This window comes from Lethenteron reissneri, chromosome 43 (assembly GCF_015708825.2).
Source record: "Lethenteron reissneri isolate LAM-NWPU_2019-01 chromosome 43, ASM1570882v1, whole genome shotgun sequence".
In the NCBI taxonomy this organism is placed as follows: domain Eukaryota; kingdom Metazoa; phylum Chordata; class Hyperoartia; order Petromyzontiformes; family Petromyzontidae; genus Lethenteron; species Lethenteron reissneri.
This window is the reverse complement of record NC_083821.1, coordinates 11,197,721-11,269,809: the sequence shown is the minus strand read 5'-3', so window position 1 is coordinate 11,269,809 and position 72,089 is coordinate 11,197,721. Positions and strand designations below refer to the sequence as shown.

Sequence of the window (72,089 nt, the reverse complement as noted above, 5' to 3'; positions counted from 1 at the left end):
AGCACCTTGGTCTCGGAAAAAAACAATATAATGAGAGCCTACAGCATTATAGCAATGGTCAGCAACAGCGGATGAATTAGTTCTGCCATGTTTCAGATCGAACGTATGCTCGCGAATACGGTCAGAGACATGTCGTTTCATTTCCCCAATGTAACAATCACCACAGACGCAGCTTAGTTTGTAGACTCCAGGGTATTGCAAGTCAGGAATGACATCTTTCGCAGATGGGATTAGATCACGGATTTTGTGTACTGTACTGAATCGGACCTGTATCTTGTGTTTGTTTAAGACTTTGGAAATTCTTTTGGTAGCGCCTGCTATGTATGGTAACGTGATGGTTTTAATTGGCGTCTCAGGGGGTTGTTTCTCCATGGTTGGAGAAACCTCTTTGCGGATAATACGGTCCGAGTATCCATTCATCTGAAGGGCCTGGTGTACGTGTTCCAGTTTACTGGTTAGGTGGTGTTGGTCAGAAATGCATTGGGCTCTATGGTGTAGTGTTTTGATGAGGGGGTGGTGGGAATCAAGTTTGAGATAGGAATCTGTGGGGTGGCTTTCCTGTAGACAGAATGTCCCAGAGAGCCATCAGGTCTCTTCTCAAACAAAACATCAAGGAATGGTAGTTTGCCATCCTTCTCTACTTCCATGGTGAATTTGATGGATGGGTGTATGGAATTAATGTGGTTGAGAAATTGGTTCAGTGCTGGCAGACCATGTGGCCAAATTACGAAAGTGTCATCCACATATCTCTTCCATAAGGAAGGACGTAGGACCTATCACTGGCGATAAGGGGGAACCCATAGAGGTACCTTCATTTTCTTTGTAGAAAGTACCATTCTCGGTGAAGTAAGTGTTGGTAAGGCAGTGCCTAACCAGGGTAGGAACATCAGGGTTCAATCCATGTTGGACTAAATCGTCAATTATTGCTAAGGTGTCAGGCACGAGAAAATCATCGGCGGACAGGGAAATGCCCTTGAAATGCCCTTGCCTGTCATAAAAAGTCCCGTAATATTGTATTCAAAATATATATTTTTTCTTATATATAAAAGTCTCCGTGCGCTCGCGCTTGCGGGGGATTTGGCTCTCGGACGGTGGGGTTTAAGACCGAAATAATTTGCCAGGTGGCACGCCCTAAGCCCCGCGGTGGGAATAAGCTATTCCGTTTTCCCGTCTGTAAACTTTAAAGTAGTTTAATCAACACATTTGTGCCGTTTCTATTATTCATTATTTACTTATTGCACGACATCGACCGTACCAAATGACGCCAATTGCGTGGGGGGGGGGGGGGGGGCAGACCCTGCCAAGTCATGCGCGTTCGCTCCAGCTCACGGGAGACTTTATTTTACGCGTTTTACAGCCAACACATACACACATCACGCTGCGGATATTTTTTCACAGTGTCATGTCCTCTTCGCCCCCCCCCCCCCCCACACACGATGCATTCAGTTTATACTATAGACTCCGTAGATAATATTTTACTGCTTACATAGCATTAGTCTTGCACGGGCGGCGGATGTTGGGGGGGGGGGGGTAGCGGCCCAGCCCCTAGCCTGGCAACGTGCCAACTCCGCCGCCTTGCCAATGTAGGCCAGGACGGGGACTACGCATCGCACAAGGCCTCAACACGCCTATGGTAAGTACAAATTTCCTTGCTTCTTACGCTAACAACTCAAGTCCATTGTTTATTATTGTTAAACACATTAGTTGACAAACATTACTATAATAATGTTTGTGTGCAGATAAGAACTCACGTTGATTGCTTACTATTGTAAAGTAGTAACTCGGCAGGAGACGACTTCACGGGTAGCACACTCTTTATTTTCACCAACTTGTAGTTACACGGATGACTAACACCCACTTCGTTACACGGGTGACTAACACCCACTTCATCGCACGGGTGACTGACACCCACTTAGCTACTCGGGTGACTCACACCCACTCAGCTACACGGGTGACAGACACCCACTCAGCTATACTGACACGGGCTCTTACGCCCCGTAGCCTTCCGGGACACACCCAGCCGGGGGTGCCCGTCTCGGCTCTGGGTACCACCGTCCCGACCCACACGGGCGTCGGACTACGGGTCCCCCAGTCTTGGCTCCGAGCCACACAGGGCCCCGGTCCTCACAAGGACGGCGGGACTAGGGGTCTCGGGCCACTACCTCCTCCACCCCGTCTTCGGTCTTCAACTGGTTAACACTGACCACGAGTGCTCTCGCGCGTCTCCCTTTATACCCCTCCTGCGGACGTCGCTGAGAGCACCCACTTATCTGACCAATCACTGCGCACTCGCTACGATCCTCTTTTCCCAGCTTGTGTCAGCGCGCCTTACCACCGGCGCGCGCGTCCATACCACGCCCACATCGCGTGCCCAACCCCGCGCCCCGTGATCCATCACTGTCGGCGCACGTCAATACCACCACTACATCACCCCCTACCACATAGCTCGCAGCCGACCCGGCTGCTAATAAAATATACAACACCCCTTCACCCCTATGTGTGCCCCGTAACATAACAACAAAACCCTAACAACACAACATGAACACCGCAATCCACAAAACCCAGCAACCGCCACGCCCACAACAAGAACAATATGCGCAATCCGGCTAGTGGCAACGATAATGTGTATGCGGAAAGAGTAACAATAATAAAAATAAAAAAATATTTTTCATTTTCTCTTCTTTTCTCTCCGACTCGTGCAGTGTCCCAATGTGTCCGAGCGTCCCTTGAACGGGACATTACCCCGGCAGAGGGGGACCCCGGCAGCGAGGTCGGGCTTTAAACAAAAAAGGAAAATCATCTTTTTTTTTTTTTTTTCATGAAAAGTGTTGCGTCCTAGCCCGAGTCCGCCTTGCCGGTCCGTCGTACGGCACCAGACGCAGTTGGCCATCCGGTGGCGCCGGCAGTTCAGGACGGCATGGGCCAGGCATCGGGGCTCCGCGCGAGCCGCGGGGTTCCGGTTCCCGACGGTCAACAGCCGTCAGGTCCGAGACACCTGGGGGTGGGTCAGGTGGAGACACGTGAGGATCAGCCTGCGACACATCCCTCCCCGAGTTGACGGTCACATCACACGCTCGGTCGTCACGGCACAACCCGGGGTCACGCGGCGCCGCGTAGGGTTTCAGTCGGGAGGGGTGCACGTACCAACGGCGTTTTCCCCATTTAATCTGTATACTCTGGGGTCGTGCAACCCGCACAATTTCCACCGGTCCCCTCCATGGTCTCAACAGTTTGGGGGACGTAGCCAACGGTGCGTGTGGACAATGCAGCCAGGCCTTATCGCCCTGTTCCCAATTGTGCGTATGCACCTTCCGTCCATGCAATCGCTCGTTCGCGATCTGCCGAGACCGCGAATTCAATCTCGCAGCCTCTCGCGCTTCAGCCAATTTGGCGATGTTAAACTTGATGTGGTCTGCCAATTTAGATTTTGCACGTGGCTGGGAAATCCCCAGTTGGACGTCCATGGCCGGATCGGCCTCCCGCCCATACATCAGAAAAAATGGAGAAAACCCCGTCGCCGCATGAGGTGCCATCCGATAGGCCGCTAGTACCCCCGGTACCTGTAAGTCCCAATCCACCTGGTCATCGCATACCTGTTGGCACAGCATAGACGTAATCGTCCTGTTCAGACGTTCAACCATACTGTCAGTCTGCGGGTGGTACGGGGAGGTACGTACTTTCTTTGTGCCCAACAGGTCGCACACCTCGCGCAACAAAACACTCGAAAAATTTTTTCCTTGATCCGTCAGCAAGCGTTCGGGGGCGCCTTTGTCCAAAACATAACCTTGAACAAAGGCGTCCGCCACTGCCGCAGCCGACTGGTTGGCGAGTGGCCATGCCATGGGCCAGCGAGTGAAGTACTCTACGCCAACCAGCAGGAACTTATTTCCCCGAGGCGTAGCGGGAAAGGGCCCCAAGATGTCCAGCGTGACCAATTCGTTCGTGCGCGAAACCTGGATGGATTGCAGCGGTGGATTAGCCGCTATTGGTGGCGGTTTTCTTCGGGCGCACCCTACACATCCCTTAAGAATGTTCGCCACGTCGTTGCCCATCCCCGGCCAATAGTAGTCTCGCTGAATGAGGGCGAGCGTTTTGTGAAACCCCAGATGCATGAGTCGTTCATGGGCAGCCAGGACGACCCTACCCCGTACAGCAACCGGCACCACAAGCATGTGACGCCGGGACATGTAGTCCCACTTCATCAAGAGGCCCTGTCTGCACACCCAGGAACCGACCCCCGTTTCCCCGCCCTCGGGATCGTCAACCTTCCGACGTAGCGCGAGTAGGGAGCTGTCGGACATTTGCAGACGGCCCCACTCGATGAGAGGCAACGCTAACAGCGAGTCCCTCCCCGTGGGAGCGTCGACCCCCGTAGTATCCGTGGCGGCGAGCACAACTTCCGCGGGGACAGCGACAGAGGGTTTACACCGCGCCGATCCTAACAGACATGCGCATTCCGTACGCGGCGGCAACCGCGACAATGCATCCGCATTCGAGTGGCGCAACCCCTTGCGGTAAATCGTCGTGAATTGGTAGTCCTGAAGGACCTCCAACCATCGGGACAATTGGCCGGATGGCTGCGCCACCCGCATAGCGTATTGGAGAGCCGCATGGTCCGTGCGAACCGTAAAATGACGGCCATAAAGATACGGCCTGAATTGCTGTATAAAAAACACAATCGCCAGCAATTCACGACGTGTCACGCAGTAGCGTTGTTCCGCGGGGGACAGAACCCTGCTACCGTAGGCGACCACCCGTTCGACCCCCCCGACCACCTGTGAGAGCACTCCCCCGATACCCGTGTTACTGGCATCCGTGTCGAGCACAAACGGTTGCGTGAAATCGGGGTAACACAAGGGGGGAGCCTGCACCAAGGCGTCACGAAGGGAGCAGAACGCGGCCTCCTCTTCCGACCCCCAGTGAAACCGCACCCCTTTAGCCGTCAAAGCGTGCAGGGGCCTGGCTATGGTGGCAAACTGCTTGACAAAACGACGGTAATAGGAGGCGAATCCTATGAAACTGCGGACTTCAGTGACAGAGGTCGGCGTTGGCCATGAGCTGACGCATTTCGTCTTAGCAGGGTCTGTCGAGATCCCTGAACGGCTAATGATGTGGCCCAAATACCTGACCGATTCCCGAAGCAGAAAACATTTAGCCGGTTTAAATTTAAGCTTAGCGGAACGCATCCTGAGAAACACCGCTCTCAGTCGCTGGAGGTGCTCCTCAAAAGTCCGGCTGAAAACGATGATATCATCGAGGTAAATCAAACAGGTGTCCCATTGGAGGCCTGACAAAACCAATTCCATGAGCCTCTGGAACGTGGCAGGAGCGGAATGTAAACCCATGGGTAATCGGTTGAATTCAAATAGGCCTCCCGGTGTCCGGAAAGCGGTTTGTGGTTTAGATTCGTCATCGAGGGGTAATTGCCAAAATCCCGAAAACAAATCGAGCGTCGAAAAAAACTGTGCTCCCCCCAAGGCATCCAGAGACTCATCCATCCTGGGGAGCGGATACGCATCGGCCATTGAGATTTTGTTTAGGCGGCGGAAATCGACACAGAACCGCAAGGACCCATCCTGTTTTTTAACCAAGACGATAGGAGCACCCCACGGACTGGAAGAGGGCGCAATGATGTCGGCCGCCAACATGTCATTAACTGCCGACTGCACATGCTCCTTCTCGGCTGGACTGAGCCGGAAGGGATTCTGTCGAATAGGGGCCGCGTCCCCAGTAGCTATGTGGTGGCGCAACAGGTCTGTGCAGCCAATATCATACTTGTGCCTGCTAAACACGTCAGCAAACTCGAGTAGCAAGCCCCTCAATGCACCCGACTGCACACTGGACAAGTTACTGGACCCGGCACACAACGAGTCCAACCACTCCGTCCCCTCCTCACTATGAGAATGCGTATCGGCACTCGAATCGGCGTGAGCAACGAGCTGTTCCTCGACGGGTAGCGGCGCGGCGTGAGCCAGCACCGTTCCCTGCGTAATCACGGCCGGCCGCGACCCCGTATTCAGGACCATAACGAACGGCTCACTGTCCCCCCTCACCATGGTCTGGGCCACCGCTAAGTCGAGGCCCCCTTTAGCTCTGTTAGACGGCCCCAACAGAACTCCCTGTGCCCCCGCATCTGCCCCGAGGGGTTTCCTCAACCGAAGGGGTACCAACATTTGCGAACCCGGGGGCACCCGTACAGTCTGGGTTGCCAGCGCCTGCACCGTCGCACAAACCGTGCGTATCTTAGTAGGACTCTTCAAAAACTCAACCCGCCGTCCCGACGGAAGCTCAATGCAGGCCTGGTCTATGAGAATTTTGATGGGCATTTTAGACAGAAAGTCCGTGCCTAGTAAACAAGGAACGGCCAACGAAGATGATACAAAAATAGGACCCGCCAATTTTATATCGCCAATACAAATAGTCGCCCGAATCTGGCCGATGATTCCCAAAGATCCCCCGTTTGCCGCGTAAAACGGTACGTCCACCGGCAGAAGGGGTCGACATTGGACGGGAAGAATGTTATAAATAAGGTCCGAAATGATAGTGGCCGACGCACCCGTGTCCACAAGCACCCGGACCTCAACCCCGTCAATGTACCCCGTTACCACGGACGACCCGGCCGACGCAGCCACTATCCTGTGGCCCAATTCGGACCATTCGACTGCTTTCGGGCCGTGTACGGACCCCTCTCGCCGAACCGAACCCCCGGTGCCCATACGCGGTCCCCCCACCGCTAAGCGGCGACCCGAACGTGCCGTGCATGTGGACCGAACGTGTGAGGTGCCGCGACTTGCCGGGTTCAGCTGGGATGTCTTTAGGCCCTGGTCGTCGTCCGGACGTGGTCCCGCGGTACGCTGACGTGGGGCCCGGCACCCGGACGCGACGTGGCCCCGAAGGCCGCAGTTGTAGCAGACGACGAGGGACGTCGTAGGTTTCGGTTGCTCCAGCTTGCGGTGTGAACGTGTGGGCGAACGACCTCCCGTTCTCCACTCCCCCGGTCTTGAAACGGCGAAGGCCTCCTCCCGCGGCACAGCAGGCTGAGGGCCGATGATCGTGGCGGCCGGTGCCCCGTTCCCCACCGATGCGCAGACGACCGTCGGCTTTCGCTTTAGGACTTCGTAAGCGTGAATACTTGTGGCAATCCCCAGAGAGCAAATGTCCATCTCGTCCGCCGTATTAATGGGAACTCGCAATCCGTGAGCCAACGCCAGCAGCTGCTCCGTCACCATGGCGTCCTTCCCCTCCTTGTCCATGCGGGGAAAAGCTGAGTCTGCCAGGGCGAGCAGCGCCGTGCGATAGGCGAGCGTTGTTTCTCCAACCACCTTCCGCCGATCGTAGAACTGGTGGCGACAGGTCGAGGGTGGCCCGAACACCTTGGCCATCAGGTGTAGCGCGGCCTGGAGCGTTGAGCGGGACGACCTCGGGGCCGATGTGAAGGCTGCAAGCGCGTCGTCGTCGAGCATCGCTGGCAGCGCGCGCAGGGCAGTGGTGTCGGACCACCCCGACATTTCTTGATGCGCGACGAATCGTCGCTGGAAGGCTCCCCAGTCGCCCCCGTCCGCCTTGAACACCGACAGCGCGGGCAATCGTTGCTGGAGGACTCAATCGCCGTCGTCGTCGTTGGAACGATTTTCCCGCGCGCCGCTGTGGTTGTAGAAGATGTCGGCTCCGTCTGCAGGCGCATAATGGAGATCTCCGGCGCGCGCCGATGACGCGGGCTGCGCTGTGTGGGGATCTCTGGCCACGTGGTGTCCGCGCTTCCCGCCAAGCGGTGGCGGGCCCTCAAAAATGGCGCCAACTCCAAAACTTTTGGCGCGAAACGCCGTCTGACGGGATCCCTCCAGCCGCGCCGCCTCCTCCAACCCCGCAGCCATACCACCGCCCGCTGGAACGGAGATCTCCGCCAAGATCGCAGCGGCGGCGAGCAGCAACTCCGCCAGGCGGGAGTGTGCGTCCTGCAGGCTGGTGTCGGAGGCAAGCGGAGCATCGGCCATTTCTGCGAAGTTCTGCATCGGCGGCAACTCCTCGTCCTCTCCTCCCGTGGGTGGTGTCTCCGGTACGCCGTCGTCTCCCCGGTCTTGCACGTGGGAACGAGAAGTCTTCCTTGTGTCCATTCTCCTTGAAGACAGGTTTACTTCTGACGCCAGTTGTAAAGTAGTAACTCGGCAGGAGACGACTTCACGGGTAGCACACTCTTTATTTTCACCAACTTGTAGTTACACGGATGACTAACACCCACTTCGTTACACGGGTGACTAACACCCACTTCGTCGCACGGGTGACTGACACCCACTTAGCTACTCGGGTGACTCACACCCACTCAGCTACACGGGTGACAGACACCCACTCAGCTATACTGACACGGGCTCTTACGCCCCGTAGCCTTCCGGGACACACCCAGCCGGGGGTGCCCGTCTCGGCTCTGGGTACCACCGTCCCGACCCACACGGGCGTCGGACTACGGGTCCCCCAGTCTCGGCTCCGAGCCACACAGGGCCCCGGTCCTCACAAGGACGGCGGGACTAGGGGTCTCGGGCCACTACCTCCTCCACCCCGTCTTCGGTCTTCAACTGGTTAACACTGACCACGAGTGCTCTCGCGCGTCTCCCTTTATACCCCTCCTGCGGACGTCGCTGAGAGCACCCACTTATCTGACCAATCACTGCGCACTCGCTACGATCCTCTTTTCCCAGCTTGTGTCAGCGCGCCTTACCACCGGCGCGCGCGTCCATACCACGCCCACATCGCGTGCCCAACCCCGCGCCCCGTGATCCATCACTGTCGGCGCACGTCAATACCACCACTACACTATTATCAAACAAATACGTTGGGAGAAATTACAATAATGCTTGTGTGCACAAAACTCTTTATTTTTAGGTTGCTAAATGTTCCCTTTTTTGCTGCGCTTTTATGACGCTGCGACGGTCTGCCAGTCTGTGATCTGGCCATGTACGTCCATGTGTATGTGTGTGTGAGTCCATATGTTTATGTGTTAGTCCACATGTGTTTGTAAGTCTATACATGTGTGTGTCACTCGATGTGTGTGTGTAAGTCAATGCGTGTGTGTAAGTCAATGCGTTTGTGTGAGTCCATATGTGTGTGTTCATCCATGTCTGTGTATCTCAAGTAGATGTCTGTGTGTCACATGTGTATGTGTGTAGGGCTGTGTGTGTGTCAGTCTATGTGTGTCTAAATCCATGTGTGTGTGTCTTAGTCCATATGTGTGTGAGTAAGTACATATGTGCGTTTACGTCAATGTGTGTGTGAGTCCACGTATGTCTGTGTGTGAGTCGCTGTATGTGTGTGTACGGCAATGTGTGTATCACTCTATATATGTATATATGTATGTGTGAGTCGCTGTATGTGTGTACGTCCATATGTGTGTGTAACTCCATGTGTGTGTATCTCAAGTGAATGTCTACGTGTGTGTCAGTCCATATGTGTGTGTGTCTAAGTCGATGTGTTTGTGTGTGAGTCCATATGTGTGTGTGTGGGTGAGTCCATGTGCGTGTGTGTTAGTTGCTGTGTGTGCATGCCTCCATGTTAGTCAGTATAAGTCAATTTCTTTGTGTGTCTGTAGGCCCATGTGTACGTCTTAGTCCATGTGCGTGCTTTATTTACCTGCTCAAGGCCTATGATACCATCAGTAGGTTTGGCCTCTGGGTTGTTCTTCGTGCTTTCCGAGTCCCTCACCCACTGCTCACCATCCTTAAGGACCTTCATGGTGGTGAGCAGCCCTGCGTCAAACTACGTGGCCGTGAGCCAGAGCCATTCCCTGTACACCTTGGGGTGCAACAGGGATGTCCTCTGGCTCCCACATTATTTTACATATATTTGGACCACGTAGTTCGTGAAGCCTTCAATGGCTGTACCGCTAGAATTTCCATCTGGTACAGATACAATGGGAGGCTGAACGATGCCCGGGTGCGGTTAAGGGATGGCTCCCTATTGCTCAACCACGTTATGTATGCTGATGATCTGCTAATTGCTGCTCACTCGGAGGAGGAGTTCGAGGTGCTGCTGCTGAACCTGGAGCTTGCCACCAAGAGGTGAGGCCTTAGCATCAGCCCCACCAAAACTAAGCACCTGCCTGGGTATTTTCTACCATCGGACACTCCACCCCGACAACTCCCAATTGGTGATGGGGCAGTTGTGGAGACAGTGGAGAGTTTCCCATACCTTGCCAGTGTGCTAATGACCGGCTCCAGTTTAACAGCAGAGGTCTCACTCCGAATCAGTCGAGCCACATTATCTTTTCATTGGTTGCGTATAACTGTGTGGAAGCTACTTGGTCTATCACTCCGCACGAAGCTTCAGGTCTTCTCGGCCACGGTCATTCCCTCCCTTCTCTATGCTTGCGCCCCCCTAATGGAACATCTTCGCCAGTTATAAACATTTAGGATGTCCTGCCTACGATCCATCCTGGATTTAACCAGGCTGCATTGTGTGAGGAGCTCACAAATCCTTGAAAGATGTGGACAAAGTCCCATCGGTGAGATCCTCCGCCAGGTAAGGCTGTGTTGCCTGAGTCATGTAGCCCGCATGGCCAGACACCGCATGCCTAAACATCTCTGTTCGGCCGGATCTAGAGGGCTAAACGGCCTGGCATGGGCTAGAGAAGACATGGATTGATGTGGTACAGGAAGACGAGGAGCTGAGTCGACTTGCCGATGACGGGTACCAGCCGTGTCAAGATCGGCCTCTGTGGAGGAGCCTCCTGAAGGACGCTACTGGGCAGTTGGAGGCAGTCGCTCTCCAATAACAACGGAGGGCGGAGGAGTGATGCTCACAACAACGAGCGGAGCGCCGGGTGGCTAAAGCACATCAAGTTGCCACAGTAGGGGGCACAGGTGGTGCATCAGCCAGTCGTCTCAGTCAGTCGACCTGTGCCATCTGGGTCTGCCCCGTGACCTCTTGCCAGCGGGCGTTCGACACTTTACGTGGCCTCAATGTGCACATAGCCTGGCACAAGCGTTGTGGTGATGTCACCGTCACTTACTGGCGAATGGCGGTTGTTGTTGTTCAGTCTATGTATGTATGTGTGATTCGATATGTGTGTGTAACCCTTTGTGTGTGTGTCACTCGATTTGTGTGTGTAACTCACATGTGTGTGTCTGCCTTTTTCGCCCGGGCAACGCCGGGTACTCACTGCTAGTCACGCATAAATGTGAACACCTGTCTTCAAATGCAAGATTATAAATCATTAACAAAACTCCTCATACACAAAACGGTGCAATTGACTTACTTAGTATTAAGATGCACTGAAAACTGCAATAAACTCACCTCTGTGCGCATTGTAACACAAATAAGCAGATTGTCTCCTTCACGTAGCCGTCTCGCCACATAATTCAAAACAAAAACTATGTATGACACAACCCCCATCAACCGCACGGCTCGCTCAGCCATCACCTTCACCACGAATCCCACTCAGTGTTTGCTGTCGTATCCCAAGTTGCATCTCATCTCATTTCACTGCCAAGGAGCAGGAGGCAGTGAGCTGCTCAACACAACAACACAACAACAACACCACGACAACACAACAACAACACCGCTGTCTCGCTGGGCCAAGCAAGGACGCTCGCTAGACCATTGCTCGCTAACACCGAGCCTATCCAATCTAGTTTACTTCTTGTATTCGACAACACTTTCCCTCATGGTACAACATGACTTGTCACCGCGATGAGCTAACTTCGTTCGTATGCCCATCAGAAAACCTGGTGATCTTAAAACTTGTTTTAAATATAATTCTCGTTAGGCCCCATGGTGCGAAGTGCAGTCTCGACCCTGGTTATTAACTTCATTTCTGTGGCCTCTCTATGTGCTACGAAGGGTCATTGCACAAAATATCATCTGACTGTAGACAATAGTGTTGCGTTTGTCAATTGTGCACCACTGCCAACGCAGCATCGCCACATGTCCTGATCGTCACGAGCCGTGATCGATCCACTGCTGGATGAAGGCCTCCCCCAAGACACAACTCCTTTTGCTCACGATCCTGCGACGTACTTAACCCATCTGAGACACAACACACTAGCTGATTTGTAGTCTTGTAGTGATCATCCTCGTAGCAAAAGTAGCTACAGATGTATCTAGAAATGCTACAGGCCTGCACTTTCAGGGGCCCCCCGCTAAATGCCTTCGAGCTATCAATTCCGGTTCAGTGATTCTGCACTCGCTCTATTACTATAGTACTATACCACCTTCAACTTGTATGAACGACGGGTGTTTAAGCTTAGCGATTTGTCGTATTATCTGGCCGAATAGTAAATGAAAACATCCAATAACTTTACTGTACAAGTAAAAAATGAGTGTTTTAATATTTGTGTTTTTTTTTATTTAGGGCCCCTTTATAACAGCTACAGTCCCCACACTAGCTTCATCCAGCACTGGTCCCCATAGGTTTAAGATAAACGCGATCTTACTGCTTTTTTTCGATGCAGTGGAGGATTATTTAATGCACAAACAAATGTCGGCGTATTAAATCAATACTTGTTTATATTGTTTTAGCAACACTTTTGTTCACTTGACTTTTTTTTAAAAACACCTTTACCACGTCTTTGTGGTGCAACGACCACGAAGCAACTCTGCAAATGGCCCATACACTAAACACACTCCCATACACAGTGCACCCACGTAGTGTCCTGAAAGAGGGTTTCCTGGCACATCGGGTTTTAATCCGAAGGGCCCCTAGATGTAGAGTTCCACGGTTTCCCGGTGCCAGGAGATTGGCCGACCCTCACAGGACAGGTTACATTGCGGTGCCCCTAAATTGGCTTAAGATTAATCTTCTTGGTTCTTTCGGTAAAGTCACGTAGAATGGAAATAATAAAATAATAAAAATAAACCATAATCAAATAATTCTCACGAATATTGTATGGGCGCAGAACGAAAAGTTCACTGGGCCAACCACAATGAGTTACTCATGACACTGGGAGAGGCGGATGGTGGAATATTAGGCCAGAAAAGCAACAGCAGACCCGTGGCCCTCCATGTAGACAGCGCAGGTGAGCACGCGATTGGCTACACAGTACAATGCCACCTTTGAAGCGAGGGGATTAGGCCACGGTAGAGATGGTGGAGAGGGACGATGACGAGGAGCACGGGTAAGCATCCTATTGGCTGTGCGGTATGACGTCACCCTGGGCCTTTGAAGTTTAGAGAATAAAGATAGGTGCCCCAGGACGGTAAAGTCAGTTGTCTTCAACCTCCGGGCAATCCAGACCCCTCCCTGCCATCCTGCCTCCTTGAGCCACTCGCAGCATCCGTGTGATGCCAGTGAGTGCTGCTACGAGGCAGTGATAAGCGAGGGTTTCGCTTGTCCTTCTTCCTCCGACTCTCAAAGCGTCCGTGCAACGCTGTGAGTACAGCTACGAGATACGTGGTAGAACGTTTGTGTAACTGGGGTCCTAGGCAGAGTTAGGCTAGGCTCTCCTCGCGAAATATTCCTCCTCCGGGTAATGTGTATTGGCGCCATTAATAAACTTTAGCACAGAGGATCCGTGTGGTGTGATTTCTGTGGGTGTGGGAAAAGTGTCGGTGTAGCGTGTAATTCGAGCGTGTGTGTGTGTGTGAGAGCCAGCGTGGGTAGCAATTCATTAACGACTCCCATGTCCGGGGAGCCGCGTGATTTCTGTGTGTGTGGGGAGAGCATAGGTGTCATGCAAATGCGTGCGGGCATGTGAAGCGCGCGTGTATTCCATCATAAACAATCGCTGACACTCGCGTGCGTGTTTACACAGCGCATTTTACGCAGTGTGTTTACGTAGCGACGATCGCATTAACGGTGGGGGCGTGCATACATTATCGTCAACCCGGCTGTCGTTTTGCCTGTGTGCCCGTGCCTGCGGCTGCGTGCTTGCACAGCGGATTAAAGCCGATCCCACGGGAGGGGCACGTGCTTATTCATACGGCTGGTTTTAGTGCGAGCCGTGGTGAGCAGCGTGCACCAGTATGGGCACACGCGCGCATGCAGCCGCCTCCGCATTAGTGGTGGTGTACGTGGGGAGTGTGTGGGATAACTCCAGGCGATGGGGAGCCAGCCACTAGCCATGTCCCTCAGAGAAGGTGCTGGTGCGGGGAGGCCGATCACTTGATCGGCGGCAGCCCGACGAGAAGGGGCGGAGGAGGAGGGGGGAGAGGAGGAGGGGGGCATCAGCCCCCGCATCTTTTGCCTTGCACAAACAAAAACACAAATCAGTTTTTATTTCCTTCCAGCTTCTCTACAAAATGTGCACCGCTGCCACGTAGGTGTGAAGTCTCCCACGGCGACGCGGAGTTGACAGCCTCCCGCTCGGTCCCCATGGCGACGCTGAGTCGACAGCCACTCGCTCAGTCCCCATGGCGATGCGCGGAGTCAGCAGCCGCTTGCTCGGTCCCCATGGCGACGCGCAGATTCAACAGTCCCCCGCTCGGTCCCCATGGTGACGCGGAGTCGACAGCCGCCCACTTGGTCCCCTTGGCGACGCTGAGTCCTCCACGGCGACTCCTCGCACGATGGGCGAGGTGGTGACAAAGAGTTTACTCATTGTAACGTGAAGGTGGTGTTTAAAGATGGTTAGAGCTTGACGTTGATACGTGTGTAGTGCCTGAAAATATGCGCCACACGCGAGAGTGGGTGTACGCGCGCGCGGAGTACAGTGGGCGCAACGAGGTCGAGGTTGTTGTTGTCGTTAGGCATAGGGAGAAGGTCAGAGACGAGTAGGGGGCAACTAAGGACACAGGGCACTGATTGGCTGGGAGTTTTTATCTAAAAGTTGGTGCCGTGCTGTCTGAGGACAGTAGCAGATGGTAAGGGGTGATTAAGGACGCAGGGCGCTGATTGTCCGAGAAATTGTTGTTGTCGCTAAGTGGCGCCGCATTGCCTGGAAAAACATGACAGGTGCCAGTGGGGGATGGGAACGAGTGGCATCGCAGGGGATGCCTCAGATTAATTGAAGATTAATTGGCTCGGGGATAAAGAGAGGGGGTTTTGGAGCAGACGGGAGTTCGCGCCTGGGAAGAGACGGAGGATGTTGGAGTTGAAGCAGTGGAGTTGAAGCAGCAGAGCTAGTAGCAGTGGAGAAGTGTAGGGTAGCAGTGGAGAAGTGTAGGGTAGCAGTGGAGAAGTGTAGGGTAGCAGTGGAGAAGTATCGGGTAGCAGTGGTAAGATATAAGGTAAGGTAGCAACTGAGATGCCAGCAGAAGCGGCTGGAGTGTGATGGCGAAGCCAGCAGAAAGCGGCTGGGGTGTGGCGGAGAAGCTGATAGAGATACGGCTGAGTGTGACGGTGGAGCCGATAAAAGAGCGGCTGAACTGTGACAGGAGAGTGGAGAGGAGAGTCGACGGAAAGACGCGGAGCGAGCGAGGCTGGCGGAACGCGGCGAGCGAGCGGAGAGCGCGGACGAGGAATGTTGATCGGTGTTAGCTGGAGGAATGTTGATTGGTGCTAGCTGGAGGAATGTTCATTGGTATAAGTGAAATAAAGTGAGAGAGAAAAGCAAGAAGCTGTCGTGTCAAGTCGAGCACTACAACTGGCGTCAGAAGTGATTAAAGAACCGCGCCGACATGTCAAAGAAAGTCGCTAAGAAGAAGAATGTACCGGCGGGCTTGTCGGCATGCAGACATGATACACCTGTTGGGGCTGGAGGCTGTCGCTCCCCCGATGGACCTGGATGGTTGGGCGCCTCCGCGGGAGGAGGACGACCCGGACGACGATGACGAAGCAAGCCCGCCTCCCGTATGGAGGGCTGCGATGGCTGAGTGGGAGGCCAGGATGACGGTGCTTGCAAAGGAGTTTGAACGATTCATGCTAACGATACGGGAGGCGCCGACGGGATTGGATCAGCCGCCGCACGAGCTCGCGACACCAGCGGTGGCCGATGGCGCAGCTATGTCTCCCGCTATGCCAGGAGTGGAGCCGGACACCAATGAGGCACCGGGGTCGCCTACTCCGGGCTCACGACGCCGGCTGCACGTGGGACGTTTTGAGGCGAAAGTTGGCGACTGGACGACATTTACACGACGGTTTCGTGCAGCGTACAAGTCACTCGGGTGGACAGAAGGTGATGGGTTACGGGCCCTACTGACGGCCCTGGATGACGATGCACTGGCGGCGTTCTACGGCTTCTCTGTGGAAGTTCGCTCATCATTGACGGAGGCATTCACGGCAATGCAAGACATTTACGAGTCAAGAGCAAGTTTCAGTTGAGGAAGCGGGCGGAGACGGAATCTCCCCTCGCGTACCGCAGTGCACTGTTGACCCTCGGCCAAGTGGCTTACCCGGCGATGGACCATGCCGCCCTTGACTCCTTGGCCCAGGAGAAGATGTTGCTGATGGCGAAGGAGTACAGGTCGCCCTTTCACTTCTCAGCAACAACAACGACGACGGGTCGTCTTTGCAGATCGCCAGGAACATCCAGGCCAACCTGGATCTTCGCGACGAACCAGTGGCGGTGACGGCACAGTCTCTGGTGGTGTGCGCCAGGGCGGCCGGGGGCCCGTCGGAGTTGGAGGAACCGGGGTCGCTGGCAGCAGCGGCCGCACGGCCGGTCGCGAGCCTGCCTCGCCGCCCCAAGATGTACGGGGGTGGCACCCCGCAGACGTGTTATGAGTGCGAGCGTCGAGGACACTTCGCACGGGACTGCTGGAGACGGAGAGGCGTCTTCCCGAGGATGTCGGGAGACGACAACCGCGGATTCTCCCCATTCCGGGACCAACAGGCGACACATTTAATACACGGCCGTATCCTTCACATCACCCATCCGCGACACCACACACTGTAAATTCCCCTTTGTACGATTCGCACGGTAATGCTGTATGGGGTGCGTTGGCTCATCGTGTTTTGGGTGCCGCGCCGGGTTCGTCGGATGTGATGGTGCTTGTTCAAGGGGTACAGATTAGAGTAATTGTCGATACGGGGGCTTCAGCGACCATAATTTCTTTGCAAACTTTTCGTTCATTGCCGACCTCGCCCCAGGCTTTGGAACCAGTGGATGGCCCGTGTATAGTGGCAAATGGGGGCAGTTTGGGAATTTTGGGTCGTGTGCTTGCAACAATTCAAGTTGGGGAGGTGTGTGTAACGGGATATATTTTAGTTTCGACTGTTCTGGCCGTGCCATGTTTGTTGGGCACAGATTTTTTGCAAAGGATGCCGATTAAGATCTCAATACAGAGGGGACGTTTGGAATTGCCATCGGGGAAATGCCTTAAATTTTTGTGAACTCCATCTAAATTTGCTCATGTAAATGCCGTGGTGCAGGCGGTGGTTAGTCGCACAGTGCGTGTTCCGCCTGCAACGCAGATGCTCGTGCCGTTGCGCTTGAAAAAGGGCCTGCCATTGGACAACCTGGGGGAAGGTATATTGTTGACGCCGTCAAACGCCATGACACGGTCGCCCTCCTTGGTCGATGCTTTTACGATGGTGCCGGCAAATTGCGAACCGTTTATTCAGATTGTTAATACAGGGCACGAGTCGGTTGTTATTCAGGAAGGGACTATGTTAGCGCACGAGTCGGCTGCACAGAACTCGGATGGGGGTGCGTGCTTGGCAGCGGGGGAAGGAAATGCGCTGCCACAGAGTGGTGAGGAACCGGGCTGGTTCCGGGATTTGCATGAATGTAATGATGATTTGACACCTGAGCGGTCGCGTCTTCGTAATCTGCTTTTGGAATTTAAGGAGGTATTTAGCTCGGGGAAATATGATGTCGGTCGCATGTCCCTATTGAGACATCACATTGATACTAGAGATGCATCTCTGATTTGCTTAAATTTTCACCGTGTGAGCCCGCTGGAGAAGGATTGTATTCGGAAAACGGTGGACTAAATTTTGCAACAGAATATTGTCTTCCACCCCGTGGGAGGCTGTAATTGAACTGGTTGAAAAACGTGATGATTTGCTGCGATTTTGTGTTGATTATCGTAAACTAAATAAGATTTCGGTGGCGGATGCGTACCCGCTCCCGCGCATTGATGACTTATTGGACGCCTTGTCCAGCGCGAAATTTTTTTCGACTCTTGATCTCTTGTCTGGCTTTTGGCAATTGCCTCTGGACGAAGAATCTAAGCCAAAGACGGCCTTTCGAACGCCTCAGGGATTCTTCATTTTAACGTACTTCCAATGGGGCTGAACTCCGCGCCAGCCACCTTTCAACGATTAATGGAACTCGTATTGTCCGGATTGCAGTGGGAGTCATGTTTGATATACCTTAACGACGTCATTGTGTTCAGTAAGGATTTTGAGGGGCATTTGCAACGGTTGCGAGCTGTGTTTGGCTGGGTACGGGACGCCACTTTGAAATTTAAACCCCAAAAATGCAATTTGTTGAGAACGTCTGTCAAGTATTTGGGTCATGTTGTCAGCGCGGCGGGAGTCGCCACTGACGCGGAGAAAACGAGTTGTGTACGCACTTGGCCAGTGCCGAAAAACGGTGTCGGGGGTGCGTAGCTTCGTGGGATTTGCGTCATGCTCCCATCGATTTGTCAAGGATTTTGCCACAATTGCGAGGCCAATGCATACATAGACCGCAAAGGGTAAAACGTTCCTATGGGGTGACGAGGAACAGCGTTCATTTGAAACGCTGCGGGACGCTTTAGCAGACGTACCGCCGCTCGGATATCCGAATTTTGGAGAGATATTTATTCTGGACACCGATACCAGTGATACGGGCATAGGTGCTGTTTGTCGCAGAAAATTGATGGAGTGGAAAGAGTCGTTGCATACGGCAGCCACGTGCTATCCCCGGCGAAGCAAAAATAGGGTGAGGGGGTTTGGAGGCTGAATGGAGAAGCGGAAATGTAGATAGATTATAAAGTGTTTGAGGATCACTTTTTTGAGAATTAACGGGTGGAATTTATCCAAGTTCTCTTTGGTTCTTTCGGTAAAGTCACGTAGATGAAAAATAAAAAACATAAACAAAAATAAAAATAACTAAATTAAATCATGACGTTTCGGAGGCAACACACGCTTCCGTCATCTGGTGGAACAGCCACAGCAAAATTACTGTAGTGAGTAGAGAGAGCTATTTGTGACAAGCGATTATATAGGGTACTAGCGGTAAGTACCCAGCGTCGCCCGGGCGAAAAAGGCAGACACACACATGTAGTTACACACATTAATAGACTGACACACACATAGAGTTACACACACAAATTCACTGACACATACATAGACTGAAAAACAACAACCGCCATTCACCACTAAGTGGCGGTGACGTCACGACAATGCTTGTGCCAGGCTATGCGCACCTTGAGGCCACGTGAAGTGTCGAACGCCCGCTGGCAGGAGGTCACGGGGCAAACCCAGATGGCACAGGTCGACTGACTGAGACGACTGGCTAATGCACCACCTGTGGCCCCTACTGTGGCAACTTGCTGTACTTTAGTCACCCGACACTCCGCTCGTTGTTGTGAGCATCGCTCCTCCGCCCTCCCTTGTTGTTGGAGGGCGATTGCCTCCAACTGCCCAGTAGCGCCCTTCAGGAGCCTCCTCCACAGAGGCCGATCTTGACACGGCTGGTACCAGTCATCGGCAAGTCCACTCAGCTCCTCGTCCTCCTGTACCACATCACTCTATCTCTTCTCCAGCCCGTGCCACGGCCGTTTAGCCCCCTCGATGCGGCCGAACAAAAACTGTTTAGGCATGCGGTGGCTGGGCATGCGGGCTACATGACTCAGGCAACACAGCCGCGCCTGCCGGAGGAGCTCACCGATGGGACTTTGTCCACATCTTTCAAAGCTCCTCACACAATGCAGCATGGTTCAACCCAGGATGGATCGTAGGCAGGCCATCCTAAATGTTTCTCACCGGTGAAGATGTTCCATTAGGGGGGTCCAGGTTTCAGAAGCGTAGAGAAGGGAGGGAATGACTGTGGCCGAGAAGACGTGAAGCTTCGTGCTTAGTTTTGGTGGGGCTGATGGTAAGGCTCCACCTCTTCGTGGCAAGCTCCAGGTTCAGCAGGAGCACCTCGAACTCCCCCTCTGAGTGAGCAGCAATTATCAGATCATCGGCATACATAACGTGACTGAGCAATAGGGAGGGCATCCCTTGACCGCACCCGGGCATCGATCAGCCTCCCATTGTATCTGTACGAGATGGTACCGGAAGAATTCCCATTGAAGACTTCACGAACTACGTGCTCCAAATATATGTTAAATAATGTGGGAGGCAGAGGACATCCCTGTTGCACCCCAAGGTGTAAAGGGAATGGCTCTGACTTACGGCCACGTAGTTTGACGCGGGGCCTCTTACCATCATGAAGATCCTTAAGGATGGTGAGCAGCGGGTCAGGGACTCGGAAAGCACGAAGAACAACCCAGAGGCCAGGTCTACTGATGGTATCATAGGCCTTGAGCAGGTCAATAAAGCACACACATGGACTAAGATGCACACATGGACCTACAGACACGCAAAGAAATGGACTTCTACTGACTAACATGGAGGCATGCACACACAGCGACTAACACACACGCACATGGACTGAGACACACACACACACACATATCGACTCACACACACAAGCACATCGACTTACACACACACATATGGACTCACACATAGACATCCACTTGAGATATACACACATGGAGTTACACACACATATGGACGTACAGACTCACACACACACCGACTCACACACAGACATAAGTGGACTCACAAACACATATTGACGTAAACACACATATGTACTTGCACACACACATATGGACTAAGACACACACACACATGGACTTCGACACACAGACTGACACACACATAGCCCTACACACACATACACATATGGACTGTGACACGCAGACATCAACTTTAGATACACAGACATGGATGAATACACACATATCGACTCGCACACGCATTGACTTACACACATCGAGTGACACACACATGTATAGACTTACACACACATGTGGACTAACACACACATATGGAGTGACACACACATACACATCAACGTACACACACACATTGACTGATACACAAAGACACACAAACGCACATTGACTTACACTCAGATGGAGCCATGCACACACATCGACTAACACACGCACATGGACTAACACACAGACACAGCGACTGATACGCACACAAATGGACTGACACGCACACTTGGATTGATACACATAAACACTTTGACGTACACACCCACATGGGGCGTTGTCCGTTCGACAAAGACACACACACAAACATTGACTTAAAGACACGCATGGCTCTACACTCACACACATATGGACTCAAAGACACACACATCGACTCACACACACATCGACGGGCACAGCAATCCCCGATGATGGCACAGCTATCAGTATCGCAGTACTACGTATGAGTAAATATCGTGACATGAGCGATGGAAAAATTAGAAATGCATTGAAGAAACAAGCAGATCGCGTTATTTATAAATGTGACGTAACCCTCCACCACCCGACACGGCCAAACAGTAAAAAATGTGTCACGTTTTTAAAAGGACAACATAATTCACTTTAGCCCACCGGTGTGTTGAAGAGAAAATCAACAGCATTTTAAAATTTGAGTACGACGTTTCACTGGTAATTACAATCAGCTTCATTGGGCAAGAATGGTGAAGCTCTCCTGTTGCTCCCGGTCTTAAATAGAGCAGCAGCAGGGTGGCGTCATCATTTAATTTGATCTGGTGCAGTGATTCGAGGCAAAGAGGGGGAGTGTATTGTAATTATATAGATTGGCAATCATTCAATTGTTATTCATTGGTATTTGTTTACCTTATAAGGAATTGTAATTGTGTTATTTAATAATACGCTTCCAGGCCACACTAAGCCTGTAGCTGTCAGAGCAATTGAAGTTATTTCTGTTTCTCTCAATTTCAATGGATTATCTAATTATTCGGCCAGTAATAATTAGTTTTACACAACACTTCAACGTTATCAAAATCAATTCAGTGTCCTTGTTGACAAGCATGCTCTGCCACTACCGACAGTTGTGTTTGAGATAATTTAATGTTTCATTGGTGTTCTTTACGTCTTACGCTGATGTTGCGTCCCGTCTGTCCAATATAGCATCTGCCACATGAACAATTAATCCGATATACACCTTCTGTTGATAATTTAGGCAATTCGTCTTTAGTGCCAGATACCAGTTTTTGAATTTTGTGTACTGTACCAAATATTACTTTAATGTTTTGCTTTTGCAAAACCCGGCCTAATTTGTCAGCTACTCCTGAGATGTATGGTATTTTAATTGTTTGAACAATGTTATCGCTTTCAGCAGTGTTGCTTTGCGTTCGTGATTTGGCCTTCAGTGATTTGTTACTTTGAGCATTATTGTAGCCATTCTGTCTTAGTGATTCCTTAACATGTTTAATCTCTCTCACGAGACTCTCACCATCTGACACTGTTTTTGCCCGATGTACGAGTGTTTTGATAAGAGAGGATTTCTGAGCTGGGTGATGATGTGAATCTGCATTCAGATAGGCATCATTGTGCGTTTTCTTTCGGTAAATGCTGTGTGTTATTTTGCCATTAAGACCATGTCCCAGCAAAATATCTAGGAACGGGAGTCTGTTTTTCACCTCCATTTCAATGGTGAACTGGATAGCCGGGTTTTGTGCATTGAGATGATTTTGAAAATTATTAAGTACATCTTTACCATGTGGCCAGACAACCTAAAGTGTAATCAACATATCTAAGCCAAAAGGATTGTTTTAATGTATTCGAGGCAAGTGCTCTTGTTTCAAAGTTCTCCATGTACAGATTTGCTATAGCAGGAGATAAAGGAGCCCATTGCGGTTCCTTTTTTTTGTTTAAAGAAATCACCTCTCCATAAGAAGTAAGTGTTATTTAAACAATGATCAGCTAGTTTCGGAATATCTTTTGGTAAACCTGTAGTGGTGTGCAGCTCTAGGTTGGGGGGCTGCAGTTGCTCGGTGAAGATGCCCAGTCATTGACAATGCACGGCCTCCACCAATGACTCCAGCAAGATCTTTGTCTCTTGCCCCTCCAGCTGGCCCCGGACCAGCGATGTCACCCCTGATACCGCAGCCACCAGCTCTCCCAACCTTGCCCTCTGCACTTCCATCAACAGCTGACACCTGCTGGTCCCCATCTTCTGGCATCCTTGTCCTCCAGCTCTCCACCCTCTGTGTGGGCCAAACACCTTCCTCCCCTTGAATGACACACTCACTGAGGGTGACCGATGTTTAACGTCGGTTCATCAGAGACAGAACACAGTTCCGAGCAAAGTGTCCATCTTAACACGAAGCAGGAACCCTGTAGCCCCATTCTCTGGTGGCATTTTCTGGTGGAAAGAGCCCAGACCGTCACTAAGGTTCTCCACCGTCGCAATGATCCCCGTTGTCGCTGTAGCTTGAGCATCATTTGTAGCACACCTGGCGTGCGCCCACCAGACAGTGCAGGTGTAGTGTTTTGAATTACGGAAAAATAAACTCCTTTGAGGCACTCACTGTTTATTGTTCTTTCTTCAACACGGTACCTAACACACAAGGGGTATGCGGTCCCCTTACCCGTTCACCTAAGGAGGTACAGCCTCCGGACTTGGAGGGAACTACACACAAGTCTACCCGCTAACCTAAGGAGGTACACCCTCTGGACTTGGCGGGAACTACACACAAGTCTACCCGCTAACCTAGCGTCCTCCGGCTGGGACCTAAGGGATGCTAACTGAGCCACCGCTGGCTCGGTGGGTCCCCGACCACTGGTCACGCTGAGCCTCAGCCCTTAGAAGGGCTGCAAGGCTGGGTTCCAGGGTCCTGCCTATCCAGGACCTATTCTCCTCTGACCACTGGTAACTCTGAGCCTCAGCCCTTAGAAGGGCTGCAAGGCCTGGTCCAGGGTCCTAGCTATCTTCAGCCCGGGCTTCGGTCTTCATGTAGGGAGAATTGCCTCGCGCTCTCAGCGCTTGCCCTTTTATACCGGTTTATGGCTGGCTCTGTCCAATCCCACGCTCCCTCGTGGAACCCTCTGATTGGTTCTTCCCAATCTGTCGTTTTGATCCTCGTTTACCACGTCTGACCCCGGCCGTTTGTCTGGCGGAAATCTGCGTATTTGATCCGATCTCACCTCTCCTTGACCCCGGCCATTTTCCCCAGAGAGGAAACACTGCAGCGCCCCTTTGACACACAGTGGCACTGCAGGTTACCGAATAGTGAGTAGCTATCATCTCTACATCACCCCCCCCCCCCCTTCGGTAGCTTCAGCCGTCCTGGCTGTAAAAATGGGAAAACCACAGCAACATGCAAACCAAATATGCGTGCCTCGCTAACAGAACAAGAACACCCAATATAAATACCCCCCCTTAATAACACAACGTATGTACAAGGTAAGTTGCATAATAATTGAACAACATGCGCAACGCGACAAAATCAGCCAACGGGTACTGAAAAAACGATTTAGAAACGGGACCATGTCGTGCGAAGTAAGGTGGTTATTATGAAAACCGTCGGGATTTAGCGCACATGTGCTTTGCGGGGCCATCGTAGGGGACGGGTGGCTTCTTCGGCGACGCAGGTGGAACAGGGAAATCGACAAGAGCGTCAGGTGGGTCAGGAGGTATCTCCGTGGAGACCCCTGATGACTCGTGGTCCATCGTGGCCGATCATGGCTGCACAGCCCCATCACTCCCGCGTCATCTGCAGGAGGAAGGACATGTCTGCGGTGTAAGTTAGGCACCAATGGGGCAACCTCTGGCTCGTCGGATGCATCACACGCTCGGCCCCCGTAATGTGTGTGTGACGCAGGGACGCGTGGCGCGACAGAAGGGCTTCAACCGAGAAGGGTGGACGAACCAGCGACGCCGTCCCAAACAGCTGCTGGCAGGAGGCCAAATTTTCAATGGCAGCCACACGCGCCTCAGCCAGCTTATGGAGGTTGAACCGCAGGTGGTCAGTAAGCTTAGATTTCTGCAGTGGCTGCGCTATATCCAACCAAACGTCGGCGGGGGGAATGGCATCCCTGCCGTACATTAGAAAGAATGGGGAAAACCCCGTCGCCACATGTAGCACCATGCGGTATGCGGCGAGGACCCCCGGAACCTGCAAGTCCCAATCGAGGTGGGATTCGTTAACCTGATGGCATAGCATAGAGGTGAGGGTTCTAGGCAGGCGCTCTACCATCCCATCTGTTTGAGGATGGTAGGGCAAAGTGTGCACCTTCTTTGTGCCAAAAAGGCGGCACAGATCGTTCAACAGGGCACCTAAAATTTGTATTTCTTGATCGGTCAGCAGCCGTTCTGGAGCGCCCTTATCCAGGACGTAGCCCTGAACAAAGGCGTCCACGACGGCTGCCGCCGACTGGTTGGGGAGGGCCCAGGCGATAGGCCACCGCGTAAAATACTCCATCCCAACCAGAAGGTACTTGTTATCACGCAGCGTAGTAGGAAAATGGCCCAAAATATCGAGAGCGACCACGCCGCATAACGAATTAATTGAATTTCCCGTGACGTGGAGCCATATTATTTGCGTGACAACGTAGAGCCAACATTGATACGTCGTTTATCTGGTGCCGACCCCAGTCGGCCAATGTTAGCCCCAGTCGGCCAATGTTAGCCCCAGTAAGTCGTCGCTGGCCTTTGGATCTGCATGGACCAACATCGGCACTGAGTCGGAGGAAAACGCGGCAGACACTGTTGCGAGAGACGCGACTGGCTCAGTCAGTGGCGGCTTGCAACGGCCAGAACCCAAGAAACACGCGCATTTTTGCACCGGCGGGAGGCGAGACAATGCATCGGCATTAGTGTGTTGTGTACCCTTGCAATAAGTAACATTTAAATTACATTCCTGGAGGACTTCGAGCCACCGAGAAAGCTGGCCGGATGGTTGATCAACACACAGAGCATACTGTAATGCTGAATGATCAGACCACACGGTAAAATTCTGACCGTACAGGTACGGCCTGTATTGGCTAGCAGCTCGCGTCGGGTTACACAATAACGTTGCTCAGCAGGAGACAAAACCCTGCTATCATAGGCAACGACCCTTTCGACGCAATCGATATTTTGGGACAGCACTCCGCCAATCCCAGTGTTGCTAGCATCGGTGTCCAGTATAAATGGTTCAGAAAAATCGCGGTAAGCCAGGGGCGGTGCCGTCATGAGAGCGTTTCGCAGGGAGTCAAACGCGACCTGTTCTGTGTCCCCACAATGGAACTTCACCCCTTTCGACGTGAGGGCATGAAGCGGCTTGGCGATCGTCGTAAAGCCAGCAACAAAACGTCAGTAATACGACGCAAAACCAATAAAACTGCGAACATCCCCTGCAGAGGTAGGGGTAGGCCATTGGCTAACACACTTGATTTTTTCGGGGTCGGTAGAGATTCCAGAGTGGCTGACTGTAGCCCAAATAGCACACAGACTCACGCAGAAGATAACATTTCTGCGGCTTGAATTTTAAATTAGCAGCACACATTTTCAAGAAGACAGCGCGCAACCACTCAAGGTGTTCATTGAACGTGTGGCTAAAAACGATGACGTCGTCAAGGTAAATGAGACATGAGTCCCACTGGAGCCCAGCGAGGACAAGCTCCATGAGCCTCTGGAACGTCGCTGGAGCCGAGTGGAGACGCATGGGCAACCTATTAAACTCGAAAAGGCCCTGTGGTGTCCAAAAAGCAGTCTTCGGTTTGGATGCCTCGTCAAGGGGAAGTTGCCAAAACCCCGACAGAAGATCCAGAGTGGAAAAATAACATGCCCCTGCCAGGGCATCTAATGATTCGTCCATACGTGGGAGAGACGGTAGGCGTCAGCCACCGCAAAAACTAAGACTGCCATCGTGCTTTTTGACCAGCACTATTGAAGCACCCCAGGGACTGGTAGAAGGGGAAATGATACCAGACGCCAGCATGTCATCAACTGCGGATTTAACATGCTGTTTCTCTGCTGGGCTGAGCCGTAACGGGTTTTGCCGGATAGGGGTAGCGTCACCAGTATCAATGTGATGATGCAGCAGCTTGGTGCAGTCAATATCGAATTTGGATTTAATGAATACATCTGAATACATCAGAGAAAAGAGCACGCAATTTCATCTGCTGCGACCTGGATAAATCAGAAGTGTCTGCGCAGAGTGCATCCAACCATCCCTCAGCCCGATTTTGAAGGAGGTTGAATCGCTGGCCTGTCAAACACGTGTCCCACAACCTTGGTCCCCAGGGGCGCCGGCGTCGCATGAGCGAGCACAGTCCCCTGTGAAACGACAGTCGTGGACAGGCCGACATTCAAAACCTGCAGAAATGGTTCCCTCTCGGCCGCTACGAGGGTCTGTGTGGCCACCAGTTTGAGGCCCCTAACCGCCATGTTAGAAGGCCCCAACAAAACGCCATGTACCAAGGCGTTTGTGGCGAGCGTTTTTTTTAATCGCAAGGGTACGAGCATTTGTGTTCCTGGCGGAATGCGTACTGAGCAGTCAGCGATTGCCTGCACAGAGGCATTGGCCGTGCGTGGATGCGCGGACGAGGGTAAATATGCCATTCAACGGCCCGACAGGAGTTCAATGCAACCTTGATACGCAAGGATTTTCAGAGGCATTTTCACAAGAAAGTCCGTGCCTAGCAAACACGGTACTACGAGGGAAGAGGAGACCAAAACAGGACCGGAAAATTTTATATCGCTAATTGAAATTTGCACACGAATTTGGCCGGTAATGCCCAATGAACTCCCATTAGCGGCAAAACACGGGACAGAAACCCCCTGCAAGGGTCGACATTGTACAGGCAGTATATTCATAATCAACGTTTTTGGGTTTAGATCGCGTTATTTATAAATGTGTCGTAACCCTCCACCACCCGACACGGCCAATCAGTAAAAAAAGTGTCACGTTGACAAAAGACAAATAGTTCACTGCTTTAGCCCACCGGGTGTGTTAAAGCATGACACCACAACATTTACAATTTGAGTACGACGTTTCGCTGGTAATTGCAACCAGCATCATCGGGTTTAGATCGATGATGCTGGTTGCAATTACCAGTGAAACGTCGTACTCAAATTGTAAATGTTGTGGTTTCATGCTTTAACACACCGGTAGGCTAAAGCAGTGAACTATTTGTCTTTTGTCAACGTGACACTTTTTTTACCGATTGGCCGTGTCGGGTGGTGGAGGGTTACGACACATTTATAAATAACGCGATCTAAACCCAAAAACGTTGATTATGAATAATATTGGTCGCGAAAGCCTACGTGTTAAATTGAGGCAGCATATTATAAATCAAATCAGAAATGATAGTAGCTCACGCACCTGTATCGACCAAAAACGCGAAATTCTACACCCTCGATTGAACCGACAACCACCGAGGAGCCGTGACTACCCTATGGGCCAGCTCCGACCACTACCCAGGTCAGAGAGGCCGTGTAGAATCACCGGAACGCCGTGCATAATACGCTGAATCACGAGTATTATCAATGGCGCGGCGCGGTGTGTAAGGTGTGAGTGAGGGCCGAATGTGAGAGGTGTCGCGACTTGCCTGTTTGTGCCGCGATGCCGTGGACGCCCTGTACTCTTGACCTGGTGGTCCGGAGGAGCATTGTCGAGGCGCACGGCAGTCGGTGAAAATGTGGCTTCATCGTCCACAGTTGAAGCATGTAACGTCGCTGTGGGGGGAAAGGCCGTCCCCGCTGCTGGTTGTCGTGGCGCCCGGCGTGGTCGGACAATCGCCGGCCCATTGCCTTGGACGCTGCGAAGGCATGGTCGGGGGAGAAGCCGTCGTCCCTGCTGGCAGGCTCCAATCTCGAAGCTGAGGCGGCAATGGTCGCATCCCGGTGGAGCAACAGATGAGCATGGATGCTCCAAGCTGCTCGCAGCGAGAACATATTTTCGTCATCCATGGCCTGGATACTAATGCGCAGCTCGCGCGCCAGCTCCAGCAGCTTCTGGAGCACGAGAGCGTCGATGGCTTCGTTGTCCATGCCTGGGTAAGCAGCCCTGGCCATGGCGAGTAGAGTTGTACCAAACGCCAGTGGCGATTCTTTGGGGTTGCGCCGTCTCTCGTAAAAATGGTGACGGACATCAGAAGGAGGTCTGTAGATGTCGCACATTCGCCGAAATGCTGCTTGTAGAGTCACCCATTGCTGCTTGGGAACGGTGATGAGCACGGTGAGAGCATCATCATCCAAGGTGGCCGGCAGTGTCCATAGCGCCTGTGCGTCCGACCAGCCCACCATCTCTTGGTGGCTGAGGAAGCGACGCTGGAATGCCACCCAGTCGCCCCTGTAGACGCGAACTCCCGAAAAATGGGCCGGCTTCTCTTCGTCAACTTGTTCGGAATCGATCTGAAAATCGGCAATTGCTTGGCCAATAGCATCCACTGTACAATGACGCCGCTGTGATGAAGCGGCGTCGGCTGAGCAACTTAAGTTGCCAGCGTCGCTTGCCGATGACGCGGCCTGTTGTGATTGGCCCACAACATTCCCAAGATGCACCTGGCTTCCACTTCTGGTGGAAGCACGTGATCCCTCAGCGGGAAATTTGAACTGTTCAGTTTGCCCAATGGCGGGAACGTCCGCAGGCGGCCGGTCCGCTCCGCCCGCAGTCCCCGAGTTGATTTCTTCGAGCATGGAGGCTGCAGCATGTAGCAGTTGGGCGGGACGGCCGTGTGCAGCTCGGATGTTGTCGCCCATGGCGATCAGCTGTCGAGCTGGTGGTTGGGCAGCCGGCAGCATGCTGGCATCTTCAGTGGCGTTTTCAACTCTCGCAGGTAAGTCGGAGTTCTCTTCATCCAGACCTCACACGCGGGCTGTTCGTCTTGTTTCAATTTCTTTTGCTTCAACCACTTCTGACCCCAGTTGTAGTGTTTTGAATTACGGACGAATACATTTATTTGAGGTATACACTGTTTATTGTCTTTTCTTCGATACGGTCCCTAACACACAAGGGATATACGGTCCCCTTACCCGTTAACCTAAGGAGGTACAGCCTCCGGGCTTGGCGGGAACTACACACAAGTATACCCGCTAACCTAAGGAGGTACAGCCTCTGGACTTGGCGGGAACTACACACAAGTCTACCCGCTAACCTAACGTCCTCCGGCTGGAACCTAAGGGAGGCTAACTGACCCACCGCTGGCTCGGTGGGTCCCCGACCACTGGTCACGCTGAGCCTCAGCCCTTAGAAGGGCTGCAAGGCTGGGTTCCAGGGTCCTGCCTATCCAGGACCTATTCTCCTCTGACCACTGGTAACTCTGAGCCTCAGCCCTTAGAAGGGCTGCAAGGCCTGGTCCAGGGTCCTTGCTATATTCAGCCTGGGTTTCGGTCTTCATGTAGGAAGAACTGCCTCGCGTTCTCAGCGCTTGCCCTTTTATACCAGTTCATGGCTGGCTCTGTCCAATCCTACGCTCCCTCGTGGAGCCCTCTGATTGGTTCTTCCCAATCTGTCGTTTTGATCATCTTTTACCGCGTCTGACCCCGGCCGTTTGTCTGGCAGGAATCTGCGTTTTTGATCCGCTCTTACCTCTCCTTAACCCCGGCCGTTTTCCCCAGAGAGGTAACGTAGTAGCGCCCCTTTGACACACAGTGGCACTGCAGGTTACCGCATAGTGAGTAGCAATCATCTCTACACAGGGAAGATCTCCCTCATTCACATCACGACACGAATAATCAATCCAGTGGTTGTGGATAATGTAAACAACAACATAAATAATCAAGACATTGTGTTTCACAACGATGCTAATTACTATCTGGAGTTAAGAGTTATATCAGTTTGCGTCGAACTGGGACCTCAGAGTATAAAGAGAGGGTCCTTGTCTGCTGACCGTGCTAATGAGACGCTGCATGTCAAAACCGGTCCCAAAGTTTGTCTTGGATTAATACTGCTGAAATTATGCACTCCCAGAAGGTCGTGCAGCTGATGGGTTGCTCAAGAAACACTTTTATTTGTATTATGTAGAGACGGAAATGTGAAGGAAACATAGCTCATGTATGTTACCTTTACATATATTGTTTCTCTTTAACGAAATAATCACGTGCTTTTAATATATTCTCAACAGTATAATACGCTCTGTATCATTACAGCATGAGTTTTGGATTCGCCAGATTCTAATATTCACGAGTTCCTAAATGTGTATTAATTCGCAATTCACGACCCGCCAGACTCCAGTGTACATGGGTGTATGTAGTGCCAGACCACCAATACAGGGGAGGTGCGCGCAGAATGTTGTTACATTTGAAACTGTCTCAGAAGATGAGATACGCAAGCTTGGCTACCCACTTCGTACTCAGTCTCACAGTAATCCTGCTCTGAACTCGCTATTGTGGATGTGTACTGACAGGGTGTCACCTGCTGGCCAGAAAGGGAATCACGGGTATGGGCACGGTTAAGTACCAACCAATCAGAGAAGGAGGTGTATCTGGGGCAAAGGTAACAGGTGGGGTTAGCCGAGATACTCCGGGAACCTGCTCCAAGAGTTCCACGAGAGGGCATGGCCAGAGGCGGGGCCTAGCCACGCCTGGGGGGATATAAGGGGGAGTGGACCCAGGGCCTGGGGCTCGTGTGTGGGGTCCTGGGTCCTGGCTGCGTATCTGCTCGCTGACATCTCTCTTCGTCGTCCGGTCACGTGGAAGATTTCCTGCGTGGTTTCCATCGCGGTCATCGTCACGCCGCCAGTGAGCGGCAGGGCCGAGTGAGGGTAATGGGATGCCGCCGAGTGATCAGCTGTGTGTGTAGCCAGTAGAGGTGTTAATACCTAGAGTTATGCTCAGTGTGAGGAAGAACAAGTGTTGGCCTGTTGTGCCCAGTGTCAGAAATAAAGAAGTACCCTCTACACGACGTGTCGCGGAAGTCGCTCATTACACGTTTACTTTATATGTACTCGTTTATACCAAACGAGTCGACTGTGGGATCATTAACAAGCACGCAAATGCAATCAGGGAAAGTGTTACGGCTCATACTCGCCAGTGCTAAAATAACCGTGTGTTGTTATCCACACCTGCATCTCCCGAGGAATTATCCTCCTGAATTCCTCACCACCACGACCACCTCCATCGTTGTCAAATCATGATAATCAAAGGTAATCAAACACATTGTTCTTCATCATTATTTATTGTCGTCATTAATAAATATTTACCATTTCTCCCCTATGTTTACTCGTACAAGGAACATAACTCTACATTTCTCACTGAAACAAAGTTTCTGCATTCGCGAATTTTGCATTAGCGAGGATTTTCAAGAACATAAACCCCGCAGATTGAGACGGGTTGACTGTACGATTATTTCCATTAAATTGTGTTAGTTTTTACCGCACTTGTGAATTTAACCCAAAATATATTTACGATCTCAAACCATTTTCTACCCTCTATCCTGCATGCTTAAACTCAAATTACACGTCATTACAAATGCATATTGTGTCGGAGAGGTGACCAGCCGAGGGCAGACACGTTGGTTTTTGTCTTGATTGTACGAAGATATTTGCGCAATACATTTTCACAGGAATCCAACTAAAATATATTTTATGAACACACGTCGCATATTTTTTTTGTTGAGGTCAATTAAAATAAAGGTAATGCAAGTGAAGTCCAAGAAATTCCTTTATTTCAAAACCACAAACATACCAACAAGTATGATATGCTAAATTATGACACCTGGAAAATTCCCATTCCACGTAAAAGTGTGTATAATTCTCGAAATAATGAGCAAATCAGCATTGGAACATGCAAACAATTATATTCTAATATAAAAGCCAAATGGCAGATCTGTTATGTAAAATGGTCTGTTTAAGAATGATAGTATGTGCTGATGAATGCGACTAGCTTAGTTTATGAGGGCCATCGGTTTAAAATTTACCACCTGGGCTACATTTACACTCACACATTAGATTTGACAAGGCGTGAACTCACGTGGTAAAAAAAAAACCATATATTGTTTACATTAACGAAAAGATAACCAAGTGGATTTTTTTTCTTAAGAAGTCCTGTCCAATGTCATTTGGGAAAATTGACGACAGAATTCAATTCAGTTTACTTATCCTTTAAGCTTGGTCCAATAAAGGACAACCAGCAAACTGGCTATACCTTTTGACATGTCCACTTGCATCTAAAATAGGTTGTTTTGACCACGTGTTCAGTACTTAACCTGTGCAAATAAAATTCATTTAGCTCGTTATTGAGGTGGCCGGGTGGCTCAGGAGGTGAGAACAATGCCAGAGCACCGAGCCAGCAGTAATGCTGAGATTCTGGGTTCAAAATCCAAGCAGCCTCCCACGACGTAACCCGGTTGAGTGTAGCGTGTGAATCGTCTTAGTCTGGCCTCCAATAACTGCACAATGAAACTTCCTGAGATTACATTTGGAATATACCAGCTCTGCAAAAAAGCTGAATTGACCTTTGTGGGAAAATCAATGGTTTTCAATTCGTGGGTACAAGAGGCTTATTGAGGTGGAGTAGTGCCATGACATCTCGGGCTGCTCTCTGACAGCGAGAGTTTTAAATGGAACTTGGAATGTAATTGTTGTTACACAAAGCGCTGTCATCAATAACTGCAAACCAATGTTGTGGTACAATAGCTATATTGTACGTGTTTGATATGCAGGAGACTTTAGATCCAATCACTGGATTATCATATTTCCACCATTGGTCATAAGCGGAGGTTCAGCATGACTTGACTCCTAATAATTCAAGGTGCAGTCGAAGCTTATAAAAGCACAGTTCTGATACAAGAAACACATTTTTACATTACTTTTGTTGGGCAGAAGGCATACTTTGGTTATAAGCCCACCACGATTAGGTTGTGCTTATATCCAGCATCTGTTTTGGCACTGGAATTGCCGTGCATCAACTATTACTTTTTAAAATTAATATTCTATTAGAAAACAAATTAATGATATTTAGTCTTCAATTGTAAAAAATTGTACAATGCTTATATCAGAAACTCTGTGCAGATGCGACACGTGACCATATGTTATTTTTGAGTCATTTTATTAGAACCGGAGGTGATGCGGTATGTGGTGGTTCCCGCTGTAACAAGCTAAAATAACCCCTGCCCCGATTAAACCCCGGTATAGTTTGGGCCATAGGGGACAAAGTGTCCTAGGCTAAACTATACCCGGGGGTTTAAACTAGACTGGGCCAGACCATACCCCTTCAGGCCAGAATATGCCCCATGTGAAAGTTCAAACGCACTTAAATCGATATCTAAAAAGCGTATAAATGGAAATAAGAATCTCAATTTGATCAATTGAAGCATTTTTAGGGTTAGGTATAAGGTTAGGGTTATGGATAGGGTTAGGGTTATTAAAGTTTTTTTCTGGTTGAAGCAATCAAAGTCTATGTGTTTACAGTTTTCAAATAAAATGTTGGAAAAAATGTGTAATTCATGTGTATATCGCTCAACAATATTACTATCATGGGGGTATTATTTGGCCTAGAGGGGTATAATTTGGCCTAGGCCATAATATACCCCAGAGTATAATATACCTGGGTATAATCTCGCCTAGGCCGTTTTAACCCCGGTGGTATACTACGGCCTGTTACGCCGGAATGCGCTATGATACCAGCATTCGGACTTCGCTTCCAGCAATGTCTCACAATCAGCGGTGATTGGTATCTGAAAATGCCTTGGTCCTGATTTCACTAACCGTACTGGCCAGGGTGTTAATTCTGACTGTGCATGGGAGGTGTGTTAATTGTGATACTTAGCACTTGAAAAAAGGAGATAACAATTACAGCCCTTACAGATTGGTAGAAGATTTGGATGACAAAGTATTGTGTTAGTGATTATAATATGCATAAAAGGTCAAAATCATAGAAAAATCACATGCCCTTTAATATCACATTATAGGTGACCATATATCCCTGATTATACATGTACAGATTGCGGTCAACTGCGTTATAGCTGAGGCTGCTCATCTTTTCCATGGGCTTGTCCATCATGATGCTCAAAGACCTCTCCTGGTTAGTGTTGGTGTCAAATGCAAAGTAGATCTCTTCAGTTTTAAGGCTATAGGTGCGCGTGAGGTACAGGACACCACACACCATGAAGCCATTGCTGACTGCGGGTTTGTACTGCGTGGTAGTCCAGCTGTTGATAACAGCAAGGGAAGTATCATTAAGTAAAGCAAGGGACACCTTCCCATTGGCAGAGTAAATGACCCATAGACCTTGTTCATCCACAGAGAAATCCATATCAGAATATGTATTGCCCAGGTAAGGATACGTATTGACTCCTGACGCTTGGGGGAGATTTGCTCTGGTAATAGTGGAGGCTGTCATGTTAAATTTGCAAACAGCGACACCAGTATAGCATCTGTAAAACATGTGATTTTTGTACATCACTGCATCCATTCCATAACCATAATCTGTGTCGTAATAAATGGTCTTTTGTTCCAACAGCTTAGAGGTTTGCAGTGCCCGGTTGTTGGCAAATATCTGAAACGCAGTAAAGTAAACCTGATAGCTGGTTATCACCCAGTACGCATCCTCACGTCCCTTCAGTGGGAGTGGGTCTTTCCCAAACGCGCCATATATGTACCCTGAACCTTGCATGTTCAGAATGTGAATATATGGTGCGCTGACGTTCTGCAAGCCACCGTGCGCACATGAGCCTGCAAAGAGACAATACAGCACTTTAGAAAATGTTCTTGATATTTTAATTCATAGAAAAACGTTCATTTATGAAATGATCCAACACCTGAAAAGTGTTTCTCGTATTAATGTACATAAAAAACTTAAATGTTAGCCACCACCATAGGAATACTCATTTCAGAATGAACACAAACCAACTTTATAATTTGACTTGTTAATATGCAGAGCAATGTACAAATAGACAATCCTCTAATCTATAAGATATACTCTATAGAGAAGACAACATAATCCAGTGGTCCATCGATTTACGATCTTTAGATTAACAATCCATCTCCCATAGGGTTAAATTGTTTCTATTAACGATACATTTTCGATTAACAATGTTTACAATATCACGCAGCTGCTAATTTCGGTCAATCGGAGTGCTCCTAAGAGGACTCAGCAGCAGACCTCATTCAATCAGCGACGCCATTGTATGAGCGATTTGAGAGCAACTGGCTGATAGCTTTACAATGTTTGATGTGCGTTGCTTATGGAAACAGCTCTCTTAAATAATTCGTGTTTTTTTTACTTAAAACTTAATAAAATCAATAACAATGTCCCCTAAAATGACTATAAAAAAGATGACAAAGTCAGCAAATAATTAGTATGCAAATTAAGCAGGAAAATATTGAAAAACCATCCATCTTCTTAGCCGAAGGTAATAATTTTAATTTTAGCTCTACTTATTGCTTCTTTTTATTCTCCATTTATTTATTATTTATACATCTTTTTATTTATGTAAAATTTTGAATATGCCCTTTTAACGTTGATAAAAATTGCATGTTTAAATATAATAAACTAAATAATTAGGGTGAAAGGTAACATTCGGATCGTTCTGGAACAAATTAATCCTTTAAAATGTGTTTTCTTTATTTGATTAACGATAACTTCAATTAATCATGTTTTTTGTGGAACCAATTCATATCGTTAACCGAGGGACCACTGCATTTGAAAGCCTTTACATATATCCCACCAATCCCAATTAACTTAATTTTAACACAGTCTTTTATGTGACCCCACAAGAGAAAACCTGTTGGTGCTATGTAAAGCATGACATGTGGCTAATAATAAATAAGTGGGATATTAATACCATGAGGATGACACAATTGAATTTTGTTCCTGAATAACTTCTGTACTTTACTTTATTATCCTCAATTTTCTAATGTGCTAACCAACTGCGGAATCAGAGTTAGGTGGCATTATAACTACTGAAAGAAAAATCTAACTAAAAGAAGAGCTATCAGGGCAGATCTTGGAGGTGTCTAACGTGTAACAGCTGTGGCACCTTTCAGAGGCTGCAAAGCATTTAGTGAGATGTGACGATGGCAACGAATGCATTGACAATGCTGACATATTGATAATTAAATCTTAATAGATAACATGAGGAACTTCTGATCAGGTGGATTCAGTAGATAACAGGTTTTATGAAGAATAGGATAAGATAATGTAGATAATGTATATTCCTCGAGCCCCCTTTATCAAAGGTTCACTCACTCCCATTTCCCTCCGCCAATCCTGGTCCTCCTTACCTAACGGTTGTCAACCATTAATCGACAGTCCATTCTCGTTTTCCCACCTTTTACCTTTGAATTTATCTTCCAATCAGTTTAATTCTCTGAGAGTAACCAATCCTCTTTGAGGCCTCCCTGCATGAATCAGAGGCCCCCTAACACACTTCCTCACTGTCTGTCTGCACATGTACCCCATCAGGCAAGTCGTGTGTTGCTTCGGTCTTTACAATAACATAAAAAAGTCAAGTGCCCTACACTGAAATGAGCATTGGGCAGGGCTCATGCAAAATCATAGTCCTGAGTAATTTACTGAAATTACATGGCAATGTTGCATGGACAAGTGTCTCCAACAGCCATTACTAAAATGCCTGTATCTTTCAACTGGTGATACTCGTTTTACCAAGGCCCCGAAGATTGATGGTTGAGTTATCTCCATTCTGGCGCCAATTTGAATGTATGAGCTCATAACTTATGATTTTGATAACCTGTCAACTGTTTTGAACACATTTTTCATATTTAATATAATACTGTATGAATTACAAAAGGCCCCCTATTTGAGGGGAATATCAGGAAATCATCAGAGACCTTGTCTTTATAATTAATTTAGAGGCATTTGTCGCATACATACATACATGCATACATTAGATTGAATTTTAAGTTGCGCTTGTAATTGTAATACTAACCCATGGTAATGTAATGGATGGACCCTACGGCAATAACTTCTGATATAAGTAGCTTACCAATTGGGGGCTGGTAAGCATTGTTGCTGGGGGACTGGTCAGCATTGTTGCTGGGGGGCTGGCCAGCATTAGAGGCCTCATTTTGGCAGTCCTGCAGCTGCTTGCGCAGAGTGTCCACCTGGTGGCGGATGACCAGCACGTTGTTCCTGTCGTAGCTGTCCAGCGTGTTCACCACCACGCTGATGTTCTGGATCTGTTGGCCAGGAGAGTTATGAACACGGTGCGGTAATCCACTTGAGTCGATTAACCAGGCCCGGGCAGTCACAGTTTTCATGGCAAACACCAGGTTATTTTCTGCAATTATCTATTGAATAACATATCAGTGATATTACTATTTACAGTGTGTGTGCACTTCCATCAACAAACTAATTACAAACTTCTTATAAATACAACTCAACCCCTCATATTGCCTCTGTTCTTTCTGCGACGATCGCCTAACTGCTCCCGTGATATTTTCTCGCCAAAACTTGCCGCTCCTCCACTCTGCTTCCAATCTCGTCCCCTGGGACTCTGCCTCCTTCTCCCCTCGTGCTTCACCACCATGGCCACCTCCACTCTCACCACTCTACCGCCCCTTCGGCCTCCTTGCCCCCCCCCCTGTCAGTCCCTAATTCACTCTTATTTTGCTTCACCTCACATCCTCCCAAGTCGCCATTTTCAACCCTCCCATTTAGGAGTCACAACAATGGTATTATTTGTGTTTCAAATAGATGTGATATTTATTATTTACCCAGGCAATATTGAAGTGGTAAGCGTGTTTTTGTTGAAACTGTTTGGGATGTTGAGGCAATCTGCTTTTATATTCTTGCATGGGAGGTTCAACTAGGACATGGTGAGCTGGTAGTCCCTCCATCTGTCCTGCCTACTTTTGCATATCCATGTCCACACATTCACTAGCCTCACCACACACTGAGTCGTCATGAGAATTAACTGGAGTGCCAAGAGAAAACCCACACAAAGTAATAACAACAGCAATGTATATCTGTGTATGCCATTACATATTTTTTGGAAGACGCACCCAACTATAATGTCATTCCAGTTTGTATTAAGCCATCTGCAAGATGAATGCAGTTTACTATGAGAAGATATAAAAGGCAGCCCTGCATGTAAAACAAATGCTGCCTTCACATGCCAGTTACTCAAGGTACTCGATTTAAAATGTCATCTGAAAGAGGAAAACCTGAAAGTTTGTATATCCTCCCAATAGAAAGCTGTGGCCAATGCAGCACCTTTAACGCAAACAATTGCGTGCCTTTGCAACAATCGTGACTGACCGAGAGGTGGAGACGATCGAGCGTGGCGCTGGAGACCTCCAGCTTCAGCTGCTGCACCAGCTGCTCCATCTCCCTGATCTCCACCCGCAGCAGCTCAAAGTCCAGCTCTGTGTAGCGGTCATGGCCCTGCTCCATTCGCTCCACGCGCACCGTCAGGTTCTGCAGCAGCCCAGTATAACGCACCAGCGTAGCGTAGTTCTCTGCCACCTGCAGGCATAATTTCAATATTATCTCCTTGAAATGAAATTCACTTGAACATTTTCACATCTTGTGTTAATAAACAACCGTTTATATTTCGATTTAAAGCTTACGTGACTACAGGGATTCATATTCTTGGTTCTTTCGGTAAAGTCACGTGACTTTACCAAAAGAACCAAGAATATGAAGTCACGTGACTTTACCGAAAGAACCAAGAATATAAACCTTTTATATAACATATAATGGGACATGTAATGAACTGTAATGTTATCAGGGATGTAGTGATACATAAAGTAGTACGATCTATACCAGAGTTGTTGGAAGGTTGGATCCTCAAACCCACATTGAGGTCAGGAGCACTGGCTGATTTAGCAGAGGCTCTAACAATATAGAATTCTATATATTGGTTGAAACGCAATATGATGCATCTTATAAATTATTAATAAAAACCATATAATCACTATGTAGATTATTACCAGTTAAGTGCCAAATAAAAAAAAAAGTGTTCACTTTAATTTGTATTTATCTTATCAGTTTGTATATATTTAAAAACGGAAATAACCATGGTAAATAACAATAGCGTATTGGGCATTGAGCATGGGTAAGGTTGCCCACTCTGACGGAACCTCTTACATTATATCGTATTTATTAATTTACTTTCTTCAAATATCCCGAATTGCTTTCAACAGTCACCAGGAGATCGATGTCAATTCCCGATGAGACTCATGGTCAATTTGGAACGGTTGGCAACCCTTTAGATATGGGTGGTGATACAATACTCTTAGTTCTTTCGGTAAAGTCAAAATTAATAAAAATACAAATCACGACGTTTCGGAGGCAACACAAGCTTCCGTCTTCAGGTGAAATCGTCACAGCAAAATATATATAGTGGTTAAGGGGGGAGGAGCCAGGAAGGGCAGCGGGGGTGGAGGAGTTCTGAAGTGGTCAAGCACTGCTTTTGTTATACTGCTGGGTGGGTAAATTAATTAAATACGATTAAGCCGCTCTATATAAGGTACAGCTATTTTGCTGTGACGGTTTCACCTGAAGACGGAAGCTTGTGTTGCCTCCGAAACGTCGTGATTTGTATTTTTATTAATTTTAATGTCATTTCTTACCTACGTGACTTTACAGAAAGAACTAAGAGTATGAATCCTTGCAGTCACGAAAGCTTCAAATCTGGAAGGTGATACAATAGTCAATGAAAGGAGGAACCCCAAAACTAAAACGGCCCCAGCGCCCCCATCATGAAAAAAAACTGGCCCTGTTTTTGGAAACACAGTAATCCCTCGCCAACCACGGGTGTTAGGTTCCTGAAGACCCCCGTGGGTTGGCAGTAACGTGGTTGGCGAGGGACTGCTGTACTGCAGTGCCCTCTGCTGCGTGAAATGGCTGACAGATAATTTCCAACAAGTGAGGAGACACATGGGTGTACGGTATTTTTAGACCTGCAATGATGATCTCCTGCGAGGATTCCAGGAACTGTCATTATTGGATATCACGACTCAATTCAATAGTACATTATGTTAGCATTGTTGTGCATGGGGAATCACTCATGGTTGCATAAAAAGTCTGTCACGGTGTTCAGAAACATTTGTAAAGAGCAGAGTATTTTCTCAATTAAAATTTCCAGGCCTTATGCTTTATTCATGATATTTGCAAATAGTGGGATTCCCTGACCAGTGGGTGGGGTTTGCGGAGGAGGCTGTGTAGGTGGGGATAGTGATTGAAGTGGGCGAGCCAATTTAAAAGTGGTTGAGGCTTATTGAAGGAGGGTCTGCCAATTCAGCAGGTACCATGTGTGTTGACCAACTCTCTGTGTTGCATTGCTAAATGTGTTTTCTCTCTCTATCTCTGTGTGCTTGTGTTGTAGCTCTAGTATTTACTGCAGTCACGAAAGCTCCAAATCTCTCATTGGCATGCTAATTTCTCTACCCCCCCCCTCTCTCTCTGCCCCCCTCTCTGTCTATTTAAGGCCTCGACACAGAGGCGTTGTTTCTCGGTGTGCCTATTTGTGTGTCTCTCTCTCTGTGTGTCTGTGTTATCTCTTTCTGCTTATGTGTCTGTCTATGTGTCTCCATGTCTGTGTTTTAGCTCTCTCTCAAATTTAGCAATCTTTGGAAGAACGTAATCAACCAGGTAGGGTGTTGATTGTTATGTTAGCCGACTCTCTGTGTTGTATTGCATTCTATTTCTAAGTTTACTAGGTTTGTATTCTCATTCATTCGTACCTGATGATGATTGCTTGTGTTGCAATCGAAACGTCGTATGCTATTATTTAATTTATTTTTCTTTCTACGTGACTTTACCGAAAGAACCAAAGAGTAAAATATTATACTCAAAAACAAAGTGAAAAAGTAATGTATCGTTCACAACAATGGAGCGAACCAAAGCAACACAAACCCAGAGTAAAATAACGCAATGGACACGAAACCGGAGTAAAACAACGTAATATACACAACAATGGAGTAAAGAAAAAAGCAATAGACACAAACAACGGAGTGAAAGAAAGACCTGAGGAGATGGAGTGAAAGAACACAGATCGGGGGTTATGTTCGGGTTTGCACCCGCAGCCCCCCGTGGGATTTGTCATACTCCTACTGATATTCCTGCTGTTATGGTCATACATGTTATGTACTGTATATCGTTTTTTTGTTAAATTTGAATCACAGTTCCTATGATCACTGTTACATTTTCTTAGGTTTTTTTCGGTAAAGTCACGTAGGCAAAAAATTAAAATTAATAAAAGTCAAATGAAATAAAAATTTAAATTAAAATCACGACGTTTCGGAAGCAACACAAGCTTCCGTCTTCAGGTGGAACCGTCACAGCCACGACAGCTGTATCAAGTAAATGAGAGATTAACAAGAGATACCCCTCCGTATATATAATGGTTGAGGGGGGAAGGGCCAGGAACGGCACTCTTTTTATTGATATGGTAAGGTGAGGCTTAAGATATGAATAGACTCCATAACAAAAGACTGAGCCTTTGTTATGGAGAGGTGCGGTTTGTGACTAACGCCTAGCCTACATAACAAAAGTGTGAAAAAAAAGAAAGAAACAAAAAAGAAACAATAAACCTGGTAAAACAAAACAGGCTGTCTATCAGTAACCTGTAATAGTTGTCTGTCAAATAAGATGGTCTAAATAAGTGTAGTTAAATCTTTTTTGCATGGTTAGATACCCCTCCATATATATAATGGTTGAGGGGGGAAGGGCCAGGAACGGCATACTTTTTATAGATATGTTAAGGTGAGGCTTAAGACTATGAATAGACTGCATAACAAAAGACTGAGCCTTTGCTATGGAGAGGTGCGGTTTGTGACTAACGCCTAGCCTACATAATAAAAGTGTGAAAAAAGAAAAAAGAAAGAAAGAAAAAAGAAACAATAAACCTGGCAAAACAAAACAGGCTGTCTATCAGTAACCTGTAATAGTTGTCTGTCAAATAAGATGGTCCAAATAAGTGTAGTTAAATATTTTTTGCATGGTTAGATACCCCTCCATATATATAATGGTTGAGGGGGGAAGGGCCGGGAACGGCACACTTTTTATTGATATGGTAAGGTGAGGCTTAAGACTATGAATATACTACATAACAAAAGACTGAGCCTCTGTTATGGAGAGTTGAATTTAGAAATCAGGTTAGCTTTGCATTTGGCTGACATTGAGTCAGCAGAAGCAGAAATCATGTTATCAACGTGGTTCCAATCGGAAGGTGACATTTTTTGTGTTAACATGAAATGAAACGTGTTTGTAAGAGAGTCTTATCTAAATTATCGAGTTCAGATCGGAGTAACCTTATTCTCTCCGAGATTAGTGATAGGCTAGCGTTAAATAAGATCTGTTTAGAGTTCGGTGAGGACACAGCACATAATTTCAACCGTGATGATGGTTACAAACTGAGTAATCATTGGAAAGATGTGATTAACCATGCAAAAAAGATTTAACTACACTTATTTGGACCATCTTAATTGACAGACAACTATTACAGGTTACTGATAGACAGCCTGTTTTGTTTTACCAGGTTTATTGTTTCTTTTTTCTTTCTTTCTTTTTTCACACTTTTGTTATGTAGGCTAGGCGTTAGTCACAAACCGCACCTCTCCATAGCAAAGGCTCAGTCTTTTGTTATGCAGTCTATTCATAGTCTTAAGCCTCACCTTACCATATCTATAAAAAGTGTGCCGTTCCTGGCCCTTCCCCCCTCAACCATTATATATATGGAGGGGTATCTAACCATGCAAAAATATTTAACTACACTCATTTGGACCATCTTATTTGACAGACAACTATTACAGGTTAGTGATAGACAGCCTGTTTTGTTTAACCAGGTTTATTGTTTCTTTTTTCTTTCTTTCTTTTTTCACACTTTTGTTATGTAGGCTAGGCGTTAGTCACAAACCGCACCTCTCCATAGCAAAGGCTCAGTCTTTTGTTATGCAGTCTATTCATAGTCTTAAGCCTCACCTTACCATATCAATAAAAAGTGTGCCGTTCCTGGTCCTTCCCCCCTCAACCATTATATATACGGAGGGGTATCTCTTGTTAATCTCTCATTTACTTGATACAGCTGTCGTGGCTGTGACGGTTCCACCTGAAGACGGAAGCTTGTGTTGCCTCCGAAACGTTGTGATTTTTATTTTATTTTACTTTTTCTAATTTTAATTTTAATTTTTTACCTACGTGACTTTACCGAAAAAACCCAATAATATGAATCCTTGCAGTCACGAAAGCTTTAAATCTAGAATCACTGTTACATTGTTTTCATAGCTTTATTTTGGTGATTTCGAAAACGTTTTGGTTTAGCCATATTTATTTGTTGTAGTACAGAATTAGAATGATAACTTTAATCTAAATTCTCTTATGGTTGTTATTTGCACACAGCGTTGATATACGGTGTTTTTTCTGGAAGACTTTGCTGTTTTTTCCCCTGAAATTTTCTGTTGCGCGTAGTCACTTTTAGATGTTCCTTGTTCATGTTTTTGTTTGTTGCGGTTGCAACCGAGTCAAGAGTCGCATGGTTCAAGGGCTATACCTAATAAATAAAACTGAAAACTAAAAAAAACTTGCGTGCCAGCATCTGGTGGCACTGCCGGCAGACTATTGGCGAGTACAGGGGGGCTGCTGCGGCGAGGTCGGGACATGACTTGTCCTACTGGCGGCCGCCCTCGTGGAGTTTGCTCAGCCTCTCCGGGGTTGACGCGGCATTATTCTCAGCGAAACGGTCCAACAAATTCGTGGCACTGCCCAACTTAATTCTATTGCCCCCGCAGCTACACTTGCCTGTGTAGGAGAGAACCCCAAGAAAAGGAAGCGAAGCACATGGAGCTGTGACCAACACCCGAGAAACTGAAGAAAAGTCAAGAAGATGAGACGGCGAGTGTCATTGAGAAACACATAGCACCTATATTAGATTTATGTGCAAAATGAATATGTCAAAGGTATGCGTTTATTTTCTATATTTTCTGATTCCGATCCTACAGCGTATAACATTTGATGTGAACGATTTCACAGCAAACATGTTCTTTATGTTAAAACAATCGTGGTTCACTTCGTTAAGTACACCACCCCCCTTACAGTCAACTTCAGCTCAACGATACAACGATACAGCAATGTAGTGCATGATAATTATTGCAATGGAAACGTTCCCACCAAAATTATGTTGCCTGTAAAAGTGTAATACAAGGAACTTATACGGAAATTCGCAAAAATCCATATAACTTGTTTTCCACTGAAGTTATTTTCCCTCGCAAACGCGTGGACAATATAATAGTAACCAAATAACAGTGCAGGCTGGTAAACCACGGGTTTCAAATTCAACACAAAGGTGTAGAGAGCACATGGCCAATTGTGCATATGCAAAAAATCAACATGTCCTTAATAAGCTCGTTATGGTGTACTTGTGTTGATCAGTATCAAAATTAATTTGAGCAAATGTGACCAACTGACAGCAGCAGTGATGCAGTGGCATACAACTATGGGCCAGTTTCTGTCTAATTAGGACTCATCAGCACATTTTAGACTGCTGAGAAATCTGTCAATGGGAACCATAAATGTGGAGATCCGATATCGATGCTTTGGGGCAACACATTTGTCAATAACACTGCCTTAATAGGAAACAATATGTTTTGGGCAATGGACCTTCAGAACTTCATAGTACATAGAGAGACCAGATAGAGCGAATTAGGGTTTCAGACTGCACTTTACCATTACATGACTTCCATTTTTAAAATGTTTCACATGATTAGTTTTTAAATCAGCATATAGTTGCATAATAGTAGCTATTGAGTAACTGACAGAGCCCTTAATAATGAAAGTGTATTATTTTATATTAAAAGTAAAATCATAAACTGTTCATGGCACATTGCATTGTGGGAACATTCGTTCTTATGAGATCCAGAAAAAATTCACTCATCAATTAATTATTGGTCCCAATCACAATTTTAATTAAATTATTTCACTGCTCTACATGCCTCAGGTGGAGAAATCTGAGAAATGGAATTTGAGGTACACCAACATGATATCAGAATGAATTAAATGCAACTAAAATGTGAAAATGGGTTTTCAGGTACTCGATTCTAAATATGTTTACCTAAAGGTTGAGCATTGATTCAGTCCTGCCGGATGAACTGCATTCAATTTAAATATGAAGGTGAACTTCCATACTTTATATCAGGGGTCCCCAACCCCCGGGCCCTGGATCGGTACCGGTCCGTGGCCTGTTAGGAACCGGGCCGCACAGCAGCAGGAGGTGAGAGCGGTGAGTCCGCGCGTGGAACCCGCCCCCATTGTTTTATTATTCACCACTTCCATCCTCGCCTCTTTCCCGCACTGTGCACTTGTCTCAGTCACAGTTTTCGTAAGCCCACAAGCTAACCCGAGCCAAAATGAGTAAAAAGCAAACGTCGCTGGAGAGCTTCTTTGAAAAGGGGAAAAGACCCAATGATGACCTCCCCCTGGTCCGTGAAAAAATAGTTTTCCACGAAACCGGTCCCTGTGGCCGCCACTGTGGCAATGAAGAGCCATTGGTTTGAACATGTCTGCACGTCGGGCTGACAAAGATGTTCGGCAAATCTATCACCGTATGCCAATTTGAAAACTGGTCATGAGAAAACTTTATTTAATTGTCATCAAGCCCCATTGTGTAAAGTGAAGTCTTCAACTCTTATGATCCACTCTATCTCCTCTGACATGTGCTTGTAAAAGGACGGTTGCTAAAAAAAATTGTCACCTATGTTTCGGGCGCAGCTTTCCCACCTGATGACGGACGCTTGTGTTTCGCCCGAAACGTGATTTATTCTATTTTATACCTACGTGGCATTACTGAAAGAACCAAAGAGTATCGATTCCTGCAGTCATGAAAGCTTCAAATTAAGATTTTATCTATTACATATTTCTCGTTTTAAAGCGGTGCTTTTGACGAATGTGTTGAGTTCCTTTGGTTTTCGCACTCGCGCACCACTGCCAATGCAGCATCACGAAATAATATGTTTTCATAACAGAATCATAGAGAACGTTGAAAAAAACATGTTTCAAATAAGACACGAAAGTACATAAAAGGCAGCCATTGTGCGTATGCAAAAACATAATCATTTCCTGAAGTGCGTTGTGCGCCACTTGTCTTATATCACCATCAAAATAAACATGAGCAAAAAACTGACAGCACCACAAGGAACTCCTTGCTGATGCTCGTTTGCACACCCACAATGCCTGTGTGCTGTTAAAAAATACATTTTTGTATCTTGTTTGAAACTCATGGTTTTCCAGCCTGCACTATTATTCTGTTATAATGTTTTTTCATAATTTACATATGAGACTTTTGTTTGCAATAGCCAAGCAAATGGGTCCCAAAGTGTGGATGTAGGGACCCCACATATGTGGTTCCCAGAAGCAGACCAGTGAGCAATGGTGAGTATACTGTGCTGATGAGTTCTAATAATGACATTGGTCAAAAATTGTCTGTGACTGCTGCTTACTGTCCGCGTTTGCTCGCGCGTATTTCTCTGGTCACATAAGCCAAGGGGACTAACATGCACTTAAATGTTGATTTAAAACTTTCGTGACTGCAGGAATTCATATTCTTTGGTTCTTTCGGTAAAGTCACGTAGATATAAAAAACTAAATAAATAATAAAATATGCATGTTTTTTTTTTACAAAAACTCAAGACGACCGCTTGTGTTACGATCGAAACGTCGTGAGTTTTTTTTTTAAACATTTATATATATTTTGTTATTGTTTATAATTGTATTATTTTCTATCTACGTGACTTTACCGAAAGAACCAAAGAATACAAAATGCACTTAATTCAGAAAATGTTTTTTTTGCATACACACGATGGCTATGGGGCTTTTGACACATGGTTGTGTCTTGTCTAAGATGTTTCACAAAATTATAATGTTCTGTGCCAAGAGTTTATGACAGGATGTTAAGAATCCTGCTTCTAATAACTTAGATCGCTCTTGTAATAACTGCATCCCAGTTGTATCTTGTGACAATTACATTTGCGAAGATGATTTAGATTTTAAATTACTATTTATTTAATATCTGCCCCTCCGATTAGTACGGTTGGCTACGTACAGTGGGAAAAAAGTTCAGTATACATACATTATTGTAGATGCATCTGCTTTTACATTTTTACATTTACTGTACGTTTTTGTATTTGTGACTACAATTATATATATTTATACTTTATTCATGAATTGGAATAATACTTGATTTTGATTCGTATTTGTTTTAAATTAAAAGTACAATTTCGAATTTGTATTATAGATACCTTGTTTTTCATGTACAAGTCATGCTTTATCTCTAAAACTCATGCTTTAACCCAGCACAAGTCAAATCTTGATGAAACTCTTAACATGTGGAGTAAAACGTCAGACATTATGCGGCACAACACGTGGCACAGCTCCGAAACACATCGGAGAGCTATGCAAGCACCACCGTGAAAACCTACACAGTCATGTTTCATGTTGGCTTTATGGGCAATGTTTAAGCTCCTGGTGAAATAAGAAGAGTTCACCTTCTTTGATTCCACCGTGACGGCCGTGGCAATCGTTTTAGTGCTGAGCTGCAGCTGCTCCACCGTGTCGGCCGGGAAGATGGGGTCCGGCAGATAGACGTTACACACGCACTGGCCCTCCGCATCCCGGGAGCTGTTAGTGTAGGCGCCAGGAGCCAGCTTTTAAGAGAAGACCACAACGTGAAAGCACATCACACTCACACTCGCTTACTTTAAACATAATAATTGAATATCCAGCACAATAATTGTAAATATATTCTTCCGAAAATTTATTTATTTTAGAGTTTACAACGTTTTGTTGGTAGACTTTGTGGAGGAATCACATGCGCATTAAAGACGGCTGATGAGAATTATCCATGTAGAATTAAAAAAATGTCATCATAAGCTATTAGCTATTGTTTATTCTCATAGTCTTAGGAAAACCACAGCACACCCCTGCAACCAGGGTTTAATTTCAGCCAGATCTGTCCGGTCAGGAACACGGGGAAAAAAATAAAACACAGTACACCACATCCAGTATACCTCTCGTTATGGCTTTGACTACTAGTCACATGGGTAGTCCAGTCTGCCAGCGACCCAGTAAATATTCAGTAAGAAATTGAGCCTGGCCTGCAACAGCCAGTGTAGCTTACATAAATGGCGCAAGCGAGTTCCTGGAAGAGAAGACCGAGGACGATGCTGAGCAGTGCCTTCATCGTGACTGCTAGATGAGCATCAGCTGTAGTAGTGTCCAGCTGCCCTGGTCTTGTATTTATAGGAGTGCCACTCCCGTATCGCACAAACACCTTTTGTACTTTTTTAGTCACAGACATCTCAGGGTATTTCCCAACATTTAAATTAAGAAAATAGTATACATTATTTTTTTATTATTACTATTATTAATGCTTCCGTGAGCACTGATGAATTTGGAAATATACAAAATGGAAATACTGTTGTTGATACGTTTTCGGCGTTCATTTGTTTACCATTTTGCTGGTCTCGACATCAGGGGTTCCAGACTTGTCGTCCGTGGTCCACTGGTAGTATGCAAGGTCATGGAAAGGTGGGTTCTGAATGCCAATAAATAAAGTTATTTATTTCTCTCCAAGAAGAAGACAACCAGCAATTTTGCGTACTCTATGCACGCTGGACAACAAACTAATTGAATAACTTGATAAAACAAATTACCTTGGGTCATCATAGACTCTAAACTCGCTTTCCGGGAACACATTGAACGCCTAGGGAGGAATGCAACATAAAAAACTTGGTTTCTCTACAAACATAAACATTGCTTAACAGCTACGTTTGGGTTATAATTGGTAAGGGCTACCTTACTCCCACTATCTGATTACTGTAATGTTGTGTAACAATTCGCTTCCAATACAACATTTAATAAGCTCATTCCAACATTCATCCGCTCTAAGATTTGCTCTGGATGCCCCTTATAAGATCCAGGTTTTCAGGCACGTATTGAAAGTCAATCTTATATTAATTAACATTTATACAGTGCCTTTGCCCAAGGCGCTTAACATAGTAAAACAAAACAAAACACAGCATAATAAAAGCCTGCTTTAAATAGCAGGGGCGTGCAAAGAATGAGGAATGGGCGATCACGATAGATGGTAAGCGAGGGAAATGAGAAGATGTGGGTGTCATCAGCAAAATAAATGGCGAGAAAAGCTGAAAAAGGAGAGAATAGAGTCGAGAGGCAAAATATAGAGACAAGAATTAGGGATCGAGAACCGAACCCTGTGGAACACCGACACTGTGGGGAGGGGAGTATTTATTTTGAAAAAATAGATATTTTATCATACTAGGTAAGGCCCACTGAGCTATTTAGCTCTTTTTCAGAAGCGCGCCTGGCCACAAAGTGGCTTATCACATGGCCATTTATAGCAGACAGATATTCTAAATGCATGTTTCTAAATGTGGAGGGAAAAACCAGAGAACATGCTCATCACATCAGATCTCGCCACTGTAGTGCCTCATAGAGTGACTGATGTGCTCGAATAAATGTAAGACTTGAGACAGGAGAGGGGAGTGCCAGAGATACCAACGTCATCCATAGTTTTCCATGTATAAAACCATCATCACCATTTTATGCAGGCAAGGCAGTGCACATAGTACAAGGTTTATAATCATGAGAATATTTAAACAAAACAACATAATACCAATGGTACAACTCAATATCATTAATGAACCATATTCTTGAACTACAGGTTGAATTTAACAATAATATGACTTTTAGACCCCCCCTTCAACCTCCTACGCATTCCACAAGTAGTGACTAATCCCATATCTGCATTTTCCATAAATATGCTAACTTCCTCTGTTGATATGCAAATGCCTTTGTCAAGGCGCCCTTCCTCCCCTAACCCAGCTTAAATATACGTTGCCAAGCTTGGTGGTGTTTATTCAGACGCTGTCTTTCCGACAGACCTGTTCTTCACTTGAGGACGGCTGCTTGCGTTGTGGCCGAAACGTCGTGAGAATTGTATTTTATTATGTTTAATTTTTATTATTTTATTATTTCCCTTCTACGTGACTTTACCGAAAGAACCAAGAAGATGAATCCCTGCAGTCACGAAAGCTTTAAATCGACAAATAGTAGGGGTATGTTGGTTTATTTTAGTAATGCACTAGCTTTCCTACCCGGCTTCGCCCGGGACTTGGATTCACCACGCCCGGCCGCCTTTGTCTCCCCAGTGGCGATGTTCAGACACTACACCAGATACTCGTTTGAGGTTGAGTCGACCTAGGGGAGGCCTAGGACTGGTTCAAATAAATCATCACCGGTGGTGGCTGTGAGCGGGAATCGAACTCGGGTCGCCAGGTTCGTAGCGCAGCGCGCTAACCGCTACACTACACTGCGTGACGCTTCCATGTGTGCGGGTCACATGGACAGATTTGACGTCACAGCTCACTTGCCGTGCAAAAAATATATGCATAATTTTTGCATGGTGTACAGTCTGGAAAGTACCCACATGGCAAATTTCAAGTTTGTTGAATGTCGGGATGTATGCTAAATATTTGAACAGACACACATATTCACAACTTTGCCTTTTATATATATGGAGATGAGGACTTCATGTGTGGGGCGCCACGGTGGTGAGATGTTAACTACCTCACCTAGTATACAGGCAATTGTGGGTTCGATCCCGACCCTGACGCCTGCTGTATAATTAGACTTTGCATGGTAGCGTGGATTTTTCTCAAGGGTTTTCCCTCCACATTTAGAAAAATTCATTTCGACCACTGTTTTTCATTGCAAGGCCTGCCGGCCACGAGCGGCCCCTGTTGGCCTTTAGTGGGGCCTCCGACAATACACAAATGTAAAAACACCCAATCATGCTGTCAAAAAACAATGGTTTCAAATGTGTGGCGGCCCCCACACACTGATGTCTTATCAGGGCCCCCTTTTGGTCCCCTTGCGATGCACCACTTGGTACCTGTACTCTTGCCGGCGCTCTATCCACCTGGCCAGCTGGCCCGAAGGCTGGTCGATGCGGAGCGAATACTGCAAGGCCGTGTGGTCAGTGCGGACTGTAAATTTGCGACCGTACAGGTAGGGTCAAAATTGCTGCATGAAGTGGACGACCGCCAAGAGTTTCCTACGTGTGACACAGTAGCGCTGCTCCGCTGACGAAAGCACACGACTACCGTAGGCGATAACCACCTCCCGACCCTGCTGGATTTGTGACAAGATGCTGCCGATGCCCACATTGCTGGCGTCCATGTCCAGGATAAAGGGGAGGCCAAAATACGGAAAGGTGGTGCATCTGTCAGACGCGAGCGCAGCTGTTGGAATGCCTCCTCCTCCAGAGGGCCCCAATAAAACCTCTGGTTCTTCACCGTCAACACGTGCAAGGGCTTTGCAATGGTTGCGAAGTTGGGTACGAACCGGCGGTAGTAGACACGAAGCCCACAAACCTGCGTACCTCTGGAGCCGTCATGGGAACAGCCCAGGCCCTCATGCAGGCCGTTTTTTCTGGGTGTGTAGCCACTCCAGACTCACTGACGACGTGGCCCAAATAGCGTACTAATGACTGCATAAGGTGGCACTTCGACGGCTTGAGCTTCAAGTTCGCGTTCTGGAACCACAGGGATATCTGACGCAATCGGCCAATGTGTTCATCGAATAATCGGCTGAAGACAATGACATCATCCAGGTACAGTGATACCTCGGTTCACGAACGCTTCGGTTCACGAACAACTCGGTTCACGAACAGAAAATGTCATAAAAATATGCTCCGGTTCACGAACTCCGCTTCGGTTCACGAACAGGAGCCGCGGCCATTTTTATGCTAATTCCAGGCTGTCACATGGTCGTGACTTCCTGTAGGAAGATGGTGGAGAGAAGCAGAGACACAGAAAGAAGTACTGTGAGTACTGTGAAGACACTTTCAGTGACTTTTTGATTTTTGGTGTGCTTTTTAGCACATACAGTACTGTACTCTACTACTGTACTGTACAATACTGTACTTACTGTATTGTACAGTTCACCCATTTGAGTGCTTATTGTCTCCCACCCACCTCCCACCTGCCTTCCTCCATGCCAGAAGTCATCTCAAGCAAGGTTAGTGTTCTCTCTTTATACATTACTATACTGTACAGTACTACAGTAATGTGTATTGTCATTTGTTTCATATTTTTGTGCTTCAAAAACCAAAAAAAAGGTCAGAATGGATTAACCGGATTTACATTGAACCCTATGGGAAAATGTGCCTCGGTTCACGACCAATTCGGTTCACGACCAGAGTCAGTTCACGAATTAAGTTTGTGAACCGAGGTATCACTGTAGATGAGGTACGTTTTCCATTGGGGCCCTGCTAAGGGCAACTCCATTAAGCATTGGAACGTTGCCGGTGCAGTTTAGAGGCCCATAGGCAGGCATTTTAACTTGAACAGGCCCTGTGGTGTCCAGAACACTGTTTTAGGCCAGGAGTCCGCATCTAGTAGGACCTGCCAGAAACCGGACAATAAATCCAACGCATTGAAAAATTTTGCTCCTGCCAGTGCAGCAAGTGAGTCGTCGATACGGGGTAGGGGAAATGCGTCAGCAAGCATGATGGCATTGAGGTGGCGGAAGTCCACGCAGAATCTCAGTGACCCGTCTGACTTCTTGACTAGGACCACAGGTGCCCCCCAGGGACTCGAAGATGGGGAAATTATGTCGGCCCGCAACATCTCCTGCACCCTTTGCTGAATGTGCCCTTTTTCTATTGGACTCATTCTATATGTGTTTTGGCACAGGGGTGCGGTATCTCCGTGTACATGCGGTGCTGCAACAGATGTGTACGGCCTAGGTCGAACGGTCCCCGGCTGAACACGTCAGATAATTCATGCAATAATGAGTGCAGCTGGTGCTTCTGGTTGGGCGGCAAATCTGGCTCAGGCCCCGCCAGCTGGTCCATCCACGAGTCGTCCCCTCTGCCCTCGGACTGGCTGATGGCTCCCACAAGCTCTGGCTCCGTTCCGGGGGCTCCTAGTGACAAGGGACTAACGTGGGCCAGAACCGTTCCTGCCTGCACCGTCACTGCTCTGTTCGAGGTGTTCAGCACCTGAATGAACAGATGCTGGTTTCCCTGGACAATAGTTTCAGCCCCCACAAGTGCGTGGCGATGCGTGGCGGCTGACGCCGGAGACACCAGGATGGGTGAGTCCGGACGGGCTATCATGAGGGAGAACCGATATCACAGCGGAATCAGCATCTGGGCTGCCGGGGGAATGGAGACAGACTCACTGACCAGAGCCTGCACGTAGGGTACCCCCCGGCCGGCCCCCTCCACCTTTAGGAAATGGAGATGAGTTCCCTGGACTTCCACCCGCCCATTGGCCAGATCGATTTTCATATACATTCGCCTCAGAAAGTCCGTACCCAACAGGCAGGGTATGGGCAGCGTTGCAGAGACAGGGATAGGTCCTGCTATCGAAAGTTGCCCAATCTGTATCGGGGCTTTAACCTGGCCCAGGAAGCCCAAGCTTCATTGCAGCAAATGGAGGAAGCCCAAGCTTCCTCCATTTGCTGCAATGAACGTCATCTTGACGGGGACTAAAGGCCGGTTTTTATCCGGCAGCATCTCGTGCATGGTGCTCGAGATGATTGTGGTCGATGCCCCCGTATCAACCAAGATACTTGCCGACACTCCTGCGATTTCACCGACCAGGACCGAGGTTCCTGATGTGGCCGCTACCACCCGCCTTGCCAGCTTCCTCCATTGTGTGGCTGAGCCCGTCCACTGACCAAGCGGCGGCGCACTATCCTGCGGTGCATGACGAGATGACGGCGAATGAATGTGAACGGGCCAAAGATGGGGTTCTCCCCTTTGGAGTGTGTCGCAGCAGGGTGAATGCGCCCTTGTTACAAGGTGTGGGCTCCCCCCTGAGGTGCAGGCTGGGCTCCTCATGTGGTGCGAATTGCCCCCCCCTTTGTCATGTAGGATGGGCCCCCCTTGTGGTGTGGGGCGCCCCCCCCCCATTGTAGTGAAGGTGGGGATTGGGGGGTTGCCCTTCCCGTGAGTCCATCCATTCTCCCCACGCGGAGGTGTGGGCCCCCCTAAAGGAGAGCCGACACAAGGTTGCAGGGGGTTCGTCTTTTATTCCTTTCCTCCAGTCCACACCTGTCCCCAGCAGTCTCAATATCGTTCCCTCCGAGATCCCCCTCTTCCCCCCCGTTCTCTCTCTTATATCTTCTTGCTTGGTCCTCCTCCTTCCCCTGTCACCGTCCCACTCCCCCCCCCCCTTTTTGGTTGGAATCCTTCCACTGACTTACCTTACACATCTTTTGTACCATTTATACGTTTTTGCATTTTATGTACCGTGCCAAATCTCACTTGGATGCTTTGTTTTTCCAAAAATATGGCTAGTTTATCAGTTACTCCGACAATGTATGGTATTTTAATCGTTTTCATTGCTTGATCAGTTTCAACGCGTGTGCTATTTGGTTTTGGCATTCAGTGCCCTGTTGATTTGTGCATCATTGTAATTGTCAATTGCAGCACTTTTTTTAACATTCTTAATCTCACTCCCCAGACTGTCACCATCTGACACTTTCTTAGCCTGATGTATGAGTGCGTTAATAAGAGAGGATTTCTGTGTGGGGAAATGGTGTGACTGCATTCAGATATGTGTTAGTGTGCGTTTTATTTCATTAAAGCTGTGTTATACGTATTGTTAATATTTATACTTGCCGGACTCTAAAACCGCAAGTGTAAAACCAAGGAGTAAAAAACCTGTTGACATAAGCATACCTTAGGGCTTAACGTGTTCAACTTAAGGGTGGAGAATGTTAAAATTTAAGGAGAATGAAAACGATTGTTCTCACCGAGTAGTTCCACATTTCAGCACTAGAAACTATTTTTAATCGGACAAAAAAACCTGGGAGGCATATCTATCCAGAACATGAAAAACAGGGTGGTGCATTGTGGCATGCCAGACGTTGAATGACCAATGCTTTAAAAATTGCAAAAACTTTGTACACTTATATTAAACAAATGTCAATCACAGTATTAAAACAGCACAATGCTTGCAGGGCAGTATTGTAAAAGTAAACCAATTTTAAATGTAAAACATTTGCTGGTCTGCATTTCAGCATTTGCGAGGAAGTCCCATGAATGTGAACACAATCACTCCTTCCTTGTCAAGAAGAAGTCAAGCTGCTGTCATCTGTGCTTGCTTGCTACTGCAAACTGCCACTTATTTTTTGTTCAAATTTGAGACTTCATTATTAACCAATATTTATAAGTTACTACATGTTGTCGCAAAGTGTGGTCGTCCTTGTTTCTAACGGATTGTCAATTGTGCAAAAACAAAACTCTCCTCAGTCTCGAATGACCAATGGGTAGTGGTTCATCTATGTTGGTGAATGTTCCACATTTCTGTGGCAGGTATCAGTCTCAACATATAACATCGTTAATTATGACAATGTCATCAGTTAATCTTACGTGGTTGATAGTTCTCTAGGTTTATACCTTTACTTTACAATTCAATATTTTTTAAACGACCATTGTTAATCTCAATCGCCTCAGTGAGAGCTAATCTCTTTACACGACTATTCTATTTTTGTATTTCTACATCCAATCCAATTGCAGCTGTTTTATCCCCATGCATATCTTAATATAGCAAAACTTCAGCGACAAAATCTTGACAGCAGTGATAAACACTTTAAATGTGTTTATATATATTTAAATATCACCCCGACCAGAATCACCATCTGAACAACATCCACTAACGACCACCACCGCCATCAGGACCACGACCACTAATAACCACCATTACCACAACTCACACCAGAACCACATGGTAGGGCTTGGCCTCACATGTGTTCTGAGACCTACTCAACAGATCTAACAATCCATCGCAACATCACATGCATTTTTAGACATTAACTTTGTAAATATTTTTTTTGTCACCGTTCATTTTTTGTATTACGTTTGATTTTGTAAATATGTTGTTGGATTGTCAAATGCGAGCGTGGGGGCGTAGATATGTTTTATTTTCAATACTATGGGTGGTACACGAAACCACGTATTATGGGTGGAGTATTGCAAAGCTTATGGACAAGGAAAGGGTTGTTCTCACCAAGTAGTTTCATATTTCCGCACGATAAGCTCTTTGTAGAAAGATAGAAAACACCTCTGGAGAAATTTTTGCACAGATTAGAAAAACAGGGTGTGGCAGTGCCATAACAGACTTTGAGCAATGATCAATGTTTTTAATGTGTATACTAAGTACAATAAAAAACAAGTGTAAATTACTCCAGAATCCTACTTGTTCTGTCCTTTGACCCTAAATCGCTGCTGTGATTACATTTTATGGGTGGAAGGCACTTCTGGTATAGTCAGTCGAGGTATTAAACGATCCCTTAGCATTCAGACGTTGCTTTCCCATTGTAGACAGAGCATACCTTCCTGAGAACCAATATTTCATATACAGAGAATATTCCAAGGAAAGCTGTCTTGTCAGAGCACGATGGAGGAGTCTTAAAGGGGGCTGGGTTGCGCTGATACCAGCTTTACCTAAGCAATAGTGACCATGCAGTGCCATCCAACCCCAAAGCTGCATTGGAGCCGTGAAAAAGATTTCCCCCTATGCGCCACACATGAGTGCACCGTTCCATTGAAAACATTTGGCAGTACCTTGTCTGGCACCGTGTAAGACAGCTCGTTAAACATCGCATGATCTTCCTCGTCAAATTACTATGCAAGCCGCCTCTTTCGCGCACCCGGTGATGATATGTCTGAGCCCAGTAATATGGCGAATGCCTTGAGAAGCGCCAGTTGTACAGTCTATTGAGACCTGGAGTTTGCCCGTTGCAGAGTTTACATTATTATCAGTGACTGGAGATGGATAGGAGTCAAGTCTGAAAACCCTGCAAACCTTGTAAGCTCTGATTTCCATCCTGAACACAACCTTGCCACCTTGTCAGTAATCTGCATTGATCCTTTAACCAAGCACTGAAACCATGCAACGTCTTCCACCTTGTTTCAACCCTGTTGGTTGAGGCCCTGTATATCTGAAAACTTCTACAACTCTGTCTGGATCTTGTAATCCCATATTGTAACCTTCTGTTTTTCACGACTGAAAGTCTAGCAAATTGGAATCAAGAATATCCTGTATTCTCCGCAGGGAATGGATTCTTTGCTCCGCTGCAAGTTTCCAGACGCTACTCTCCCATTGACATATTTCGTTGCTTCCTCTTAGTATCTTTCACACGACGGTCAATGGTACAGTGTATAATAACAAATAGTATAAAAATAAAATGTATATGCTTAATACAATGTACAAAGTAATATATAGTATCGTAATTGTATAGTGAATATACACCAGTGTGATATACATTAGGGTGGGTAGAATAATACATAGTGTAATATAGCAATACAGTATATAATTTAATGTTGGGTTTGTCTATGGCAGTATATAGTACGGTGTAGACTCGTGTGATGTAAGAGAATAAAGTTTAGATGGAAGCATATTATATTTTTTACGACGTACAATTATAATGTAGAGTATATTTAGTACACTGATGATACTATGTAGTTTATACTTTAGTTGTTTACGTGGTTTTAGTCACTGCAGCTACATACTATTAACACTCCTTCCCTTTATTAATGCGACCCCTATCCCCTCCCTTTGATGCTGCTAATCCTGCATAATGCACGGGCATAAGTAGTACTAATCACATACCTGCATTTCCCATATCCCCTCCCTTTGATGCTGCTAATCTTGCATAATGCACGGGCATAAGTAGTACTAATCACATACCTGCATTTCCCATATCCCCTCCCTTTGATGCTGCCAATCCTGCATAATGCACGGGCATAAGTAGTACCAATCACATACCTGCATTTCCCATATCCCCTCCCTTTGATGCTGCTAATCCTGCATAATGCACGGGCATAAGTAGTACTAATCACATACCTGCATTTCCCATAAATATGCTGAATTCCTCTTGATATGCAAATTATTTTGTCAAGGCGCCCTTTCCCCCCCTTCCAACCCAGCTTAAATATATGCTCCAAGCATGGTGCTGTTTCATTCAGATGCTGTCGCCTCAATAGACCTGGTTTTCATCCGAGGACGGCTGCTTGCGTTGTGGCCGAAACGTCGTGAGAATTATTTTAATATGTTTTATTTTTATTATTTTATTACTTCCCTTCTACGTGACTTTACCGAAAGAACCAAGAAGATGAATCCTGCGTTGATGTTAAGACTGGGGCAATATGACTATGACCTAAACCTTGCTGTCACTATCAGGCTATGCAAGGGTCACACATTCAAATACGTAGTTGTGGTGGTTTCCCCATTTACAGCACTCCGCATCTGCGACCTTGTCTCTACCTACTCCTGTTACCTTTGTATGAGAGTTCAAGAACGAATGGTGAGAACTCGAGTATTGTCCACTTTTCCTGGTCACGCGGTATTGTGAGAACCTTGGATGCACGAGTCCCCTTTGTCCCATTAACCAGTGGCCCAATAACAGCATGCCCCTTGCCCATGATTAGATGCTAATACACTTCCCCAAGCTCTAGTATGTGCCTTGGGTTCAATGTAATCAGTTTTGGGATTTTAACAAAGTACATTTGCCCTGTTTAGATATTTCCTTTGATGAAATTTGATATGTCCCTTCGTGCCTTGGATTTTCTTTTAAATTTATTTTTAAATCGTTGTGCCATGTAAATGTTTCTACATCCTTCTTTTGAGTACAATCAACCTATATTGTGCATTTATACTTACTTAATGACCCTCTCAAACCATGGAAAATTTCATTGTGTTGTTCCTTGTGAACCCCAGTTACCTGACCTTTCCTTGCGTTGAACCTCTTACCCAGAATCTGGGTATCTTGACAAGTACGTTACCTGAGAAAAATGCAGACAATACTTTAATGGTATAACTGTTTCTAAATTGTATTTATATCCGTGGTGATAATTCAGCAGTTTAAGTTGGTAATTCATAGAAATGTAGTGTTTGCTACAGAGAGGCACACGCACTAATTTGGAGGCAACACGTTTATTAACACAACTCCGTAACCACTTCGGGTTTTACAGCTAGGTGTGGCTACACTGGTCGATATGTGCATGCGAGTTAGCTATCTCGAACGGGCCAGTCAGCACACACCCTGTCTGACCCACGATCCGGATTTAAGACTCGACTGACGGGGAACCGAGGAGTGAAGAGTTCCAGGATAATCCCCGATCCCTGTCGGGTCTCCCCCTTTATTTCCCTGGCTGTGGCTTCGCCACACCCTCGGCCACACCCCCTGCTGTATCAATGCAGGGTCACGTGTCCCTCAGCCTCCTTGGGAGGTTCCCGGCACTCAGCTGCCCTCCCCAATTAGAGGCTGGTGCTACAGTATAGTGACAGTATATGTCACTACACTACGACCCCTCCCCCTTTATAAAATCCAGCCGACTCGGCTGGTAAACCCCCGAAAATTCGAAGTGGAGCGAGAGGAGACAATTTTTTTTTCACAAAGCCAGTCCGGCTGACCGTTGTTTCTTAATTGCCAATGTGTGGCCCCCAATTTAAAACCAGAAGAATTACCAATGAACGTATTATGTGGTTCTTTCGGTGAAATCACGTAGATAGAAGAAAAAAGAATAATAATAAAATAATACAAATGAAAATTAAGTGAATAAAAATAATACAAATATGACGTTTCAATCGCAACACAAGCGGTCGTCATCAGGAACTGGGTGGTTAGCCTCTGATGGCAAGCTGTTTATAAAGGTTTAGAGATGGGTGGGGCAGCTCATGTTAATGTAGGAGAAGGCTCCGACTCCAGCAGTAGGTCTACACCAATCAAAGTATTGCACCTCGCTCCACACACCCACACTGCTGATGGTGGAGGTGGACAATAAAACACAAATTAAGGCATGACTCAAAGTGGTTGATGACATCTTTCTAATGATTGCTGACTTTAAAACCATCATCTCGGTGAAAATTGTGTCTGTGTCTGTATATATGGATGGCTTCTTGAACGAATCTTTGTTGATAGCGAGTCGGCTTGCAAAGTACCATCGTCCTTGATAAATAAATTTCATGTGAACCAGCCACATTAAAGTAATTATCAGTCATGGCAGAAGTATTGGTCCTGCTGTGTTTCAGATCTTCATTATGTTCACGAACATTGTCCGAGACATGTCGTTTGGTTTCCCTAATGCTACTGCTGCCACAGATACAGCTTAGTTTGTAGATGTCGGGATATTGCATGTCAGGAATCTTGTCCTTCACAGATGGGATCAGGTCACGAATTTTATGCACTGTGTTACATCGGACCTGGATCTTGTGTTCGTTCAAGATTTTGGAAATCTTTTTGGTTATCCCTGCTATGTAAGGTAAGGTGATGGTTTGATTGGATCTTCAGATGGCTCCTTCCTCATGGTTGGGGGGATGGCTTTGCGGATTGTGTAGTCAGAATATTCATTCGCCATGAGAACCTGGTGTATGTGTTTGAGTTCACTGGTCAGGTGTTCATGGTCAGAGATACATTGAGTTTTATGGTGTAGTGTTTTGATGAGGGAATTCTTCTGGGATGGATGGTGGTGGGAATCAGGTTTTAGGTAGGCGTTAGTTTGGGTTACTTTTCTGTAGACAGAGTGGCTCATTGAGCCATCTGGTCTCTTTTTGATTAAGACTTCCAAGAAGGGTAGCATGCCATCCTTTTCTACCTACATGGTGAATTTGATTGCTGGGTGTATGGAATTGATGTGGTTGAGCAATTGTTCCTGAGTCAGTCGGTCATGTGGCCAGATAACAAATGTGTCATCCGCGTACCTCTTTCACAAGGACGGGCATAGAGTGGGCCAATCGGTATGCAGCGAGAATACCCGGGACAAGCATGTCCCAGTCCGTTTGTTCCGCATTTACCTGCTGACATAGCATGGATGTCAGGGTCTTGTTGAGGCGTTCCACCATGCCGTCAGTTTGTGGGTGATAGGGCGATGTGCGGACCTTCTTGGTACCCAACAGGTCACAAATCTCTTTGAGCAGTTTAGATGACATTTTTTTGCCCTGATCCATAAGAAGGCGTTCCGGGGCTCCCTTATCTAAAATGTCCCCGTGGAGGAAAGCGTCCATGATCATCACAGCCGACTGGTCAGGCACCGGCCAGGCCATTGGCCACCGTGAAAGATATTTCACACCCACCAACAAATATGTATTACCCCGCGGTGTGGTGGGAAAGGGATTGAGTATGTCGAGCGCGACTAGGTCATTCACACGGGATACATTCAATGATTGGAGAGGGGGGACAAGCCATTTTTGGCGGAGGTTTTTGGTGGGTGCATTCAGTGCATCCTCGCAACACATTCTGAACATCTGCAGCCATACCGAACCATCTGCAGCCATACCGAAGTTGAGGCGGAAAGTGGACAGGGTCTTTTGGATACCCAGATGCATAATGCGTTAATGTGTCACCCAGATCAATTTACTCCACAAGATCGTGAGAACGAACACATTATACTTCCATAATTCAGCGTCCCATCTCATCAGGAGGCCCCCTTGAATGATCACTGTGGACAAGGTTCGTCGGATCCCGCCATCTGCAGAGTCCCTAACACAGTGCTTAATATTTAAAAATGAAGCATCCTCCACCTGGAGTCACCCCAACTCAGTCTTTGTGAGATCGAGAGTGTGGTCCCGCCTGTCAGCCACGTCTGTACATGCAACGTCAGCTGTAGCGACAACAACACGGGGCGGTACTGCATCAGCAGGTTTGCATTATCCCGCACTCGAAATGCACGCGCACTGGTCAGTCAATGCCAACTGTTACGGCGCATCAGAATTTATGTGGCGAGCACCCTTCCTATAGGAAACTACTAATGTGTAGTCCTGATGGACCTCAAGCCAACGGGAAAGCTGACCTGACGGCTGTTCGACACGCAGTGTGTACTGCAGAGCTACATGATCCGAGCGTACCTCAAACTTCCATCCATAGAGGTACGGGGGTACTGCTGGACGAAATACATTATCACCAGCAACTCTCAGTGCGTAACGCAGTAGCGCTGTTCTGCCGAAGACAGCACGCTAATCCCATATGCAACCACACGCTCCACACCGTCCATAACCTGTGATAAAACGGCACCAATACCCATGTTGCTAGCGTCGGTGTCGAGGATGAAGGGGATAAAGAAAAATCGGGGTACCGAAGGGGAGGCGCGTTGAGCAGACCATCTCGCAGCATGTCAAATGCAGCCTCCTCCTCCCCCCACCGAAATGTATGTCCCTTGGCTGTGAGGACATGGAGACGCATTGCGATCATGGCAAACCCGGGGATGAAACGTCGAGAATAAGAGGCAAACCCGACGAAACTATACACTTCACCCACCGACTTGGGGGTTGGCCATGTGTACACGCACGCAGTTTTGTCAGCGTATGTTGATATCCTGGATTTGCCGACGATGTGGCCTAGGAACCTGACCGACCTCTAGAACAGATGGCATTACTGGTGGTTTCAATTTTAGTTTAGCAGCCTACATTTTGAGGAAAAATGGCCGAAACCTCTGCAGGTGCTCCTGGAACGTACGTCCGAACATAATGACGTCGTCGAGATAAATTAAGCACGCGTCCCATTGTAGGCCTGCCAATACCAGCTCCATTAGCCTTTTGAAAGTGGCCGTGGCTGAGTGAAGTCCCATCGAAAGATGGTTAAACTCAAAGAGCCCTTGGTGTGTGTGGAATGCAGTTTTTGGTCTAGAGCTGTCATACAGAGAAAAACCGCACTCCCGACAAAGTATACAATGAGTCGTCCATCTGTGGGAGCGGGTATGCATCAGCCACGGAGACTTTGTTGAGTTTGCGGAAATCCACGCAAACACCTCAAACTGCCGTCCTGCTTAAATTTCGATTTAAAGCTTTCGTGACTGCAGGGATTCATCTTCTTGGTTCTTTCGGTAAAGTCACGTAGAAGGGAAGTAATTAAGTAATAAAAATAAAACATAATAAAATAATTCTCACGACGTTTCGGCCACAACACAAGCAGCCGGCTGCTTGCGTTGTGGCCGGAATAATTCTCACGACGTTTCGGCCACAACGAAAGAACCAAGAAGATGCCGTCCTGCTTTTTAACAAGCACAATGTGTGCCCCCCACAGGCTGTTGGAAGGAGGGATGATGTCGGCGACAAAAATCTAATCAAACTCGTGGCGCACATAGTCTTTCATCTTGGGACTTAACCGATAAGGGTTTTGACAAATGGGGGTGGAATCTCCCGTATCGACGTGGTACTGTGGCAGAGATGTGCAGCCAATATCGAATTTCGTTTTGCTAAAAACATTGGAAAATTCCTTCAAAAGTTCACGTATCTGAAGCCTCTGTGTCACCGAAAAGTCATTTTTTTCGGCGCAAAGCATGTCCAACCACAACTCACAGTCTTCACTCTGGCCCAAAATCTCACCCTGCCCTGGCAACACGCGGACAATGCGTGAACCAGCATGGAAACTTCCTGTATTACGGAAGTCTCCGAACCGACATTCAAGACCTGGATGAATGGTTGTTGATGGCTCCCCACCGACGTCCAAAATCTTGGCCACGAACCGCCTTTGTAGAGAGGGCTAACAACATCCCATCTATGGTCAAATCGCGGTTGAACTGTTTCTTCAGCCATAAGGGAATGAGCATCTGCGCGTCCGGGGGAGAATGGACAGTTCGGTTGGCCATCGCTAGATCTGATACGTTTTCCGTGCGGAGTGGGCGATGATAAAAATGCCATTCGGCAGCCCGATGGTAATTCGATGCAGCCCTAATCCATAAGGATCTTAAGCAGCATCTTGCCTAGAAAATCCGTCCCCAGCAGGCAGGGTACAGCAAGGGATTTGGAAACAAGGATCGGCCCCGTCAATCGAATGTCACCTATGCAAATTGTTGTCAAGATCTGTCCAATAATCTCTAATGACTGACCGTTGGCGGCAAAATAGGGGATGAAAATGGGCAAAATTGAGTGTGATTTTGGTGGAAACAATAAAAAATAATCTCTGAAATGATTTTCGTGGATGCACCCGTATCGACAAATATCCGCACGTTTGCCCCCTCGACGGTCCCAATAACAGTGGACGATCCCACCGCCGCAAGCAATAATACAGCGTGCCAGTTCCGTCAATTGAGCGGGACGCCGCGGCCATCCCTCGTCCGCTAAGACCCGATCGGCACGCGTATCAACATCGCTATACTAAGCAATCACCTAACTTCTGACCTAACTTCTGACCTAACTTTTGACACCAGTGTAGTGTCTGCTAAATGGAGGCGCACACATTAATTTGGAGGCAACACGTTTATTAACACAACTCCCTAACCACTTCGGGTTCTACAGCTAGGTGTGGCTACACTGGTCGCTATGTGCGTGCGAGTTAGCTATTGCGAACGGGCCAGTCAGCACACACGCTGTCTGACGCACGATCCCGAGTTAAGACTCGACTGATGGCGAACCAAGGAGCGACGAGTTCCAGGACGATCCCCACAAACGAGCCCCGATCCCTGTCGGGTCTCCCTCTTTGTTTCCCTGGCCATGGCTTCGCCACACCCTCGGCCACGCCCCATGCTGTATCAAGTCCAGGGCTCCCGGCCCCCGGTGACGTGTCCCTCAGCCTCCTAGGAAGTTCCCGGCGCTCAGCAGCACTCCCGAATTAGGGGCTGGTGATCCAGGATAGGGACAAGATATGTCACTATATAAAAATAAATTGTGACCAGACTTTATCTCTTCATGGTGGCTCTTTTTCGGACGGTGCTCGTGCACTCTTTTCTGACGAAATTCACTTTGAAGAATGCAGTCACAGTCTTGAACATCCTCGATGGATTTGCCCCCTGCCTGGCTCTCTCTTCCCACTCCCTCCTTCATCGAGCTCCAGAACTGAAATTCCAGCATGGATCTCTCCAGCACCGAGCTCCAGCACCGAGGTCCAGCTTTGAGCCCCAGCGTGGATACCTCCAGTCATGAGCTGCAGCACGGATTTCAGAAGTGAGTTCAACCATGGACCCCGGCACTGAGTTCCAGCACTGAGCTCCAGTATGAGTTCCAGCACTGAGCTGCAACACGAATATTGCCTGTCTCCTCTTTTCCCTGCCACTGTTAAGATGCCCCTCACTTCGAAATCTGAAAAGTGATTTGCTTATATTTTTAAAATTCGATTTTTGTTTAGCCTATGCTGTTTGTTTTATTTCCATGAACGTAGGACACACTTTATATACTAAAGACTATTTTTACCCATTTAGTTTGTCTACATTAAGCTGAAAACCATTCGCCACCAATGTATATATATCCTTTTAGATTATCAGTACAGATGCAATTATATTCTTCTACGAGCCTTTATTTAAGTCTTGGTCCTCTAGGTAGTCTTCCAGAATTAAACGTCTTTAGTTTGTTTAACACGTAGGCTTTCTTTTACCATCTAAGGGCCCAGCACATCCAAATGGAAATAGGCATGCAAGATGACAGTTGATCCGGGTAGAGGAGTAACAGAGGTCAGTGAATCGTGAGCCCCAGGATTTATAGACCAACTCGTGACAGAGAGTCCCAATGAGAAGGCTTCAGAAGAACGCGGCAACTATGCCAGGAGTGGAGGAGGATCTCGATGAGATACGGCGACCGTGAACGAGTGGTGGTGGCACTTTCACGGAATATCCCTTTTAAAAAGTTAAAACGATCGACGTACGTGAGAGACATTGGAGTCGAGACCCGGAGCGTGGGTTTATCAAAGTTTATTCTACAACAAGTTGCGCCGCACATCTTAGGACATTGTTGCGCGCACTACATTTAGCGAGATATTTTCCGTTGGATTCGAGAATAGGATTGTGAGTTACAACGAGATGCACACGTGCGAAAATAAAGGCGAAGTTGTGTCCGATCCAATAACTAGAACTCGGTCGTATAACATCACGGGGCGTGTATACAGTACTCACACTCACTCAATGACAAAGATCCCCCATATACCCTGAACAGACTTTTGGGGCAAGTGCTGTTAGCAAGCAACTTATGACGGCTGGCACGGCACATGAGGGGGTGGGTGGCCGCCTTTGTCTCCCTAGTGGCAATGTTTTATGCACCGCACCAGGTACTTCAGGTACTTATTTGAGGCTGAGTTGACTGAGGGGAGGCCCATGACCAGTTTAGGTAGTCATGACTGGTGTTGGTCATGAGCGGGAATCGAACTCGGGTCGCCAGGTTCGTCGTGCAGCATGCTAACCACTACACTACCGCTCCCTACTCGCCCAGAGTCATACAGCCTCCAGATACTAAAACTCTTTCAATAGCTACATGCTGGAGAAACTATAGCATGGGCATGAATACAGTCTTTACATAAACATAGAAAACGTAACTTATACATTTAGTTCAAATACAATTGATCTGTATTCATGAAATCCCACAGTGAAGGCAATTAACTAATCATCAATAAACAAAAAAACGTATTGTTGATCCATAAGAGAGGTTTATGGGTTGGAGCGCATAAATATGTCGTTAAACCTGCCACCACCCGACAGAGACTTAGTAAGGTTTGTCACGTAAACAAAGCATGCCAATTAGTTACAAAGTTCAGCACACCGGTGTGCTAGAGAGTAAACCCACAACATTTACAATTCGAGTACGACGTTTCGCCAGTAATCACAACCAGCATCATCAGGCGGACAACGTGAGTTCTGGATAAATCTTTCTGCTTCGGGAGATAAATGTGATGTCATTTGTGAGCCGGGGCAAAGAATGATGGGGGAGGGTTAATGAGCGCATATACATTACAATGGATACATTACCGGTTGGGTTATTAATAGGTAATCAACACGCATAATTATGCATGCACACCAAGCCTGGACATCCTTCCGTTTTTGGGTGGAATAAATCGCAGTAGCTGCGGTCTGCTCACAGTTCATCACCATCGACGTATATGATGACTTATATAGGCATGCAGTTAAACAGTGTGTTACTTGGTAATTCAGAACGGTTAAAATTATTTTAATTTATCTCAATATCGACAGATTATCTAACTAGTCTTGGACAATAGTAACTAGTTTTGCACAGATCTTTAACATCAAAATAATTTGAGTGGTTTTTTTTGGCACGTGCTTTCTGCCACTGCCGACAGCTGTATTTGGGAGTGTTTCATATTCCTTTAGTGTTCTTTTAGTCTCATGCTGATCATTCGTCCTGTCTGACCAACATAGCATTTGCCACAGGAGTAATTAATCCGGTACAAACCTTCTGTTGATAGTTTCGGTAATATAGCTTTTATGTACGGTGCCAAATCTCACTTGGATGTTTTGTTTTTCCAAAAATATGGCTAGTATATAAGTTACTCCGACAATGTACGGTATTTTAATCGTTTTAATTGCGTGATCAATTTCAACGTGTGTGCTATTTGGTTTTGGAATTCAGTAGCCTGTTGATTTGTGCATAATTTTACCTGTTCATTTGCAGCGCTTCTTTAACATTTTTAATCTCACTCCCCAGACTGTCACCATCTGACACTTTCTTAGCCTGATTTATGAGCGCGTTAATGAGAGAGGATTTCTGCGTGGGGTGATGGTGTGACTGCATTCAGATAGATGTCAGTGTGCGTTTTATTTCATTAAAAGCTGTGTGTTATACTTATTGTTGATATTTATACTTGCCGGACTCTAAAACCCAAAGTGTAAGACCAAGGAGTAAAAAAAAACCTGTTGACATAAGCATACCTTAGGGTTTAACGTGTTCAACTTAAGCGTGGAGAATATTCAAATTCAAGGAGAAAGAAGACGATTGTTCTCACCGAGTAGTTCCACAATTCAGCACTAGAAACTATTTTTAATCGGACAAAAAAACCTGGGAGGCATATCAATCCAGAACATGAAAAACAGGGTGGTGCATTGTGGCATACCAAACGCTGAATAACTAAGGCTTTGTACACTCATGTAAAAGAAATGTCAATCACAGTATTAAAACATCACAATGCTTGCAGAGCAGTATTGTAAAACATTTGTTTTAAACCTGGTCTGCATTCCAGCATATGCCTGGGAAGTCCCTTGAATGTGAATGCAATAACTCCTTCCTTGTCAAGAAGAAGTCAAGCTTCTGTCATCTGTGCTTGCTTGCTACTGCCAACTTCCACTTCATTTTTGTTCAAATTTGAGACTTCATTATCATCCGAGATTTATTAGTTACTACATGTTGTCTCAAAGTTTTGCCGACGTTGTTTTGTAACAGATTGTCAATTGTGCCAAAAAAACTCTCCTCAGTGGTTCATCTCTGTTGGTGAATGTTCCACATTTCTCTGGCAGGTATCAGTCTCAACATGTAACATCGTTAATTATGACAATGTCATAAGTTAATTTTACGTGGTTGATACGTTTTCTAGGTTTATACCTTTGCTTTCCAATTAAATATTTTTACAAACTACTATTGTCAATCTCAATCGACTCAGTGAGTGCTAAACTCTTTACACGACTATCGTTCTGTTTTTGTATTTCTATATCCAATATAATTGCAGTTGTTCTATCCCAACGCACACATTTGAGAATTTTAATATTGCAAAACTTCGGCGAAAAAATCTTGACAGCAGTGATGCACACTTTAAATGTGTTTAGAGTATACATATTTTTTGAAACTCACCTCTCCCAGAACCACCATCTGAACAACATTTACTAACGACCACCGACACCATCAGGACCACAACCACTAATAACCATAATCACCACAACTGACACCAGAACCCCATGGTCGGGCTTGGCCTCACGTGTGTTCTGAGACCTACTCAACAGGTCCAACAATCCATCGCAACATCCCATTCAATTTTTGACGATAACTTTGGAAATGTTTTTTTTTGTCAGCGTAAATTTTTTGTAATACTTTGATTTAGTAAATATGTTGTTGAATTATCAAATGCGAGCATGGGGGCGTAGATATGTTTTATTTTCAATACTATGGGTGGTACACGAAACCACATCTTATGGGTGGAGTATTGCAAAGCTTATGGGCAAAGAAAGGGTTGTTCTCACCAAGTAGTTTCATATTTCAGCACGATAAGCTATATGTATAAAGATAGAAAACACCTCTGGGGACATTTTTGCACAGATTAGAAAAACAGGATGTTGCAGTGCCATAACAGACTTTGAGCAATGATCAATGTTTTTAAATTCGTACTAGCTGTACTACCCGGCTTCGCCCGGGACTTTTATCTACCACGGCCGGCCGCCTTTGTCTCCCCAGTGGCGATGTTAATACGCTACAGTAGTTAAGTTACTCGTTTGAGGCAGAGTCGACCTAGGGGAGGTTCAAATAATCGTCACCGGTGGTGGCCGTGAGCGGGAATCGAACTGGGTTTGCCGGGTTGGTAGCGCAGCGTAGCGTTAAGCACTACACCCACCGCTCCTCACACACCACACACGCACAGACACACACACAGACACACACGCAGACACACACAGACAGAAACACACACACAGACAGCACGCTAACCACTACACTACCGCTCCCCACACACCACACACGCACACACACAGACACACACACAGACACACACACAGACACACACACACAGACACACACACACAGACACAGGCAGCACGCTAAGCACTACACTACCGTTCCCCCTACACAACACACGCGCGCGCGTCCATTGCTGCAGACACACACGACTTTCAGGGTGCATACGGCAGTAAACGACTGAAATAATAAAGCGGCAATGCTGTGTAAGGAAAGCCTTAGACCCGCATTATACATTTGTGTAATGCGAGCGTAAACACACAAACACACACAAACACATACACAATACACACACACATACATGCAGACACACAGACAGACACATAACACACATACATACACACACATACAAACACAGAAACACATACACACACATACATAGACACACACATACATACACACAAACACATCCACAGACGTACATACACACATACATACAGGCACGCAGACATACACATAAACACATACAAAAAAACCCACATACATACACACACACATACATATACACAAACGCATGCACACACATACATACACACATGCATACAGACACACAGACATACACATAAACACATACACATGACCCGGCTTCGCCCGGGACTTGGATCCACCACGGCGGCAAAACCGACATACATACACACACAGACATACACACAAACACATACACACACATACATACACACATGCATACAGACACACAGACATACACATAAACACATACACATGACCCGGCTTCGCCCGGGACTTGGATCTACCACGCCCAGCCGCCTTTGTCTCCCAAGTGCCGATGGTAATACGCCACACCAGTTACTCGTTTGAGGCTGAGTGGACCTAGGGGAGGTTCAAATAATCGTCACCGGTGGTGGCCGTGAGCGGGAATGGAACTGGGTTCGCCGGGTTGGTAGCGCAGCGTAGCGTTAAGCACTACACCCACCGCTCCTCACACACCACACACGCACAGACACACACACAGACACACGCAGACACACACAGACAGACACAGACAGACACACACACACACAGACACACAGACAGCACGCTAAGCACTCCACTACCGCTCCCCACACACCACACACGCACACACACAGACACACACACAGACACACGCAGACACACACAGACACAGACAGACACACACACACACAGACACAGACAGCACGCTAAGCACTACACTACCGTTCCCCCTACACAACACACGCGCGCGCGTCCATAGGTACACATACACGCGCTTGCTGCAGACACACACGACTTTCAGGGTGCGTAAGGCAGTAAACGACTGAAATAATAAAGCGGCAATGCTGTGCGAGGAACGCCTTAGACCAGCAACACATTTGTGTAATGCGAGCGTAAACACACAAACACATACAAACACATACACACACATACATACACACACATACACACAAACACATACACACAGACATACACATACACACAAACACACACATACATGCACACAAACACATACACAATACACACACACATACATGCAGACACAGACAGACACATAACACACATACATACACACACATACACACACATACATAGACACACACATACATAGACACACACATACATACACACAAACACATGCACACACGTACATACACACATACATAGAGACACGCAGACATACACATAAAGACATTTAAAAAAACCCACATACATACAGACACACATACACACAAACACATACATACACATACATACACACATACATAGAGACACACAGACATACACATAAACACAAACACACATACACATGACCCGGCTTCGCCCGAGACTTGGATCCACGATGCCCCGCCGCCTTTGTCTCCCCAGTGACGATGTTCACACACGACAGCAGTTACGCTTTTGAGGCTGAGTGGACCTAGGGGAGGGCCAGGTCCGTTTCAAATAATCGTCAGCAGTGGTGGGCGTGAGTTGGA

At 47.1% G+C, this 72,089-nt stretch overlaps 1 protein-coding gene across 1 annotated transcript; it reads right to left on the bottom strand.

Moving 5' to 3' along the window:
• Positions 1-32,451: 32,451 nt before the first annotated feature.
• LOC133353298 (olfactomedin-4-like) lies at positions 32,452-48,985 on the bottom strand. The gene is made up of 5 exons (XM_061569419.1): positions 48,876-48,985; positions 48,244-48,402; positions 39,023-39,229; positions 37,749-37,941; positions 32,452-35,475 (listed from the first exon to the last, which is right to left on the bottom strand). The coding sequence occupies exons 1-5, from the start codon at positions 48,936-48,938 to the stop codon at positions 34,685-34,687; spliced, it is 1,413 nt and encodes a 470-aa protein (XP_061425403.1). The 5' UTR covers positions 48,939-48,985; the 3' UTR covers positions 32,452-34,684.
• Positions 48,986-72,089: the final 23,104 nt, after the last annotated feature.

Coding starts and splice junctions, on each gene's coding strand:
- LOC133353298 (XM_061569419.1), bottom strand. CDS start 48,938: ATGAAGGCACTGCTCAGCATCGTCCTCGGTCTTCTCTTCCAGGAACTC. Junction 48,403..48,875: donor AACTCGCTTGCGCCATTTAT/GTAAGCTACACT, acceptor TTCTCTTAAAAG/CTGGCTCCTGGCGCCTACAC. Junction 37,942..39,022: donor TCGATCGTCTCCACCTCTCG/GTCAGTCACGAT, acceptor CCTGGCCAACAG/ATCCAGAACATCAGCGTGGT.